Source organism: Gorilla gorilla, chromosome 1, assembly GCF_029281585.2.
Source record: "Gorilla gorilla gorilla isolate KB3781 chromosome 1, NHGRI_mGorGor1-v2.1_pri, whole genome shotgun sequence".
Classification (NCBI taxonomy): Eukaryota; Metazoa; Chordata; class Mammalia; order Primates; family Hominidae; genus Gorilla; species Gorilla gorilla.
In genome coordinates, this window is record NC_073224.2 from 161210764 (window position 1) to 161282852 (window position 72089).

General features: G+C 37.3%; 1 long non-coding RNA gene across 1 annotated transcript; it reads right to left on the reverse strand.

Annotated features, from left to right (window-relative positions):
• Positions 1-19934: 19934 nt before the first annotated feature.
• LOC129528317 (uncharacterized) lies at positions 19935-57854 on the reverse strand. Its single transcript, XR_008673558.2, has 3 exons — positions 57790-57854; positions 34626-34787; positions 19935-20117 (listed from the first exon to the last, which is right to left on the reverse strand). It is a non-coding gene; the product is annotated as an uncharacterized lncRNA (long non-coding RNA).
• Positions 57855-72089: the final 14235 nt, after the last annotated feature.

The window sequence follows — 72089 nt, forward strand, 5'->3', positions numbered from 1 at the left end:
AATATATTTAAATTACATGAATAGATTAAAGGAAAAAATCCATAAGATCATCTAAGAAATGTGGAAATGTTATAAAATTCAACATCTCTTGTGTACAGTAACAATAGGAAACTAAGAAGAGAGGCATCTGCTTAGCCTGATAAAAGATAGGTATCAAAGTATATCACAAATATCCTCTTAATAGCAAAACATTAAATGTGTTCCCTTCAAAATCAGGAATAAATTAAGGATTGCAAACAATTGCTACTTTTATTGAGGATCCTTTCCAATATAGTAAGAAAAATTAAATTAAAGGTATAAGTATTTGAAGAATATTTAAAAGAAGAAAATGGTTACTATTCATAGATGACATGGTTGACCACATAAAATATGCAAAATTATCTACAGACAAATTTATAGAAATAATGAGAATTCGGTATGGTGGCTTGCCAGAAACAGATGTCAGTACTATGCTTCCTGTACAGCCTGCAGAACCATGGACCAATTAAACTGGTTTTCTTTATAAATTACTCAGTCTCAGGTATTTCTTTATAGCAATGCAAGAATGGCTTACTATGAAAGTCAACTCTGACTATTATATTTAAACTTTCAACTGGTTCTCTGCTATGGGAGTCCTATCTCACTTTATTTTTCTCAATGACATTTGTTACCTTCTTATGTACTATATAATTCACTTATTTATTAAGTTTATTTTCAGACTCTGACCTATTTGAACTTAATCTTCATGAGAGCAGGGTTTTTTTTATTATTGTTAAATCTACAGCATAATTAGCAGTTCCTGGAACATATGTATGGCAGACACACCTGAGAGCAATAACTTAAATGAAGGATACTGAGAATGACTCTGCATGGTAGACATACTGATAGCCGTAACTTAAGCATCCCCTGAGAATGCAGACGCACCTAAACTGTATAAACTTTCGACTTTTTTACAAATGGTACAAAACTGCATCTTTTTACAAACGGTTCTCCTGCCTAGGCTGTCACCACTGGACTGCCTTATATGTAAGTTCCCTTGATAAACCTTATGTCTCATTCACTGGCTTTGGGCCTCTTCTTCAGTCTCTCAGACATAGCATCCTCTCATTAGAGTCAATACAGGTCTGGCAGGTCGAGATAGTAGGCATTCAAAAAATATTTGTTAAATGTGCAATAAATGAAATGTAATTTAGACTATAATGAGATAGGAACTATTAGTTAATAAAATCATTTTGTAATTATTATGTATACCCCCTAGAGTGGAAAAAAATTAAGAAATATTATAATCTGAGGAGAATGTGAATCATCAGAAATTCATACAAATTGCTGCCAAGATTGCAAATTTGAAAATTTTTTGGAAAACCTGTTGATACTATTTCGCAAAGTTAAACATTCATGTGCCTTACAAACCAATAATTCTACCTTTATGTAGGAACCCTAGAGAAACTTATATATGTGCTTATGATACACGCAAGAATATTCATAACGGTATGATTAATAATAAAATATGGAAGCTACAAAGATGTACTATGACAAAGGAACAAATAAATTAATAGTGTTATATTTACTCAATTAAATATGAAAAAGCAGTTAAAGTGAATGAAACACAACTATTTGTAAAAACTGTGGATGCATCTTAAGATGTTAAACAGAAAAGTCCTATAAGACTACAGAAGATATGAAACTATTTTTATAAATCTCAACAGAAATAATATTAGGTTATATTTGACTTTGGCTTACACGCATATGTCAGAAAAGCTACATATATGTGTTTGTGTGTCTATGTGCATGTGTGTGTGTATGTGTAAATAAATAACTACAGTAGTTTTCTCTGGTGGAAAGGTAGGAGGATGGGCATGCAAAGTGTATATGGGTAGATGAAAGTCATATTAACATTTTTTAGTTCTTGAGTTGGTTGATTGGTTCACCAATGTTTATTATTTATTTTTCTAACATATATTATAGATATACACACACATTGTAAATATATCAAATATAATTACATTTTTTAAAATATTTAAATATTTGTATATTTGAACAAAAAATAAAGGGAAAAGGAACTGCAAAATGCTCATAGCACTGTTTTGCTTTCTTTAAAAATAAGGTTGGGTTTATTAGTGATGTGGAACAATTGTTTTTCAGCTTCCTTTTCAAAATTCTCAGAGATCTTTTGGTCATTGATTAATCCCAAATTCTGTGGTTTGTAACATATTCTGTTTAGAGTTTTGATCTTTCAAACTTCTTTAAGAAGTCTCAGTACATCTTTGAAATCCAAGTGTTTTATTTTTAGTGTTTCACTTTGCTCTTTTTATTAGCTGAAATGACCTTCTTGAATTATTGTGGCATAGACGAAAGAGGAAGAAGGAAAAAGTCATCTGAAGAAGTGTTCTTTCTAAGCAGCTCATCTATTCCATGTCCTTACAAATAATTCAACTGTGTTTATTCTCAACCAAAACTCTGCTATTATTCTAATGATGGATAGACTGTTCTTTATAGTTCTATCATATTTCCTGATCCGTGCCAATTGCCTAGATGGAGCTATGAATGTGGTCACAGTGATAGGTGGCTGTGAGGGTTTTGTGAGAGGCATTTTCTTCTGCAGGGCAGATGAAGTGCTTGGAATGGAGGATTAAAAAAATAGTAAAGCTCATTTCCATTGCATTATGTATTTTGATGTATTTCTAATGTATTCCTTTTCAAAACTTATCTTCACTGGAGTAGAGGTAAAGACAGAATGAGCAACAGTTGCTGTTTCATGCACATCAAGTAGCCATTTTTAAAACTCTTAAAAATGCAGCAAAGCAATTTAAAAAGAGCAAGTGGCATGGTTGCTTTTTTTAAAAAAATATGTTTTCTCTGTAGCTACATTTACCAGACTCAAGATATGCAAATGAAACAATATATGAATTTGGCTATACCAATTTTCTTTCAAAACTGTCTAATACAAAGATATTAAATCCACCTATTTATGCATTAAATCCAGATTTCTTAATACAGAGCCAGCACTTCTTTTGCAGTTATTCAACAGGATTGCATTTTGTATCAAGATATATTTCAGATGTTGAAAAGATTCCATTTTCAGCAATACTTTGGATCAACAATAGTTTTATTAATCATTAGTCAAACATGTTTTCTTCCCTTAAAGTCCTCTCCTTGACTTTCTGTAGTACCTGAGAAATTTCCAAGTAAGTGAGAATTTGCCTTGCCTATTGAAGTCAAATTATTTTATGTGTTTGAATTACAAGTTGAAGGAGGCTATGGTTTTATTGACTCACTTTTGTGTTCAAATGCAAAAGTTTTTGAAATCATTCTGTGCTCATAGTCTGTCATTGCTCCTTCTGAGTCCCCTTCTCCTCTTTTGAAGTCATTGTTGTATAAAGATGAATAAAAGACATGTCCTATTAGCTAAATCAATATTGATATTCAAGAAAAAGATCTAAAATAATTTCTAAAGAGCTATTCTCACATAAAAATAAATCTTCTTTGGTAACGTATTTTTTAAAAGAGTTTGGCTTTTACATTTATGCAAGACTGACTTCTTGCTAAGCCTTTACTCCAAGACATTTCACAATGGAGGTCCCCAGTGTTTGTCCTTGTCATTTTATAGGATTAATTTGATACATTGTCATTCACCTAACTGCCTTGTACCTCTTGTTAGTACACAATCCCTAACTAAACCTGAGTATTTGTTCTTCAAACTTTCTAAAATGACTCTTCCGTTCACTCTCAGGATGTATCATTTATCATACCTTCAATGGCTGGAGAAAACATACTCTTTTTATGGGCTTTTAAAACTCTGAAAAATCATTTGTTAAAGGAGGGGTTTCAAAGAAAGTATTGTCTTTCTGGCTTAAAGTTTATGCTTTTTCATCACATTCCATAAAGGGAGCACATTTATAATCATTTTTTTAAAGAAGGTAAAGGAATGGAATTTTAATCTGAATGCTTAGAGGGAAGATGAGAGGCAGCAAGAAGACAAAAGCAAAATGGGAAAGCCAAAGCAGTAAGAAAGGAAAGAAACCTCAGAGATGAATCGTAGCAAAGAAATATGTTTATCATTACTCTCAGAATATATAGATTTTTAACTAAAATATTAAGTCCTCTGAAATGTTCCAAAAACATGAAAATCTGAAATTGATTCTCACTCTTGAATTCAAGGATTAGCATTTCATGAGCTTATGCCCCCTCTTGGTGAACCTTTCCTTACTAACATTAGTTATCAAGACACTTGGCATTTTTTCACAGCATGCATGAGTCACAATACAGACACCCTTATCCTCAAAATAAATGGATATTGAACTTTGAATAAAACATGCCTCTTCTATCTTAATCTCAAATTTCTGAGTGTGCTCCTCTCTCTTAGTCTGTTGTCAGATTGCCTTCAAGTGATAGTTTATTCTTTTATGCATTCCAGGTTGAAGAAGGGTGAACCAAGGATTTCTTTGGGAAACATCTGTCCAGAAGTGGAAAAGGATTGGGAAAGATGCACTGAGATTCTTATAGGGCCCCAAGTCACTTCTATTAGGCTACATTTCTAAGAGATGCTAGGTTCTTAGAAATTTCACAAAAATACTTGTCTGATGGTAATACAATTAAATGTTCTAAAGTAAAATGATTTTCACTTCACTGAAACATGTCAATCAGAAAGCTTATTTCAAAAAAGGGAAATATCTTAGTTAAGTAAGAAAATGCTCCATTTTGACTGTCTACTGGCTATAACAACATTCACAAGTCTTACATATCTGCTATCTTTTTCCTACCCAAGGAGCTGCTACTTTGTAAGGTGTGGAGAATGGGTATTTTTATTCCATTATATGGATTAGAAAACTAAAACTGGGAATCACTTGTTATGTCACAAAGAAAAATTGGTAGAATTTCAGTAAGAACTATAGTCTCCTGATTTTTCATCCAAGACTATTTTATTTATCCATACAGTGTCATTGATTGAGTGCCTGTTATGTACCAAGTATTATTCTGGGTCCTATGAATAACACTGTCCTGCCTTTTATCCTATTGTTAACTATATATAAATGTATCAATGAGCAGTATATGTATATATAAATGTTACATATGTAAATTGAAATATATTACTGGGAGACAAAACAGTTCAAATGAAACTGAAACTACTAGTATTATCATCCCATTTTCACTGTTATTTGTTGTTATTATTGATTCAGTTTACCAGGATAGTTATTTCCATTTTAATTACCCTAAACAATAAGCTCCAGAAGTACAGGAATTATTATGTTTTTCTTCATTATTTCAACTTCTAGCAAAATGTCTAGCAAATAGTGGGCATTTAGAAAATGTATTTGGAGAAATGTATTTGGAGAAAATTAAGTAGTAGCTTTGCTTTTCTCACTGACACTTGTTCACTGTACTCCAAATCAATCAGCCCCACTTAAAGTGCAGTTAGAGAACAGGTCAAAGTTGTCACTGGCGTCATCCTTCCATCTCCAGCATCCTACTCAGCTCCTTCAGATTATTTTCTTCCTCAGGCCTCTACACTGGGGCCTATGCTTCCAGGAGTCTTTTCATAGGCTAAATCTTAAATGATAGTAGTATTTATTGTACAGGAATATTTATATTGCATTTTATTGCGTGGCTCTTGGAAAGTTCCAAGTTCAATGGAGTAAATCCCTAAAAGCTAGAATTTCAAATGGAAGCTGAGAATAAATGTCTAACAAAAGAGCACATTCTTCCCCACCCCCACCAATCAATTAAAGTCACAAATTACAAGATACTGTCTCTCGATTAATGTGACTTTTTTCCTCTGCTGAATATTTGTATAGGTTAAGTCATCTGGAAATTAATGCTGCACTAACCCTAAATATTTCTTTAAAAAAGGAAAACTATTTTAAATGAAAAAATATTCCTTTTAATAAACACTTTTTTTATTATCTATCAAGGTGTCTGAATAATGTCTTTAATGCACAGCTTACCCTAACTACACAGATTTTGTTTTCTTGCAGAAGAGAAAGCCATTAAATATGACTCAGATACTAGAAAAGATTACTTCGTATTACTGGGAAAAACTGATGTTGAAGACCAGTGAAGTCTAATGCACGTGGGCAATTACACTGGAGAGTTTACAAAGCACATGGGAGTTGTTTTAATCAGAAACCAGAATGAATGAATTAATGGACTCTTGGTCTACTAATTTTTTTTAAAAAAAGGGAAACAAAATATAAAGCTACACATTCTTTTTCCTTTTTTAATGGAGTAACATTTTAATTTTTTTATTTGAACTCCAACTTTTGTTTTAGATTTAGGGATACATGTGCAGGTTTGTTATATGGGTATATTGCGTGATGCTGAGGTTTGGAATATGAATGATGATCCCATCACCCAGGTAATGAGCATAGTAAGCAACATTTAGTTTTTGATGTCCTTAAACATAAAGACCTACCAAATTTGCTTTGAATGAAATACCCTCACTTCAGCATATGTAAAGGATTTTTTTTGTTTTTTTTGTTTTTTGGTTTTTTGTTTGTTTGTTTGTTTTCGAGACGGAGTTTCGCTCTGTCTCCCAGGCTGGAGTGCAGTGGCGTGATCTCGGCTCACTCTAACATCTGCCTCCTGGGTTCACGCCATTCTCCTGCCTCAGCCTCCAGAGTAGCTGGGACTACAGGCGCCCACTGCCACACCTGGCTAATTTTTTGTATTTTTAGTAGAGACGGGGTTTCACTCTGTTAGCCAGGATGGTCTCAATTATAAAGGATTTTTGAGGCAGATAAGTCAGGGAAAATCATAGATTCATAATTCTGTTGCACTGTGTGGAGATTTTATTTGGAAACAGCCAAATAATGGGCTGCATTTCCCATTCTCCTTGGCAGATTACTGTAACCACGTGACTGGTACTTAATGAAGGTGTTGGCAGAAGTGGGGAGTAACACTTCCCAGGTAAACTGATAAAGAAGCAAATGAGCCTTCTCCACCTTCTCTTTGCCTCTCCATGAACAAAATTCAAAAGAAAATCCATGGATCTAAAGAAGGACAGGGCCCCAAGGTGGAAGGAGGTTGGGTCCTTATTATAGAAGGCTACCTGCCTATCAAGAACATCCCATTTGGATTTTATGTGAGAGAAATCAACATCGATTTTACTAAGTAATTGTATTAGTGCATTTTCATGCTGCTGATAAATACATGCCCGAGACAACTGGGCAATTTACAAAAGAAAGAGGTTTAACGGACTTACAGTTCCATGTGCCTGGAGAAGCCTCACTATCAGGGTGGAAGGCAAGGAGGAGCAAGTCACATCTTACATGAATGGCAGCAGGCAAAAAGAGAGTTTGTGCAGGGAAACTCCCATTTTTAACACTGTCAGATCTCCTAAGACTTATTCACTATAATGAGAACAGCACGGGAAAGACTTGCCCTAATGATTGAATTACCTCCTTGCCAGGTTCCTCCCACAACATATAAGAATTGTGGGAGTTAAAATTCAGGATAAGATTTGGGTGGGGACACAGTCAAACCATATCATTCAACCCCTGACCCTTCCCAAATCTCATGTCCTCACATTTCAGAACAAATCATGCTTTCCCAACAGTACCCCAAAGTCTTAACTCATTTCAGCATTAACTCAAAAGTTTACAGTCCTAAGTCTCATCTGAGACAAGGCAAGTCCCTTCCACCCATGAGCCTGTAAAATCAAAAGCAAGCTAGTTATTTCCTAGATACAATGGGAGTACAGGCATTGGATAAATACAGCCATTCCAAATGGGAGAAATTGGCCAAAACAAAGGGGCTACAGTCCCCATGCAAGTCCAAAATCCAGTGGGACTGCCAAATCTTAAAGCTTCAAAATGATCTCCTTTGACTCCATGTCTCACATCCAGGTCACACTGATGCAAGAAATGTGTTCCCATGGGCTTGGGCAGCTCCACCTCTGTGGCTGTACAGGTTACAACCTCCCTCCCAGCTGCTTACATGGGCCAGCATTGAGTGTCTGTGACTTTTCCAGGCACACAATGTAAGCTAGGGTCTGGAGGACAGACCATTCTGGGGTCTGGAGGACAGTGGCCCTCTTCTCACAGCTCCACTAGTTAGTGCCTCAGTAGGGACTCTGCATGGGCCATGCAACCCCACATTTCCCTTCCGCACTTCCCTAGCAGAGGTTCTCCATGAAAGCCCCGCCCTTACAGCAAACTTCTGCCTGGACACCCAGGCATTTCCATACATCCTTTGAAATCTAGGCAGAGGTTCCCAAACCTCAATTCTTGACTTCTGTGTACCCACAGACTCAACACCACATGGAAGCTGCCAAGACTTGGGGCTTGCACCCTCTGAAACAACAGCCCGAGCTATACCTTGGCCCCTTTTAGTCATGGCTGGAGCAGCTGGGACATAGGGCATCAAGTTTCTAGACTGCATACAGCAGAGGGACCCTGGGCTCAGCCCATGAAACCATTTTTTCCTCCTAAATCTCTGGGCCTGTGATGGGAGGGGTTGCCATGAAGACCTCTGACATGCCCTGGAGACATTTTCCCCGTTGTTTTGAGGATTAACATTCAGCTCCACGTTACTTATGCGAATTTCTGCAGCCAGCTTGAATTTCTCCTCAGAAAATGGGATTTTCTTTTCTATTGCATTGTCAGCCTGCATATTTTCCAAACTTTTATGCTCTGCTTCCCTTATAAAACTGAATGTTGTTAACAGCACCCAAGTCACCTCTTGAATGCTTTGCTGCTTAGAAATTTCTTCCTCCATTGGCCAGGTCCCTAATCCCAGAACTTTGGGAGGCCAAAGTGGGAGGATCAACAGGTCAGGAGTTCAAGACCAGCCTGGCCAACATGATGAAACCCTGTCTCTACCAAAAATGCAAAAATTAGCTGGGCATGGTGGTATGCACCTGTAATCCCAGTTATTAGGGAAGCTGAGGCAGGAGAGTTACTTGAACCTGGGAGGCAGAGGTTGCAATGAGCCAAGATCATGCCACTGCACTCCAGCCTAGGCAACAGAGCAAGACTTCATCTCAGAAAAGAAAGAAAGAAAGAAATTTCTTCCTCCAGATACCCTAAATCATCTCTCTCAAGTTCAAAGTTCCACAGATCTCTAGGCTGGGGCAGAATGCCACCAGTCTCTTTGCTAAAACATAGCAAGAGCCACATATTCTCCAGTTCCTAACAAGTTCCTCATTTCCGTCTGAGACCACTTCAGCCTGGACTTTACTGTCCATATTGCTATCAGCATCTTGGGCAAAGTCATTCAACAAGCCTCTAGGAAGTTCCAAACTTTTCTACATTTTTCTGTCTTCTTCTGAGCCTTCCAAACTGTTCCAACCTCTGCCTGTTACCCAGTTCCAAAGTTGCTTCCACACTTTCAGGTATCTTTTCAGCAGTGCCCCACTCCCAGTACCAATTTATTGTATTAGTCTGTTTTCATGCTGCTGATAAAGACATACCTAAGACTGAGCAATTTACAAAAGAAAGAGGTTTAATGGACTTATAGTTCCACGTTGCTGGGGAAGCCTCACAATCATGGTGGAAGGAAAGGAAGAGCAAGTCACATCTTACCTGGATGGTAGCAGGCAAAGAGAGACAGAGCTTGTGCAGGGAAACTCCTGTTTTTAAAACCATCAGATCTCCTGAGACTTATTCACTATAATGAGAAAAGCACAGGAAAACCCACCCCTATGATTCAATTACCTCCCACCAGGTTCCTCTCACGAAACATGGTAATTGTGGTAGTTACAATTCAAGATGAGATTTGGGTGGGGACACAGCCAAACCATACTAGTAGTTAAAATTTTCTAGTTGATCAATTTCTGGAGTTAGCCTTATCTTAAGTAATAAAATTCTCCAATATAAAACAAAATTGAGAAAGATATTCGTTGGTTAAACATGGAAACAGGTATGGTATCAGATAAGGTCTCTATATGCATGTATTTTTTTTATCAGTCTTGTCCTTGTAACAGTAATAATACTTAGTCTGGTGTTTCAATATTTAAATACCAGGAGATGTTATGGGCAAATACATGAGTGGAATTATCCTGGGAATCAAATATGTAGCAGCCTGAATAGCAGTTCCAGGATGTCAAACCTGGCATCCAAGTTTTAAGGGGTTTTGTCCAGTAAATTTTTAGTTTCTTAGTTTCCACAGGAGTATCCATTGGTTCCACAGAGTCAAATCCAAGCCATAGATTTTTCTTTCTGGAGTTCCTGAGAAAGGTGTCAAACACACTGACCATCTTTAAAAGTGAAGATGAGCTTCATTTTAACTAGATCTTTCACTTTGGCTTCCAAAGTCAGCTATGCTTCAAACGTGGCATCTCTACAGAACATTGCAAGGGTAGCAACAGCTTTAGTTGCTAAGAATATCCTGCCACAAATGGATAATAAAAATGAGGCCAATGTAAACAATGTGGGCCAAAAGATACATGGACTTAAAAATCTTTAAAATGAATTCAAAGTGAGTACGTTACCTTCTTATTTATTTGGTTTTAGCCAATGTTGAAGAAATAATTAAAATGTGCTTACTGAATCTCTGTAAGTGAATCTTTTTCTTAATTAATGGGAAAATGCTCTGCGCCAAACAATGATGTGAACCTCCTGAGAAATTCTGTAATTTTATAAACTATGACAACAAAGCAATGGTTGTTTACCACTCCCTATGCTGTGTACATTCTTGTTTGATTACACTAGTTCATAAACAAAGAATTAAAGAACAGAGAGATATGTCAGCTTTCTCAACCCTTGTAAACAACTCTTAGACAAATGAAGGGCAAACTCAGTTGTAAGAAAATAACTCCATGTAATGTAACTATAGGGCTTCTTTTATATTTTTTGAATGCTCTTTTTTCCTGTTCTTAAAGCAATTTTATCAAGGATCCTGACAAAGACATATGTCTCCTTAGACAATTTGCTTGGAGCACCTAAAATGTTTAGTGCACCCCTAGAAGAAAAAGTTCTGTTAAGATATTATCCTGATAAAGAACCAAGTCAACTGATTTTGCCTATTGTAAACATCAGAAATAGAATAATGAATTCAACCAATTATAATTTCTTGAAGGAACACTCCTACATTGGTATTTCAGAAATAATACACGGATTCACTAAAAATGACTAAATTCAAAGTAAAAATTTAAAACTGCATTCAGTTCTCTTAAGATTTAGCTTAGAAATTCTTATGTATACAAGTTTCAAATAATATTTTTCTGGAACTAGTTTATAGAATATGGTACAAAGTGAAGTCTCAGACTTTAATTTGAGGGAGTTGCAGAAGGAGGGTTGTTTTGATTGTGCATCTTCTTCTGGCATTCACCCTGTCTACCTTGAAGAGTTTCTTCCCTCTATAATTGCTTTAATTAGTAGTTATAGAGAATTCTTTCCCTCCATCCATGATAGTTCAAAGACTAGGTAAAATCGTTTTCTGATGCACTGTATGACCTGAATGGTCAGCAGCATGATTAGACATCAGTCCTCACAATGTGAAATCTCCTTCAGGGTTTCTCTTCTTCTTCCAGACCTCCAAAGTCAGCATGTCTATTCACAGTTTCCAGACCTCTTCTGTCTCACTGCCTCCCCTGATCACATCAGTCACAAGGAGCTAAATACTATCAATAGGCAGGTGACTCCTACATTTGTAACCCCAGTCCCAACCTTCCCCCAGAATTCCAAACACAAATAGCCAATACCTACTTGGCATCTCCACTTTTATGTCGACTGAACTTCCCAAACTTGGCGTGGTCAACATAAGACTTTTGCTGTCCACTGGAAACAACAAAAGAGCCTCACCCACTGATATGGTTTGGATGTTTGTCTTCTCCAAATCTCACATTGAAATGTAATCCTCAATGTTGGAGGTAAGGCCTGGATATTTGGGTCATTGGGGTGGATTCCTCATGAATGGTTTGGTGCCATCCTCATGATAATGAGGAGTTCTTGCTCTGAGTTCACGTTCAGGCAAGATCTGGCTGTTTAAAAGAGTGTGGCACCTCCCCACTCTCTCTCTCTTGCTCCCCCTCTCACCATATGATGTGTGTGCTCCTGCTTCATTTTCTGCCTGGGCCTCAGGAAATACCTTCAAGCTTGCCAGGAAGCAAAGCAGATATTAATGCCATGCTTTTACAGCCTGCAGAACTGTGATCCAATTAAACCCCTTTACTTTATAAATTACCTAGTCTTAGGTATTCCTTTATAGTAACACAAGAATGGCCTAATACATCCATGGTCTTCCTTATCTCAGTTAATGGCACCACTGTTCCTCTTTCTCTTTTCACACTGTGTAAGACTTTTTTGACTCTACTTGAAAATATTTTCTGAATCAGCATTAATTCTTATTGCACCCATGATTACCACCAGAGTCCAAGCAACATACTTTCCCCTGGAGTATTAAAAGATCCTCCCACCATTCTTCTTGCTGTCACTGTGTCCTGCAGCTTACTCTCTAGTCTTTACACATTAGCCACTGCACTCCAGCTATTCTTGCCTTTGGCTGGTCCTCAAACACACAAAACAAGCTCTTTTTCTACATCTCTATTACTGGGGGGTCTTCTATGCATGAAATATGCTTGTCCCAAATATTCACATCACTGACACCTTCACTTTGCCCACAGCTGCCCAAATGTCACCTCTTTGGGGTTGTCTTTGGTCATGCCTCCAAACTAGATATCACTCTCTTCCCCATTACTCTGCTTTTTAGGTAGGATATAACCTGAAGTTCTATTGATGAATTTTACTTATTTATTATTTGTGACCCTCACTAGAATACAGGAACTTTGTCTTTCATCACTCTATCTGTAATACCTAGAATGGTGTGCAGCACATAAAAGACATTCAATGTTTATTGAATTAATTAATTAATTAATTAATTAATCAATCAATGGTGCCATCCTCCTGATAATAAGGAGTTCTTGTTCTGAGTTCACGTTTATGCAAGATGTAATTGTCTGCTGAGATCTTAGGGACTTCACATGGCGAAAACAGAAACTGCCCCTGACTCAAATTGTGTGTGTGTTGTTTTGTGGAGTGTGTGTGTTTGTGTGTGTGTGTTTAAACTGATATAGTTTTGTCCCTAAGGAGCTATTGCCCTGGGAGCTCAGATCATGTGTCGCAAATAGTGACCATATTATTTTTCATACCAGGGAAGACAGACTTCCCTCCCCTCTGCTGTAACACAAGTCTCCAGAAAAACTTTGGACCAGCAATGTTCATTCAGGCTACTTTCTTGATGTAAAAACTGGAATGTGCGGCCGGGCGCGGTGGCTCACGCCTGCAATCCCAGCACTTTGGGAGGCCGAGGCAGGTGGATCACGAGGTCAGGAAATCGAGATTATCCTGGCTAACACGGTGAAACCTCATCTCTACTAAAAATACAAAAAAAATTAGTCAAGCGTGGTGGTGGGCTCCTGTAGTCCCAGCTACTCGGGAGGCTGAGGCAGAAGAATGGCATAAACCCAGGAGGCGGAGCTTGTGATGAGCCGAGATCGCACCACTGCACTCGAGCCTGGGTGACAGAGTGAGACTCCATCTCAAAAAAAAAAAAAAGAAACTGGAATGTGCACCTTGAACATACTTTTTTTTACACATGAAGTTACTGCTTTTTTGTTTTTTAAGTAAGTTAATGAAACAGGAACGACCTTAGTGAAATGCATTTTCTGCAGTAAACAATGGAAAGGCGCTATTAACCTAACACAGCAGGAAATATATTGACCACAGATAGAAATTTATTCTCCAAGAATGCCATACACAGAGTTTGCTTACTGGTGCTAGCATCCTTTTATAAAACTAAAGAGAGAGAAGAAAAAAAGGAAAACAAAAAATGACACATTTTGATTGTTAACAAATTTTCTGCAAAGATAGCAGAATGAAAATGTACAAAAGTGTTCAACTGTGACTATACAGTGTGTATTATTTTACGTACTATAGCTCCTAAATATCCTTGTCCTTTTTAGATGTTTCAGAGTGTGTAAAGAGAGTAAAATATTCAATTACTTTTTAATGTCTCAAAATCACTCTCAGTAAAATGAAATCAATGCAATTGCCAAGAACCTTCTTTATAGGATCAGCTATATTAACTCAAGATATGTCTCCCTCCCTCAGGTAACTTTAGCTTGAACATTGTTTACTAGGCTTAACCCTTGGTGGAGATTGAATCCCATGCTTTCAAGAATAAATATGAAATGTATAATTTTATCTGTAAGCAACAGAGTTGTTTCAAGTTAGCAAAATAGATTGCTAGAAGATTATGTATTCAGTGTACTACATGATATCCAGAATTTCACATCCTCCAATCTTACCTTAATGTACAGGTAAGGTGATACAGACCTGTAGGAGACCAATGAGTGCTGACATGTTCCAGTAGTCTCACACATCTACCTGGAAGCAGTAGTGCAGAACAGAGTTGTGCTCAACTTTTCATAAAATTCACTGTAAACTGCTTTTACAATAGCTAAATTATAGCCAAAATATTGTTCATGGTCAGGCTTGGTGCAAGCAGGCACTGGATGGTTGGCCTAAGAAGAATTCATACTTTTGGTGTTTTTTCCAGATGTAACTAGTACAGCAGGAGATATCTCACTTCCAAGTATGAAAGCTGTGTTCTCAACATGCTTGGCAGAGGAACTCAGGCTCTGGCTTGCTAAGGATCCTTAGTGGTCCTTAAGAACTGCACACTATTCAGATTATTACTACTACCTTGCCATGTAGATCTTAATGGACTCCTGGGCTACATATTCATTAGCAAAGTATAGTGGAGAAGTTATTTAGATTGCACAACGTAAAGGCCAATTTTGCATTAGTTCTTCACTTTACATGTTTAATATCGCCTTGAGGAAAAATTTTCTGTCGGGATGTGGGGAGAAATTGAAATAAGCACATTCCCTATTTATCAGTTGCACAAAAGACCTTCTCAATAAAGTTAGATTAGCAGCTAGGATGACCTTCACGTGATAGAGAAAAATGTATGTATATTTTTAGGAAGGCTTTTTGTAGAACTGCCTTAATGCTAAATAAAGCATATTCACATAAAGGCAAGCAGTGGCAACTTCCTGTTAATTAAAAGATTTGTTAACTTATCTTTTAAAAGAAAATAATCTTAACTGCTATATGATGTTACGCCAAAAATTTCTGGCGGTGTTTGCAGATTTTGACTTAATGGTTTAATTCGAGGTGAAAATTGCACTGGGAGACATCCTGAGAGAAATAGTTATAGGTTTGTTCATTCTTTCCCCCAAACAGGAAATTGGTTTTCTGAGTCTACACTATTTTAACGGCAGCATAAATGCAGCTCACTACCCTGAATTCAGATGTAATACTCCATAATGAAATGGAAAAAAAAAGTTAGTCACATGCCAGATTGGAGTGAGTAAAATAGACAAGTAATAACAATACCTAAATCCATCCCTGACTAATTAGTTGCTGAAAAAAATTCTGCAGTTAAAAGAAAAAGTTGGATTTACAGGGCAAGTGAAAAGGCTACTTATTGAATCAAACCTTGATTTCTTCACTATATGTCTTTGGTAGGGCTTACGAAACAAGGTTAACACATTAGTGATACCTACTACTATTAGTTGTAAACTGGAAAGCTAAACGTTTTTAATGATGTCAAAGGCATTCACAGATTTCCCTGAAGTAGATATGTAAAACATTGCCTACACTTTGCAGAATCTCAAAAGTAATACAAGTTACAGTTTTATCTATAGACAGATATGCTGGTAAATTTGCATCTTTTTTATCACAATCACTCTGACTTGATTAACTTCTGCTTTAAACCACATTTTCAATAGGGATAATATTTTTTAAAGTAAGGCTAATCTGAGCCCTAACAGAGATATGCAATATAAGAGGATTAAAGAAGTCTATCCTTTCTCCCTAAATAAGAAGTGATTTGTCTACATCAATATTAACTCGGCAGCAGTTTTTCCTCCAATTGTTGACACAGAGGAATTGAAAGATAATAATTTTAAGGTCAGATACACCTAGGCTCAAATCCAGACTCCATCACTTTCAGGCTGAATATTTGAGCAATTTACTTAACTTCTTTGGATCTCACCTTCAGTAACTATAAAACAGGTATAATATATGCTTTTATGGAAGTAATAGACACTAGGGACTCCAAAAGTGGGGAGAGCGGAAGAGAAGTGAGGGTTGAAAATTACCCATTGAGCGCAATGTTCCCTATTAGAGCGATGGGTACAGCGGACACTCAAACCTGACCGTTACACAATACACCCATGGAACCCTGCACATGTACCTCCTGAACCTAATATTTAAAATAATAATGTAGGCTTTTTAGGGGCATTGGGAGAATTGAGATGAATGTGTGTAACAGGTTGACTAGTATAGTTTGTGGTACATAAAAGGTATTCAATGAATATTATTTCTCATGTTCACACATATGTAGGTGATGTGGATTTATTTTTGTCTTAGAGCAAGGTAAACTAAAGTTGATAGCAATAAAGTGACTAGTGCAAAATCAGTGAGATATTCAGAGAATCTACAATTCGATCTCCTAATTTATTAGATAATGCCTATAGAGGGTACCAGAAAAGTTAGATATCATTGGAATAAAATTTTGGAGTCAGACTAAAATTCTAACCCAATGGATGGGCTTAGCAAGCCATTTAACCTCTCTGAGCCTCAGTTTCCTCATCTAGAAAATGGAGAAAATAGCTACCTCACTGTTACCATAAGAGAAATATTAGATGTGAGTAATATAGCAATATCTAGCATATACTCAGAGCTCAACAAGATTATTATTAAATACTTATTGTATGTTGGGTACCATGACACGTGCTCTAAGATACCCCAAAATGACAAATTCCTTGCCCTGGAAGAGCTATTTTGGCAAATAGCACAAACAGTAATAATTACTGATACTCAGCAGTGTTTAAATGAAAGAGATAGATAGATAGATAGATAGATAGATAGATAGATAGATAGATAGATAGATGATAGATAGATAGATACATAGATACATAGATACATAGATAGATACATATAGATGATAGATAGATGATAAACGAGTGAAAATGATAAATAAATAGATCATTTTATACTGAAATGGCCAGGAAAACCTCTTAGAAGAGATGGAACTAAAGTTGAGCAAGAGTAGGAGTAGATTCATCTTAACAAAACAGTAGTCACCTTTTCTCTTTTTCATATAGGAAAGTTTTAAAAGGATTTCAAATGTCAGAATTAGGAGAGAGAAGCTACGTTCTCTATGGGTATTTTTTTAGGGAATATAGCTTTCTGGCTGAAGGCTGATGGACAAATATTCCACTCTGAATGTCAAAAAGATAAGCACAATAAAGCTTTCTTTATGTGTGCACACATGTGTGCACATGCTTGTCTGCATGTTTGCATGAGCTGGCTCACTTAACATCCAAAAATATGCACAGTTTTCTAAATCAACGGAATGCATGTATTTCTAGTTCCCTTTTCTGAAGCGCAGCAGAAAGAGATTCTCACCAAGTTATTTTTCAGCAACATCTTCAAGGACAATTGATACACCCATTAAAAACGCTGGCAGTGTGTCTGGTTTGGTTACTTTTTTGATGTGCTTTCTAATGGTGCTGCTGCCTTTGGCAATAATTGTAATTCAATTTATGCATCCACAAAATTATCCAATCCTGTTGCCTATGCAGTGTCACAAAATAACTCTTCTCTTTAGAGTTAATCAGCCTTACATTGTATGTTTTCCATTACCTAGATTTCACCACATCTCTCAATAACTTGCAAGCTGAATAGGTTTGTATTAAAAAAGTAAACACATTATACATAAAGTGATCAACCTTAAACAGATAAGAGATGCCAATCATAAAAATGCTGACTTGACTCCATTATAAAATGTGTGTGTGTGTGCACGTGTGTGTTTTATTCTAAACAGGATGTTTTTAATTTTGAGTTGCATAAACACAGCTTTTTGGTAACATTTAAAAATAATTTTATAATTTGCTTCATTTTTATACAAACTTTGAAATGCAGTTGAAATATTTTCTCAAGGCAAATGTAAATATATAAAATGACATTTTTGAATAGTTTTAAGATTGAAAAGCATAAATACGAAATAATTTTTTTCTAATCACTGTTTTTAGTAATATTCTGTATAATCTTCCTGTGCTTTGTTGTTATTGTGGGCAATTCTATCACTTTCAGTATTTAAAAGTTTAATAGAGTTGAATTCCTTCAGGGTTTCATGTGCTGCCAGCGAATTGCCACAGTACAGCCTTGAGCTGGGACCCTGACTCGTTGGCATAGTCAAGTAAAGGTAAGACATGATCTTCATCTGAATCATCTCTTCCTATCCCCCAACCCCGCCACTCCCCACTTTTAAGACCAACTCCTCCAAGGTTGGTTTAGAGAGAAGGGAGAAAAAAGAAACAAGTGTCTCTTCCCCTACCTGGACTGTCTTAATGTTTCTTCATGGGTTTGGCTGCTTCAATGACATGAACTACCAGTTATCAATGCTCATTATGGGTCTGAACTCAAATCTTGGTTTTCCTGCTGCATAGAGCATTGCTACATGAAATGTGGTGCTTGGACTGGCAGCACTGACATCACCAGGAAGATTGTTAGACTCTCAGACTCCAGCCCCCTGCTAAATCAGAATCTGAATTTTAACAAGATCTCTCAGGTGATCTGTATGCACATTAACATTTAAACTATTGTATTTAAAAGTAGTTTTTTATTTTCCTTCTCTCACAGACTGATGTATTTTTAAAGTAGAATAAGAACAAATAGTAAAATGAAATTAAAAAAAAAAAACAAAGATAGGCAAAGCACAAGCCAAAGTTTTATTATTTGTTTCAACAGACACCACAGTGGAGTAAGAAGTACCAGACTTGCCATCCCACCAGAAACATATGAAACCGTTATTTTCAAACATGAGACAACAAGCAACACAGGACTTTGATATAAAGGATCAAAGTCCTCTTACGGACTTAGATCCCTAAAAGAAGCAAAACAAACAAGATCAGCCTTATTATCACCCAAGCTTTTTGCCACAAGGCATCGCACGGAGAAGGAGAACCCAAGCAGAGCAGAGCAGGCTCACAATATTGAGGAGGCAGAGACCAGAGTTCAGTGAGACTGAAGTGACTTGTGAAGCAGTGAATTAGAAAGGAGGCAGCTAAGAAGAGAAAGAACATGGTAAGTCTCCTTGAGTTTGTTGCTGAATTCTAATCTATGCAGTAAATTTGGCATGAAGTTAGAACTCCATGAAGCTGGGCAAAAACTACCAGGGTCGTATAAGCTGAGCAAACCCAAAGTTCACACAAGGCTGGGAGACATTTGAATTCCAACCAGTTAGAGTGGAGAGATCATTTATAGATAATTTCCAAATTAACATAGCAGAAATTAAGAAAGGAAACTAAAATTCTAAAAGACAGGTTCCTATCTTTCTAGACCAGAAGTCATTTTGTTTCCCTGACCCCTTCGTGAGCAGGAACTGGAGTGCACAGGCGCTGGCAAGGGCGAACTCCACTCACCGGAAGCTGCCGCACTCAACCCCTAGTGGGAGGGAGCACGCAGGTGAGCGGGTGCGGGAGCCAGGGCAAGCACTTTTGGACACCGGCAGGAACAAATTCGGCAGCATTTGTGGGGGTGCCCATGACCCCGAAGCCCCAGAAAGAGAGTTGCAGTCAGTGCTCTTTTAGCTTTGCCGTCCGCAGATGGCTTAGGTGTTAACAGCTCAGTGGAGGATCAGTGTGACAGCCTTTCGTACTCGCATGCGAGTAATTACTGGGCATCCAGGAGGAATGAGGTCACATGAACAAATTGGAGATGGTAAATGCAGAGGATTTTATTGCCAATGAAAGTGGCTGTCAGTGGGAAGGGGAGCTGAAAAGGTGATGGAGCGAGAAGGTAATCTTCCCCCAGAGTCCTGCATAGGATTCTTCAAAGCTCTGCCGTCAAGCCGCCCTTCTCAAGTCAAGCTGCTTCTCTCCAATGTCCAACCATAGTCTTCGACGTCCAGCTGCTTCTCCTCTTCTCCTCCCTCTGCCAGCGAAGCCTGGGGTTTTTACGGGCACAGGATGGGGGGCAGGGCAGGCCGTGGGTGGTTTTGGATAAGGCAACATTCAAGAGGGAAAACAGGAATGTTTGTTCCACTTTGGGCCGTGGTTCCAGTCTTGAGGGTGGGGCCCTCGCTGGGCATCTGTTGTCTTCTGTCCAGAATTCTCCTGCCTCTTGTCCCTATCAAAATCATTTAGTTCAAACAGTTAGAGAAAATAGTTACCAACCAGACAAATTGTATTGGAATTTATATTAGAAAAAACTTGAGGCAGAAAAAGAATATATGGCTTTTGAGTATATTGTTTTCTATTAACCAAAAATTTTATCTAGAAACTTGGAAAATTGTATTTCTGGACAGTGAAATAGGTGTGGAAGAGATCATTTATTTCATATATAAGTATCACCAGGTATTGCTTGTAATTATCTTTCTTCTTCTGGATAATGGCTTTTTAAGTGACCTAGGTGGGACTAGGAACCAGGGAAACTCAGCCAAGTGTAATCTCTAATTACCTACAAGGATGGTGAAAAACCTGCATAGGTGTACCATGGCCAATAAGTTTGAGATATAGACATTTCCAGTTCAAGTATGTCTGCTTTACCCACCTGAAAGTGCTCTGTAAGTTAAAACTTTAAATACAAAAATCACTTTGAAAGTAACAAAACAACTCCATTAGTAAAGTGAATTCAGATACACATTTGGTAAAAAGATCTCTTAACATGGAACTAGAAAATCTGGATTTAAGTTTCAAATATGTCGGTTTATAATTATTTGTTTTAAGACAAGTAAATGAGCTGTATTTTCTTGAAATTCCTATGTTGTACAATAACGTAATGAATAATGTACTTAATGTGAGAGTGGTTTGTTAAGTATAAAATGCGATGAGAGTGTTATATGAACATATATGTATTTTAAAATAAGCCCTTACATACCACTTAAGATGTACTGAGAACTAGTCTATGCATTTGTCTTTAAATAAATATGAACTCAATTAAGTCTCATTTTACAGATAGGGACACTGAGTCACAAATAACTTACATAAAGTCACACAGAATTAATAAATGGGAGAGCTGGGATTAAAATCCAAAAAGCCTATCTCTAGGGTCTATGGTAACCCAAGTTTTGCATGGTTTATGAGAGCTGAAAAGATAAGTTCTGTTGGCAAGTTTCTGGATCTTAGGAAATCCTTTTTTGAGTCATTGTTTTGCTTCAGTATGGCCTTAGAATGCCTTTAGTGTACTAGTGAGGGATCAGGGAAAAAGGAAAATACATAGAGACCAGACCTTTGAGTAAACTTATTATTAACTCTGTTTAAAAGGGAAAAAAGGTGATATTTCAAAGGATTGTTTGGCAACCATACAGTCCATCGATTATAATAGATCAGTAATTTTCAAAGCTTGTCCTACAGATCATTTTTTGCTGTGATGATGTCCTCCTGCAGAGCCATAGATTAATTCAAAAATGCAAGTCCATTTTCTTATTCTTAATAGTGAAAGACATACAATTCCAAAGATTCATTTTTTATATGATTAAAGAAACTTCCCAGTAAATATGTTACTTCTAAATTTGGTATTTATATACCAAATTAGGTATGGCATTAAAATTTTCTGAACATTGTTATTTTAAGAGTTCAGTAAGAAATTCCAGTAAGCTCTTAATGTGCCTACACATGTGCACATACTTAGAAACCCACAGCCCCACTAGGACAGGGCAAGATGTGTAGGCTGCAGGGTCTTTTGCCTCATTTAATCATGTGCCACGACCAATAAGTTTGAGATCTAGACATTTTCAAACTGAAATATGTAAAAATTGTCCAAGGAGTGATTTATACAGAAAGACTTAAAGAAATTCATTTCCAGATCTTTAACTTCTATATATAATGTTCCTCTCTCAAATGATTTGCCCGAGAGTTTCTTTGTCCAAAGTTTTTCTTTCTTATCTCCTCTTTCACAATTGTCTTTCCCCATTTTACATAAAACAATATATCCATCACTCATCTTAAAATAATTGGAAAAAGCCCTTATGTATCTCATTAAGAGATGTATTTTACTTTTTATGCTTAATAATAGTTCATCAACATTTGAACCTCTACATATATGCTTTTGATTCATTATCTATTAATAATTATAGAATAGATTTGCAGAAAGTTTCAACACTTAAAGCTTTTGGTTAAAAGAATTTTTAAAACAAATGCAATTATTTTATGTAATTTTTGTTGCAGAGGAGTATATTTGAGTGGTCATTAAGAAATTTTAGGAATAAAATTTGCATTACAATTAATTTCTGTGAGAGAAGTAAAATAGAATTACAATTTCAGTGATTAATAAAAGCTATGTAAAATTTTCATCAAAAAGAAGCTTATATTTACCGGGCACAGTGGCTCATGCCTGTGATCCCAGCATCTTGGGAGGCTGAGGTGGGTGGATCACCTGAGGTCAGGAGTTCCAGACCTGCCTGACCAATATGGCAAAATTCCATCTCTACTACAAATACAAAAATTGGCCAGGCATGGAGCAGGCGCCTGTAATCTCAGCTACTCAGGAGGCTAAGACAGGAGAATCACTTGAACCCAGGAGGCAGAGGTTGTAGTGAGGTGAGATCACCCCAGCGCCACTGCACTCCAGCCTGGGCAACAGAACAAGACTCCATCCCCCACCCCCCCACCCCAAAAACAGGAGCTTATATTGGTTGTATATTTGGGTGATGTGTCTTATATTCTTGTGCTGGATAGTGTAATAATTAATTTTATGATCAACTTGACTGGGCTATGGGATGCCCAGATCGCTGGTAAAAAATTATTTCTGCATGCATCTGTACCAGTGTTTGCAGAAGAAAGTAGCATTTGAATCCATAAACTGAGTAAAGAATATCTGCCCTCACCAGTGCAACATCCAGGCTGCTGAGGACCTGAATAGAACAAAATTGTGGGGCAAGGGTGAATTCTTCCTTTCTTGTTGAGCTGGGACATCTACTTTTTTCTTGCCTTCAGACATCAGAGCTCTTGCTTCTTGGACCTTTAGACTCCCGGACCTATACTAGCACTCCTTCCACACCCACACACTGGTTCTCAGGTCTTTGGGCTTTGACTTTGTCTCAATCTTTTGGTTCTGTAATAACAAAATACCTGAGTGAGTAAATTATGATAGAAACTTATTTCTCACAGTTCTAGAGGCTAAGAAGTCCAAGATCAAGGTGTCTGGTGAGGGCCTGTTCTCTGCTTCCGACATGACGCCTTGTTGTTGCATCCTCACATGGCAAAAAGCTGATGGCGAAAAGGGGCCTAACTAGTTCCCTCCAGCCCTTTTATAAGAGAACTAATCCATTACGAACATGGGGCCTTTGTGACCTAATCACCTCCCGAAGATCACACCTCTTAATAATGTTGCATTGGGGATTAAGTTTCAACATGAATTTCAGAGGAGACACAAACATTCAAACCATAGTAGACTGGTATTTACACCATCAGCTCCCCTGGTTCTCAGGGCTTCAGCTCAGACTGAATTACACCACTAGCTTTCCTGGTTCTCCAGTCTGCAGACAGCAGATTGTGGAACTTCTTGGCTTACATAACCACGTGAAACAATTCCCATAGTATATCTTCTCTTATTTATACATACTTATATATGTATATAATATTATATGTAAGTTATTATATATAATATAATTGTAATATAATTATATTTATTATATAAATATAATATATTATAAATATACAATATCTTATTGGTTTTGTTTCCCTGGAGAACTGGGACAAAAATGGTACATTCCACTGAATACATGTAAAAGGATAATTTAAGATTTATTTTTAATTGCCAACATTCACTGTATACCAGAAATTACAATGTTTGTAACAATTCAAATTTATGATGGAAAAATCAACTCAAATTCCACCTAAAGATAAGCAAGAAGGTACTTTTTTATTTCAAAATTATTTTAGATTCAAGACTACTGATCTAGGGACTATCCTTTGCTCATGCTTGACCATAGGATGATTGTACTCGCAGATCATATTTTTATGGTAGAATTGCCTTCACTTAATTTCATTTTAGCATTGTCTCAGCTTTTATAGGAAGTAATTAAAGGAAATAGCCATAAAGAATCCATCACCACATACAAATGCTGTTAAAGGTAGTACATACAGCATCCCATAATGCCTTCCAAACAAAGTCCCACATGAAAAATTTCTTTTGAAATTCTGTTCTGGGAAAAGATCTGGTTCCCTTGAGTATTTGATGAGCTTCTTCATTTCTTATTGTAAGAGAAAAGAAATGATCACCGTGGCTCAAAGGCAGTCTGAAACTAAATCTAAGGCTACATCAAAGTAAGTTTTTCAGTCTTAACTGACTGCACAAATTTTGCTGCAGTCCCATCAATTTATTCTTACTTATAACTCCTTGGTTCTGAGTTTCTATTCTTAATTCAATTGTCCATTATTTTATGATATGCGTTTTTTAACCCTCCCCCAATTTTTTTGTGGAGGCAACTTAAATATCAAATGTTCTCTGTATTTACATATCACTTGCTCCTCAGCATGTTCTCATTGTATATTGGGTAGATAAAATTACCAAAGATAATGACTCGCAGTGTCAAGGAGACATCACTAGCAATATTCCCAGCAATTCTTTATTTTAACCAGCTTCTTAAGTGAGCATGCGCTGGGCATCAATTTCTTCTTCTTATAAGCCCAGCGATAAATTCAGCCCTTGACTTCTGAATACAGTTAACTGGTCATGTAGTTTTCATAAAACAAAATTTTGATTAGATTCAACAGCGTCATAGTCTGACCTTTGTAAATGGTAATGCATTAATTCAAAGGAAGTGGAGTGATATGTGTGCCTTACTTTGAGCCTAAGAAATGTATTTTTTCATCATGAGACATTTCAAATCCCATAATTATTCCCTTATGTTAAATTCCTTCAACTCTTCGTGCCATAATATTCTGCCTTGCATATATAGCTGCCTTCAGATAATTTTTCTGTGGTCTTCTGGTATGTAAGTTATCTTCTCAACTGGTATGTATCCTCATAACCAAATACATTCTTCATTTTAGACTACAAGTGACAAACTGTTTTTCTTGGTTTCAAGACATTCATGATTAATTTACAAATAGGAAACTTGTGGAGTATCTTCATCTAAAAACATAAGGAGTTTAATTTTGTAACAGTACATCAACTTAAAGCTCCTAGCCAAGAGATAAGACATTGATACTTCTTTTCAAAAACAGCACTAATATTTTCTTCTAGCAAATCTGATCTAATTTTGTAATCCCCTTCCTTGAGAATTTTGTCTCAAATGAGTGATTCCTTCTAACCAATTATTGAAGAAGGAATTATCCCAGCAGCATCCTGATGAGTAAGAAAAAATTCTCCTTGCCCACAGATGGCACTTCTGGCTCCACCTCCATCCTACGGTCTTCCCATCCCACCTCCACTCCAGGCACTTGTTGCCTATCCTGTCCCCATCTCTCTTTTACTTCCAAGCATCTGGCATTTTTTAGTTACCTGCCTCTCCCATCTCAACCATGTTTCCTTCACTCAGTAAATAAATACTGAGTAGCTATATGTACTAAACACTAAGTTGAGTTTCTAGGAATGCAGAGATTTTGGTGTCAAACAAGCTAGAGTAAATGCCTTCAAGGAGGCTTGTGATCTGAAATATGATAGGGACAGACAGAATGTCAGGGAACATGAGAGAGGTTTCTATGATGAATTTAGTCTGTTCCCCATATCTCTTCCCACTGGGTTCTTCTCTAAGTCCTGTTTAATACTGTACAACATCAAATCCCAGGCCTGATACTTTTACTTCCATCCCGCTATTTAAATAAATTCTATTAGCATACACACCCACATCACATACGCATGCATGTAACACAGATTTTGTAAAGAGAACTATACATCTATTTTCTTGGTGGGGATGTTAGACTTGACACACGTTGGCCACACAGAAATATCTGACTTAAACAAGTAACTTAATTAATTGCATTGATTGTAAGTACCTTTGGAAACAGAAGTGCTCATTTGTTCGTAAATAGTTCCTAACTTAGGGGACCATTGGATCTATGTGAGTATAGTAAGAGAGGACACAGGTAGGTCCTTGAGACGTATGCAGTAAGCAATAAGGTGGACAAAATTTCATTCACCAAAATTCCTCTTAAGAAGAGCATTAAATTTTAAAGGAAACTAATAAGCATTTAAATGTTTTAAATAAATGTGTTTATTTAAATAAATATCATTTGTAGTGTGCCACCAAAGAAATGATCATGCAATAAAAAGTGATTATTAAACTGCCTCCTAGGAGGGTGGGTCTGGGTAACCAGTGGAATTGTATGTGTCATTGACCACAGCGTGGAGACTTGAGCAGCTAAATTTAATCTCAGGAGGTGAATAAAGCTGAATTGCTGTGCATAACAAAAGAGGAAGAAAATAGACTTTCCAAAAGTAATTTCGATAAAAAGTGTTTATTTAAAAATAGCAAAACCAGAAGTCTGTATGGATGCTAGGCAAGAAAAGGGCAACATAGATTGCTCTCTGCCTAAATCCCCAACCCATTATCATTCACATTAGTTGACTTGGCAAAGGAAGGAGTTTGGAAAGAATGAGCATTTAAAATCATTTAATTTGTTGTGATGCATTTAAATTCACCAACACCTGAGCTCTCCTACAAAAGTTTGAGTTAATTCTCAGTTGAAAATTAATGTTTGTGAATAAGTTGGTTCTTTAAGAAGATGCAAGAGGTGCTCACTTTCACAATGACTCATATTGTACTCAAGAGCCAGTGGATAGGAGAACAGCTGACCTTTAGTACAAAAATATCAAAACTCAGATGAACTGGTACTCTACCTATGTTCTATCCTTATCCTTAAAGAAAATAATTTGGTTTGACTAGAAAGTTAAAAATTCACCTTGGCAACCTTGTTATTTCATGTTGTTCAGATGGTCTGATCTGCAGGTATCTACACACACACACTTTTGTCTGTAATGTGTCTCTACTTGAACCTTCTTTGTCCCTTACTCAAAATGTCCTTCATCTGGTTCCTGAGACCATGCAAAGCATATGGCAAGGTTGTTAAATATTTCCATTGGATTCTTTTGTAATTATTGTTTAAATTATCTCATCAGCCTACTAGTCCTTTAGTTCCTTAAATGGTAGATCCACAACTTTCCCATATTTTATCATGAGAGCATGTCAATTTTAGGAACTTATGCATTTGTGAAAGATTAAAATGTAAATAAAAGGAGCAATATATGAACACCAACTAGGTTTAAACCAGAAGACCTAGTGTGCCTATTTACTGATCCATCATAAACATTAAGCTAGTTTAAGGACGGTTTAAAAATATATCTGTGCATGACCATAAATTCACATCTATTATAAAAGTTTCAAATTTCACAATAGGAACAATAACATATAATATTAGAAATGCAAATCAACTATACTGTACTATTCAAAAACTAGAGACTGTTGTTTTTCACTAGTTAACTAAAACCCTTTGTTCATTTTTTTTTTTGGAATGAATGATCATAAGGATTAATTTCTGCTGTATACCATTTGGACTTTAACTGGACCATTTCTTGACAATTGTAGAGTGCATTTATCAAGCATATTGATTTTATTCAGAGTCCTGACTATAAAATTAAACTCTCTACTTCAGAGGCATTTATAAAATGTTTCTAGGTAATAAAAGTATAATTACAGCTATTTAGTTTGTTGGAAATAATACTATCAACTAAACTGCTTCTTCTGTTCCTGAAAATAAAAAATATATTTTGCATCATTAAATTACTGTTTAACTTTGGATATCATGCTGATATTGATAAGTAATTCTGAATATGAAAGTGGATTGTCTTTATTGTCTTCTACCAAAAAGGAACTTGAAACTAGTTAATTAAGCCACATATGACTACAATTTGTAAGGTAGTAAGATTTCTTAGAATATTATAGGCTTCTCCATTTTTAAATAATTTTCTCTTGAAAATGAAAGTTCACTATCAAAATATCATAGTTTACTTTCAAGTTGTTGTAATGTATTAATGCTGTGTAATGCAATATTTAATGCTGTAAAACTCAGAAATTTTATTTCCTTAGGACACATAAGCTTCACATTAATATGCTGGAGTTAATGTGCAATAAAAGGACAGTAACTTCCCCTGTCTACCTGAGTTATAATACCAGATAACATTCATTGAAAATTTTAATGTACCTGAGGCTTCTTTTATGCTTTGAATATGTCTATTCTTACTGGTATTGTTCATCTGTGTTTGTTCATAAACATCAAAAGAAAAATATCTAAAATTTTTGATTACATTGAATATTAGCCATCTGCTAAATCTCAAAAACAAAATAAAGAAAAAAAAAGCAAGTAGGACTCAGCTATATGTTTAAACTGGGAAAAGATGTGTTAGCCCAGTGGTTTTTAACAAGGAGTGATTATGACAATGATCCATAATCCTTTTAAAAATACAGAGGACTGCATGGACCTTATAAAATTTAAATACTGTTATTCTGATGTGAACCGACAGTTAACAATCACTGTTCTAGGCAGAGATAATGGCAAATGCTAAAATAGAGAGTTTGAAATGAATGAATGAAGAAGGGGAATATGAATATATAAAAATATTCAGAAAATACTCTTCATATTTTACTCATACATATCAACTACTGAGAAATAGAGTGATATCTTAATAAACAATACTTTAAATTTTAATCATTCCTGATTTTAATGTTATCCTATGTATTCTTAATCCTTGTGCAAATGACTTTCATCATTTATTCCTTCCCAAATATTTCTTAACCTTCCATTTCATGCCAAGAATACGTTAGATGCTAGGAATACAAAGAAAAAATGAGAAGAGGCTCCTATCTCAACAAGAGACATACTTTTCACTTAAAAAACATGAAGAACATCATTTTAACTTTCAACTTTTTACTTGCATATGCCTAAAAACAATTTATCCAAAGTCTGTGTAGTTTTGAAACTTTTATTGTATTTTCCTTAACAAATGTTCATTCATACTACAGTAATCATTTATTCCCATTACCTCTGCTTCCTAATCTCTGCCACTCCTTTCCTAACTTCCCAGCACCAATTAATAGCTCATTTTTCATTCTAGTGTTGTCTTTGATCTTGACGTTTCACTTGTCTCATCTTTTGTCCTCGTTCTGGCCATAATGCCAGGTTATTTATTATATCTCACCTTACATAATGCCTTAGCTGGCAAAGAAACTAACCTCCTCCTTGTATTGGTGATGGTAATGGTATCCATTATTGTTCTTCTATTGGTATGTGAATGTGTTTGTGTGTTTTGGTTGGAAATTTAGCCTGTTAAGGGCCTAAAAGATGAGTCATCAAGGAAAACCTGAAGAAGTGAAGAAGCCGAGCTCTAAGAGAAGTTCCCGTTCATTCAGCACAAGATCTTAGTAAGTCTGAGACCAGACCAGGAGCAGGACAAAAGTAAAAATTTCTTGCTAAACGAGGTAACAGATGTAACTGCTCCAGCACAGTGCCTATGCAGGCTAATAAATATTCATTAAGTAAGTGTCCAACGTTTTATTTATAAATGGGTTACTCTATGGAAAGTTCTGATAACATGCCTGGCACAAGGTAAATGACCAATAAATGTTAGCTGAAAGGGAAAAGGGAGGGAGGATGTAGGAAGGGAGACAGGGGAAACTGAACATCACTGAAGGAAAAGTAAAGAATGAAATTTACTTGGTAGAGAGCTTAACTTCTATTCAGTGCTCCAAAATTGAATACTCTAGTCCCTTCTCATCACCTTCACTGTATGAAATCAAAGGCCTGCCATCTTAGAAAACAATTCCATTTCAAGGTCTAGTTGGATTTTATGCCCCACCCATAGGAAATGATCAGAATACGTTTCTTTAATCTACATTCAATTTTTCCCTGAAAAATAATAAAACATATTTTTCTTTTTTTTTAATTTCCACTAAGGTTCTATTCCCTAGCCATGTTTGATAGTCTCTTATGGATTAGATCTGTGATCCCCCTGGCCTGTTTGACATAGTGTGGACATTTGCCCCCTCTGAATCTCATGGTGAAATGTGATCCTGAACGTTGGAGGTGGGGCCTAGTCGGAGGTGTTTGGGTCATGGGGGCAGATCTGTCATGAATGGCTTGGGGCTCTCTGTGGTAATGAGTGAGTTCTCTACTATATTAGTTCACAGGAGAACTGGTTTTTTAAAGAGCCTGGCACCTCCTCCCCTCTCTCTTGCTCCCTCACTCTCCATGTAACATGCCTGCTCCTCCTTCTCCTTCTGCCAATATTGAAAGCTCCCTGAGGCCCTTGCCTGAAGCAGATGCTGGCTCCATGTTTCTTGTACAACCTGCAGAACGATAAGCCAAATAAACCTCTTTTATAAATTACCCAGTGTCAGGTATTCCTTTATAGCAAAGTGAAATGTACTAATACACTGCTCATTAACTCTTCTTTCATTTATTCATTCATCCCTTCCTCAGTTACTCTGTCTGAAAAACCAAGTACATAAAAAGTTAAGTGATTTGCCTGGGTTGCAGAGTTTGAAGTTTGGTAGAGGCATAAATAAACCTAACTCTCTTCCATCATGCAAGTATTCTTGCACTTCCATTATTATTTCTTAAAATTCAAATTGAAGAACATTTAATTCTTTTATTTAAAATGTGGAAAGTCAGTTAAACATGAATAGTCTAAAATTTGCAAAAACTAACAATCTATAGATAGGCAGCCTTTAAAAATTCTTTTCTGATTTTACTACAGTCAGTGTCAGTGGACTCTTCCATTATAAGCTGGCACACTAATGTGTATGACTAGCATATAAATTCAACGAACACTTCTCTTTTTTATTCATTTTATTCTTTTATCTACTTTTGAGACAGGTTCTTACTCTGTCATCCAGGCTGGAGTGAAGCAGTTTGATTATGACTCCCTGTAGCCTTGACCTCCCCTGTTCAAGTGATCCTCCCACTTGAGCCTCTCAAGTAGCTGGAACCACAAGCACACACCATCACATCTACCTAATTTTTTATTTTTTGTAGAGATGAGGTCTCTCCCTATGTTGCACAAGCTGGTCTCAAACTCCTGGGCTCAAGTGATCCCCCGACCTCAGCCTCCAGAAATGCTGGGATTACAGAAATGAGCTACCAAACATTTCTTTTAAATACAGTTTGACAAATGCCATTCTATATCCTACAATCGTGGTGAAGATTATTTTTTCTGGCCAGAGGCACTATCTGTAGAGTACAATTTGACCTGTGTTAAAGCCCAAGGGTATAATAACAATGCATACTATCACTGCACTATGATATATTTTTAAGGATTGGATGAGAACTTGATTAATAATATAGCAGGAAATGATTTCAAAGTTTGCCATCAAATTGTTATGTTCTTCAGATATTTATTATATTTCATGTTCTTATATAATATGTTCTTTAGATAATAATAAAATAGAATATGAATGCTTTTATTCCATTTTATCCATTCTTCTAAAAGCTAAAATTTATCAAAAATTAAAATTTGAAGGTTTTAATAAAATGTAAATGATCTTGCATCTCCCTAGGAACATAAAATGAGAAATTCACATTGGCTAGTATCCAAAATTGTCTTGTGAAAATAAAATTATTATTCACTTAAGCTTTTACTGCTTTTCCATTTCTAGAATAAAAGGAGGAATCTGTGGAATTCTAAGAATCCTTGTATGATCTCCAAGTAAAATAATAACATGAGGTTGAGAATTATAACAGATTGCATTTTTCCAAAGATTGCTCATTCATATGTGGCCCTGCTTGCCATGTAATGTCATGCTCCTCCACTGAGAAGTGGGATCTCTGTGTCTTCTGCTTTATCTTGCATGAACTTTTGTAACTGCCTCCATCAACAGAGTATAGCGTTTAAATGCTGTACAGAGCTAAAATGATGTTATGTGTAATATTGTACAGAATTTAAATGATGTGATAACTGTCAAGGCAAAGCTACAAAATACAATTCAGCTTCCATCTCTTTCTTGAAATACAACTTTGAAGTTCTGAACCACTTTGTAAGAAGTCTAGCTATGATGAAGTTTTGGTGCAGCAGAGACCACTTTGAGATAGAAATGCCCAGGGATCTCCAGTTGTTCTAGCTCTCAGCCATTTGAGTCAAACCTCTAGATAGGTAAGTCAGAAGTTTTCAGAAGATTCTTGCACTCAACCATGAACTCCCTCAGCCATAATGAGTGAAAAAGAAATAAAATATCCTCACAGAGCCCTCTCCATAATGCCAGTTTTTGTGATGTAAGCAAAATACATGATGTTTTAAATCACTAAGCTTTAGGTTTGTGGTGCAGTCACAGCAACTGAAACAGAGATGTCTACTCCATACAATTACCCTGATTGAGTAAATATGGCAAAGAACAGCTACATAATTCATTCATTCATACATTTCCACAAACACTTCTTAAGTGCATACATGTGCCAGTAACTATGCCTCCAATGGCTGTATAATGGTAAGTAGAACAGGCAGTTTGGGCCCCCATGGAATTTAAAACATTCAAAATGTCCTCATAATAGGCAGACCTATAAACAGTCTGATATTCTACCACAGTGGCAATTATTAGAAGAATTCAGATAAAAGCCATTGATATGGAAATGGTAATGGAAACCGCTGGCATATTTTCTTTTATGGAGACACAGTGACGTGTCTCCCCTGGCAATCAAATCTTTCTGTGCACAGGAAGACACAATGTCAACCTTGTTCAAAATCTGCAATAAAGGGGAGAAGAGAAGAGAGGCAGGCAAATGAAATGACTCAGGGTCTGGCAATGAGAACCAGTGTTTTCTAGACATCTCTTTCTCAACATTACATTGTATATGACAGACATCATATTGGGGTAATGTGATATTTTGTGATGTTTCAAAACCTTCGGGTCAGATCATTCAGAAAATTGTAATTCTAAGATGACATCAACATCACTTAATTCAGCAAAGAGATGATGCTGGGAGTCTTGACCCAAATTTGTAGTGTAATTTGGATTGTTTTAAATTGTTTTAAACTTTCTTCATATGCAATATGCTTCTCATAAATAGAAAAGCCAGGAAAAAAATCAGGGAAGCTTTGCACATTCTAGTTACGCAAACGTAATCTAAACGAAGGCTCTAATACTCTTCTCTATACCTTGATAAACCTCCAAACAGTTGAGAATTTTTATTGGAAGGATGAATCATATTATTCCATTTAGATTAAAGGATATGGCTTATTCAGGCTGCAGATAATAAAGCCGCGTAGTCAGCTTAATGCTAAAACTGACAAATGCGGTGCCAGATTTGAAAACATACAGGAAATTTTAATTAGAAGTTTATGAAAGTCTGAAAAACTCCAAAGGGTTTATCCTTAGGAATAAACTTAAAACAAAATTAGAGCTAATATATTAGCTGATATGCAGGCAATTATTAAGGAAAAACAGGTGGCTGGTGCTTAATTTCCAGAATGGTCCCCTTTTTAAGGCTGGCTGTGGAAGCCAACTCCAGTTGCCTGTAGGAGTTTGTTTGTGCTCAGCAAAGAACAATCAAGAGGGTGCTTCACGTTGTCAGGGAACATGTCACCCTATCAAGCTTGATACTACTTTTGTCTGTCAGACATTTGACTTTACCTCTACAAGTTATTTTTAGGTCTGTTTATTTCCTCCACTCTTAATTTCTAATCATTCTACTTTCTTCACGTATCTCTCAGTGAACTTGAATGACTAGAAGATCACAAGGAAAAAAAAGCATTGTTCAAGGTGAAAAAAAATAGAAAAAGGAGACTAGAAACATTGATTATTGATTGTGCATGCCATAGTGACCTTTTTTCCCCTTGCACAGCATCTTAAAACTTGATCAAAGATTCCAAAGCACTATTAGCATGGAGTAACGCCCCAGCTACAAAGGGGTTATAATGGAGGCAGTAAAGTATTTTAAATATTTTAATATGCTCTAAAAGAAAGACAAATCCAATGCAATTCACATAAAACCTAATGCATTATATACAGTCTGTGCTTAATAAATGCATTACTCATAAAATATACATTCGCAAGTCCTCCTTTCTTATCAATAGAGCAATCAAGCTGAGCATAAGATTATTGAGAAATTCAACTCCTTCCTATACAAAAATATAATCACATTATCCTTTTTTAAAATCATGCTCAGATGAAAAGAAACAAGAGATGGTTAGCTTAATATTTCATTGTAAAAAGCATTTTATATTTAACCTACTCAAAATACTACATTTTTTTGTTTCATGTTTCCCGACATAGAAGATAAAAACATACCAACTTTTTACTCCTAACCCTGGAACTCATCTTAAAGTGTAATGCACATCAGTAATTGGGACTGGTTAGAGTTACCCTGAAGCATTCAGGGACTTTTTGTGCTACAAAAATTGTATTTTGATTATCAGTAAATGGACATAATGCTAGTTCCTGATTTCTAAAGGAATTTGACTCTGTGTTTGCTTCTTTTAATATTCTTCTCCATTTGTCAGATTGAACAACTCATGCCCACTATATGAGATGTTAGGCATCCAAATCACATTTCTCTGGCACAGTTTGCCCAAAGCATTTTTTAAGCTAAGATCAAAACTTGTCTTCATAATGAGGATGAAATTGGATACTGGCAATGTGGTTCCCTCTGATCTGCTATTTTTCAACTGGACAAATGGCCCCTTAACTTCTGGGTATCCCCTTACCTCTGTATTTATCAAGCTCCAGTCTGTTGATAAACAATTAATTATCGGGTTAAGTTGGCTCTGGTTCATTCCAGTAAATAGTGGGCAGATTCTACAGAATGCCTGAAATGTTGGCAGCATTCTCGCAGTCAAAATTATAGTTTCATATGGCAATAAAGGAGTCTGCAAAAAGAAAAAAACAACAGAAGTTTTCACTTTCTCCTGACCCCACTTTATCCCACCCCAAGTTCAGATTTTTTATGATTGCTTGCTTCAAACCAACAGACCATACAGCTCTCTGCAGTACCTGTTAAGGCATCTTTCTATACTTTGCTAGCAAAAATGTCATTTAGAAAGGCAAGTACCAATTTACAAGAGGCAAGACTTTGTATATCTTTCACATTCCTCTTCCTCTCTGACAGGCAATAAACTGCAGGTCTTATTTTCCAATCCTTATTAAAAAGTATGATCCTGATTGTTTGGAAGGCTCATTAGTGCCATTGCCCTGTGATGGACTGCACATCTTTATAAGAAAGACAGATTGCACGGATGCCTCTGTACATCAGCCCTAATGAAACCCAAGTGCATCCCCCACAGACCTCAGAATTTAGATCTTCATTTGCTTCTGTGAAAAATGAGAGTCAAGACCACGGGCATTTGAAAACACAGCTAGTTTCTTGTTTTGTCAGTAATAGGAGTGCCTCACTATTGCATATGTTACTTTCAGGGAGAAAATAAGAAGCAGTTAACCATGCAATGCTTTGCAACTAGAGTGCTGAGACCAGACAACTATTCTCAGCAGAGAGGTATTAGCAATTACACAGGAGTAAACTTAGAAACTTGCTGTCTCATCAGTGGCAAAGCAGTGGTCTCTTGGGTGATGGTGTCCACACTTTTAACTTTCTCCAGTATTCAATTTCCCCTTCCAGAAAGGTAGTCATATGGTGTCTTCTTGTAGGCCACAAATGACCAAAAGTATTTTAGTTTCATGGAAGTTTGCTTGCTTTTTCGGAATAAAAGAAGCCATAGAAATAACATTATCAACAATAAAACCATTAGAATAGTTCAAAACTTGGAGAAAATGAAGCAAAATTGCTGCAATAGAGCAAGTAATCAAGAGCTCATTTTGATGTTTCAAGTAAATGTGTTTCTCCATCTCTAATGAGCTACGTGTATGTTTCTTATTCCTAGAGTATTTCACAAAGGAGGACTCCATAGGTTAGAAAACACACTGGCCTTGCAGTCCTAAGTCCTTATTTTGTCTCGGAGTTGGCCACTTACTCGCTGAGTTACCTAGATGCATTATTTAACCCCACTGGACCACAGACTTTACCTATCCAGGGGATTTCTAGAATTAATTGAGTCTTAGAGACCATCTATATCAATCTGTTAATTTTTATATGAGCAAATTTGAGCAAAAGGAAGTTAAGTAACTTTACCAATGTCACCCAGTATTGAAGTACCAAAAATGAAATTAAAGCCAAATTGTGATCTAATATTAAAAGGTATATATTATTTTTAGCACTCGTGTAGTTAGATAAATTAAAAGAAAAACATAACATTTATCCCAATTAAGGTGAAATTTGAAGACTGAAATGATTCTACATAATCAATAGCATTTATAATGCACACCATAGTTCTCCTGAAGGTTACCTTACAAAATCCTGGCTGAATAAACAAGTATATTTTCTAGGCTTGCTCTGCTTATTTTATCCAATATTTTAGAAATATAAAAGGCAATTCAGACATTACACACATAGCATACAGTTGTATTAATGGTATTTAGAATCAAAACTTTCTAATTTCTTGTCATTTTAATTGCCTAATTTATGAAAATCATTGTGTTATAAATAAATTGATATCAGAGTTTGTTTTTATTTTTCTGAAGATTTATATTTTCTGAAGATATTTTTCTTTTAAAATAGAAATAACCAGATGTGATATGATAGCCTAGAAAAGAAAAATGGCACTAGTGGAAAACTGGTGGAATCCAAATAGAGTCTCTACTTTAACTAATAGCAGTGTACCAACGTTAGTCTCTTAGTTTTGAGAAAAGTGCCATGATTAAGAAAGACATTAACTGTAACGGAAACTGGGTAAAGGGCATTGGGAAATTCTCTTCACAATCATTGCACCTTTTCTGTAAATCTAAAGGTATTCCAAACTAAAAAGTTTATTTTTAAAATAGAGAAATAAAATCGAGAAATATAAGTAATATTTGAAGAGGGGGCATCTTGGGTCAATTAAAACAATAAAACAATCTTATTTTATCAAAAAAATTGTGGAAGATGATAACTCTTAATAAGTAAAGAAGGAATAAAGAAAGGAAGGAAGCAAGGAAATTGTTCCAACTCCTTATACCCACAGCAATATGATGCCATATTTTCCCTAAACTCACAATTGGTTTATTTCCTGTATTTACCCATTACTAAACAATGAGGCAGTTGTTCTTACCACCATTTAAAAAAATAAAGTTTATTGTGTATATTTGAGGTCTACAACATGATTTTTTTTTTTTCGAGATGGAGTTTCACTCTTGTTGCCCAGGCTGGAGTGCAATGGCACAGTCTTGGCTCACTGCAATCTCCGCCTCCCAGGTTCAAGCGATTCTCCTGCCTCAGCCTCCCAAGTAGCTGGAATTACAGGCAGGCACCTCCATGCCAGGTTAAGTTTTTATATTTTTAGTAGAGACGGGGTTTCTCCATGTTGGTCAGGCTGATCTCAAACTCCCGACCTCAGGTGATCTGCCTGCCTCGGTCTCCCAAAGTGCTGGGATTACAGGCATAAGCCACCATGCCTGGCCTACAACATGGTCTTATGGGATACATACAGATGGTAAAATAGTAATTATAGTGAAGCTAGTTAACGTATTTGTCATCTCACATAGTTATTTTTTTGTGTGACAAGAGCAGCTAAAATTCACTTAGTTAACAAAAATGTCTAATACAATCCAATTTAATTAACTATAGTCCTCATTTAGATCTTTAGACTTGTTCATCCCATGTACCAGTTACTTTATAGCTTTGACTTCCCATTTCCTTCCCACCCCAAACTCCCTGCTGCCCACAATAACCACTATTTTATTCTCTATGTCTGTATATTTGACCTTATAAGAAAGGTCCACATATAAGTGGGATAATGCAATATTTGTCTCTCTGTGTCTGGCTTATTTCACTTAGCATAATGTCCTCCAGGTCCATCTATGTTGTGGCAAATGGCAGGATCTTCTTTTTTAAGGTTGAATAATATTCGTGTGTGTGTGTGTGTGTGTGTGTGTGTGTGTGTGTGTGTGCACGCGCGCATCACATTTTTCTTATCTATTCATCCATGAACAGGCACTTAGATTAATTTCCTACCTTGGATAATTCTGAATAATGCTGCAGTGAACTCGGGAGTGCAGATATCTTTACTAGGTGGTGATCTTATTTCCTTTGGATATATACCCAGAAAAGAGGTGGCTAGGTCATAGGGTAGTTCTATTTTTAATTTTTGTATGAACCTTCATACTATTTTCTGTAATGGTTATACCAATCTTGTCTTTTTTATAATGGTCGTCTTAACAGGTGTAAGGTGATATCTCATAGTGGTTTTAATTTGCATTTCTCATATAATTAGGATGTTGATCACCTTTTCATACATCTGTTGGCCATTTTTATGTTTTATTTAGAGAAATGTTTGTTCAAGCTGTTTGCCCATTTTTAAATTGGGTCATTTGTCTTTTATTGAGTTGTTAGGAGTTTCTTACAAATTTTGAACATTAACACATTATTAAGTATGTGATTTGAAAATAACCTTTTCCCAGTCTGTGGGTTGCCTTTTCATTTTGTTAATTGTTTGCTTTGCTTTTGAGTTTCATGTAGTCCCATTTATTTATTTTGTCTTTGTAGTCTGAGGTTGGGTGTGATATTCGAAAAATTGTTGCCAAGGCCAATGTCAAGGAGCTTTTCTCCTGTGGTATTTTCTAGGAGTTTTATGATTTCAGGTCATACATTTAGGTCTTCTATCCCTTTTGAGTTCACTTTTGTCTAGGGTGTAAGATAAGTGGCCAATTTCATTTTTTTCCATATGGAAATCCAGTTTTACCAACATAAATTATTGAAGAGACTATACTTTCTGCATTGTGTCCTCTTGGTGACCCTGCTGAAAAGTAGTAGAGCATATATGTTTGAATTCATTTCTGGGCTTTCTAATATATTTCATTACTCTATATTTCTGTTTGTATACCAGGACAATATTGTTTTGATTACTATAGCATTGCATTTTCTGATATATTAGAAACGTGTTTCCTCCAACTTTGTTTTTCTTTGTCAGTATTGCTTTCACTATTTTGGTTTGTTTAATGGTTCTGTATAAATTTAGAATTGTTTTTACATTTCTGTGAAGTACGCCATTGGAATTAAATGTCCATAATATCCAAAGTGATCAACAAATTAAATGCATTAATTCTGTATACTGCTTTGAGTAGAATGCACATTTTAACAACCTTATTTCCATCCATGAAAATATCTTTCCATTTATTTGTATCTGTTTCAATTTCTTTTATCAATGTTTCATAGTTTTCAGTATAAAAATCTATCACTTCCTAGGTTAAATTTATTCCCAAGCATTTAAGTTTTTTATTGTGTTATAAATGAATACTTTTCTTGATTTCGCTTTTAGCTAGCTCATTATTTGTGTATAGAAATGCTACTAATTTTTTTGTATATTGATTTTGCATCCTTTAACTTTACTTAATTCATTCACTAGTTCTAACAGGTTTTTTAAATAAAATCTTTAGGGGTTGGGGATTCTACATATAGGATCATGTCATTTACAAACAGAGATAATTTTACTTCCTTTCTGAATTGGATGCCTTTTTTTTTTTTCTTTTTCTGGTCTAATTGCTCTTTCTGGCACTTCCAGTATTTTGTTGAATAGAACGGTTGAAAGTAGGCACCCTTGCCTTGTACTAGGTTTTAGTGAAAAAGTTTTCAGTTGTTCCCTGTTGATTATGCTAGCTGTAGGTTTTTCATAAATCGCTTATATTATACGGAACTTTCCTTCTACACATAAACTGTTAGGGATTTTTTTCAAGAAAGAATGCTGAACTTTGTCAAATGCTTTTTCTGCATTAATTAAGATAATCATATGGTTTTTATCTTTCTTTCTTTTAATGTAATGTGTCACACTGATTGATTGGCATATAGGAAACCAGGCCTGCACATCAGTAATAAATCCTACTTGGTCATGATATATAATCTTTTTGATGTATTATTGAATTTGATTTGCTAATATTTTTGAGAATTTTTCTGCCAATGTCATCAGAGATATTGGCCTGTAGTTTTCTTGTGTTGTTTTGTCTGGTTTAGGTATCAAGGCAATGCTGGCCTCATAAAATGTGTTTGGAAGTATTCCCTATTTCCCAATTTCTAAAAGAGTTTAAGAGGTATTGGTAATAACTCTTTGAGTGATTGGTAGAATTCAGCCATGAAGCTATCTATTCCTGGGTTTTCTTTGGTGGGAGGTTTATAATTACTCCTCCAATTTATTTATTTGTTATTCATTTGGTCATGCTTTCTATTTATTAATGACTCAATCTTGCTATAATAATTATATTTTTCTGATAATTTATTTCCTCTATGTTATCCAATTTGTTAGCATAGAATTTCTCATAATAGTTTCTTACAATAATTTTTATTTCTGGGGCATCCTTTGTAATGTTTCCACTTTCATTTCTGATTTTACTTATTTGAATCTTTTCTCTTTCTTGATTATTTTAGCTAGGGGTTTGTAGATTTTTTTTAATTTTTCAAATCGCAAACTATAGGTTTTATTGATTTTTTTCTATGTTTTTTAGTTCTCTATTTGATTTATTTATGTTCCGATCTTCATTATATTCTTCCTTCTGCTAACTTTGTATTTAGTTTGGTTTATTTTAGTCCCTTGAGATGCACTGTTATTCTATCTACTTGGGATATTTCATCTTCAATGTATTATATATTTATTGTAAGATAATATATAATAGATCGATAATATATAATTAGTTAATATACAATTATATTAATATGTAATTAATATACTAACACATAATAATTATATATTAATATATAATATAATACATTATAATATAATGGATTATAAATACATTAAAAAGGAAATATTCCAAATTTTATAGCATTTATTGCTATAAACATCCCTTTCAGAACTGCTTTTACTGCATTCCATAGTTTTCAATACGTTGTGTTTTTATTGTTGCTTATCTCAATATATTTTTATTTTTAATTAATACATATTTATGGCATACATAGTGATGTTTCAATACATACAGTGATCAGATCACGATAATTAGCACATAGATCATCTTAAACACTTATCATTTCTTTATGTTGAGAATATTCAATATCCTTCTCCCAGCTATTTGAAACTATATAGTATATTATTTTTGACTATACTCATCATACAGTGCTATAGAAGGCTAGACATTATTCCTCCTATCTAACTATAACTTTGTATTCAACCCGTTGGTTGTTCAGAAGCATGTTGCTCAATTTCCAAATTTCCAATTTCTGAATGACTCAGTGGTCTAGGCTGCAGGAGTTTATGGCAGTATTGGTGGCAGGGTAGGTTCTTAGGGTTCTTGGTAGCAAGGGCTTTAAGAATCCTCCTGTTCTCATTTTCCGCACAGTAGGAATACACAGCTGAAGGGATCCCTCTTTGTGTTGGGTCTGACACAGGCTACAGGCAGCCACAGCAGTACTGTGTTTCAGGGCACAGGTGCTCAGAGTGGCTTTGGATCCGGGCTCAGTGTCTCGTTGAACTACTGTGGCACCTTTGATGTCAGCACAGGCTAACTCTCTGAGGCATGAGTGGAGACAGCCCCCCTACAAGTCTGAAGACTGTGACTCTGAGGCACTTGTCAGTAGCTCAGGCCCAGAGGGCCGGGCTGTAGCTGTGACTTTAATTCTGGAAATCTGGGCACAACACGGGCAAGGCTCCAGGAAAGAAAGAGTGTTCCAGAGGCTCAGGCCCTTGGGGAGTGGGGCACTGCTACAATTTGACTGTTGGTGCATAGTGGCAACTCTGGTACCAGGAGAGCCATCCTGAGTTTCTGTGCTCCAAAGACTTTCTTCCATTCTCTTGGTGTACTCTAGCACTCTCCTTTAGTTACTCTAGTCAAAATGTAGTTGTTTATTCATTGTTTTGGTCACTTTTTGTGGAGGGAATGTGCGTTGGACACCTCTAGTCAGTCATCTTGCTGAAGTTACCTTATTACAATTTAGAAATGACTATTAATTGAGTCATGGAAAGTGATCACATGGCTAACGACTAAGGTCATATGGTTAATATACTGTGGGGACAGGATTTGAACACCAGTTTTTTGTTTTGTTTTGTTTTGTTTTGAGACAGACTCTCGCTCTGTTGCCCAGGATGGAGTGCAGTGGTGCAATATCGGCTCACTGCCACCTCCGCCTCGTGAGTTCAAGTGATTCTCCTGCCTCAGCCTACTGAGTAGCTGGGATTACAGGCGCTCACCACCATGCCTGGCTATTTTTTGGACTTTTAGTAGAGACAGGGTTTCACCATGTTGACCAGGCTGGTCTCGAAGTCCTGACCTCAAATGATCCACTCAGTTTTTAAGAAAAGAAAATGATTTGCTTCCCTTTCTGTGAAACTATGATGAGCTTTTCTTCCCATTTTTCCTCACAGCCTTTTCAGCCTCTATAACTATGCAAGAGGCTGAACCCAGGATGGACTTTCATGAAAACTATTAAGCTGTGCTCACAATTGCATCTTCTGAGTGTTGTCTAAGATAAAGCCAGGCTGCTACAGGCAGATACTGAGAGAACACCCTCTCCTCATTCTGTATATTTTATCACCTAAGACCTGGAGCAGAATCTCATAAAGTCCCTCCTGACAAGAGCTCCTTCCATTTTTTAATTACAGCTCTCTTTCTCTAAGGCTCAGAACTAGTCAAAAGGGCAGGACTGGGTAATAGACACAGCACCTTGTAATTAATCCCTTTCATCTTACTGCTTCATCCTATTCCATTTTCTTGTCTCTCCTACTTCTATCCTCCAGCTCTTATAAAGCTTCTTTCGTAGAAGCTTCCTTCTGAGAAGTTTCCTAAGTGCTGTAGGATAAAAGTACCTTCTTTATCCTATATCCACTCAGGCAAAATGGAGCTGTGGAGCCCTGGGCCAATATGTCAGCTGACCAACAGCTCTGAATCTAGGTTTAAGCTCAGCTGGAGCACCCCACTGTATAAGCTAATATCGTGAGCAAACACAAAGTAGAGAAGAAAGAATAGTATTCTTGTGAACTTACGTAGCCTTTTGTGTTGATTCCTTGAAGTTTTCTGAGCAAAGCTAAATATCTGCATCTATATCTTTCTGTACACCTGGCAAAGCCTCAAGAAAAGTACAATGCTATCTAACAATTTCAAATTTAAAATTAAGAAAAAAATATATTTAAAAAGGTGCAGGATTTTCTCCAAGGAAACTTCAGCTGCATGTATACTTGTGTTTCCTAACCCTACTAAGGCAACAGTCCCAGGAGACACAGCATATTAAATGAAAATATAACCACACTTCCACATCTGCAAACGAGCCCAGCCCCAGAGAGCCATTGTGAGAATTAAATGAGATGATGTGAAAATACTTGAAAACAACAGAGTCTTACTGCTGTAAACCATTATTGTCGAAATATTATTTTTCTCATCTCCTAAAAGTGCTAAGATGGGTTGATATGGTACTATATTAACTGGCATGTTTTTCTCTCTCTTCCTTTTTGCCTTGTGATCATCTTTCCTTAGGGTAGCTCATTACCATAGGGGCAAGTCATAATAGAGAAGAAAAATGTAAAATTCTTGCTTTTAAAGGTCAAACCAATCCTTTGGTAAATCCCTGGGTAAGAACAGAATTATTTAAAATAATAATAAGGTAACACTGTTTTCCCTGCCTCCATATCCTACTTAATAAAGATCATCTAAACTTGAAAGGAAAAAGAGCTGGATGAGAAGGGGCCTTAGTCACTGGACCAAGTGTCTTGCGCCCTGCCTTCTATCTTGAGTCCCTGGGGAGGAATGATTTAAAGCCAAGATAAGTTGGGGACCTGTGAGCAGAGATCTATATTTCTTGTTGCCCTTCTGGGGTCATGGGGGACAGCAGAGGGGAGCAGCGGGAGCAGCTGCGTAGAAATGCCCATGAAGAGCGCATCCTCACAGAGTGCCAGCCCAGCCCAACAGGAGTCTGAGGTTTGCAGAATGTTTTTCTTGCTTTGTATTTCTCTTGTATTGCATGAGTTTATAGAAATGAGCTGTGCCAAAATAAAGATTCTCAGAGTTAAGATGGAAGAATTTGTCTGCAGACCAATGTCGTACACTTGAATTCCAAACTCAGATGACGTAAAGGGCCCAACAGATGGTTTGAACATCTCAACAGATGCCAGCACAGGGAGGGTCCCTCTGTCCATTGACACTACAACATCAGGTCATTGCCCCAGGACTGAGAATTATAATCAAAGGGAAGAAAGAGGAAAGCAAAACTCTTGATTTCGTTTTAGTTTAAAATTGAAATAAAAAAAAATTTCTAAATTTGACTGAGTTTAACTGCAAGTATAAGAGGAAAACCAAACATCTTACCTTCCATCAGATGGGAATATGGCTTGAGATGAAAATTAAGATTGGTTATAGGAAAATCAGTTATATTTTTGTACAAATGACTTTTTATTCTGTAAAAATCAATATCTGCTCTGCTGCCCTTTTTGATAACACATTACATAAAATGAGATAGAACTGTTTCACTCAGAGATTCTAATTCTAATTTTTTGCATGCATCTAGCCTGTCTGGACCCCAGCAGTAATGCCTAAAATGCTTTACCTCATCAACAAATATTATTAAGACATTAGATGAGAAAGAAAGAAACAATTAAATCAATGTAAGAACGTTTTCCATGGTGTTCACTTAATTACCACTTTGAAACCTTGATTTTCATTTTTCCTTACCACCCCATTTCCACAATTCAAAATATTCCCTCCAAAATTTATTCTATTGAAACCCTCCTTTCTGGATGTACCAATGTATAAAATGGAAATGTAAACATCTAGAAAAAATCTGTTTTTATTCTTATTGTTCACAAATAATTACTCCTCTCCCCTTCTCCACCTCAAAGGAAGAGACACACTTCTCTCCTGCACCTTAACTTCAGAATAAACCACACATCTTGTTTTGATAAACAAGTTATTACCAGATATGACACACAAAAAGACACTTGCCAGATGCTTGGGAGCAAGAATTGGTGTTGCATTCCTTTGCCTCTGATATCACCATAATAAGAGCATCCCCAGAGCATCTGTATCCCTTCAACCTGGGCCCAGAATAAACACAGGTGAAGCAGATGTGGGCTCAACTCTCTAAAGGAGCCAGTTCTGGAGGTAAGAGGCAAGTGGCCAAACAGATGCAGCTAGGAGGAACATCTGCCACCAAGGGACTGGGACACTGGGAAGACTGGTACACTCCTAGCAGATCTTCGGAGGGAAGGCATTGAGAGTGGACAGAGTGAAGACACAGATGCCAAGCTAAAGTGGGAGGAAGCTGGGAACTCTGCATGGGGCTATAATACACTGGGATTTGTTCCTAGCCCCCAAGGACTCCTGGGCAATGGGTGAGTTGAGAAAGCAAGGAGAGTAACCTGCTCGGGCCACAGGCCTCTGGAATCCTGCCAGCAGGAGATACTATGGCCCCCTGGGCTGGTGAGGAGAGCTGCTTAGAGAAGTGATGGGAGAAAAACTCCAACCAGTGTGGAGCCCAGTGAGGTTGGTGCAAGACTGTCTGTAGTGGAGTACTACTGGGGATGTCTGTATCCCAAGGCTCACCTTTCTTCCCTAGACTTCAGCCCTAGGGAAGCTGTTGGACTTGAACACTGCAGGGTGGTATTGCCTATGAGAGGAGGTCAGTTCGACCTAAGCACCCCTGAGTCCACTGGCCTCTTTAGTTGTGCAGGGGTCTGTGAGAGCAGTCTGGCAGTGCCTGCTTGCAGTGTAGCCTTGGATGCCCAGGTAGGGGGCCTCCTAGGAGCCCACATCATAGCTACTGCTCTGGTGACTTTACTTGACCAGCAGAGAGCTCTAGTAGCATGCACCTGATGACACGCACCAGCCCACCACACCCTCCCCCCACTACACCCTCCCCCCACCACAGCCTCCCCAGAACCACTTTGCCTGCCTCACCCATGGCCACCTTGACATTACTTTGCTGCAGGCAGTTCTCACAGGTGGACTTTGTCTCCCTTTCCCAGCAGCACACATGTGCCCATGCACCCCATCATGCCACAGCTGCTGGCCTGAGTGCACCCCACACCTCCAACCCTCCCAAATTCCCCTTCCAATGCCCCTCCCAACCCCAACCCTTCCACCTGGCCATTGCTATTGGAGGGGTTCACAGGCATGGAAACCGCTAGCCCCTTGCCCACCAGCACCTCTGCCCTGAGTAGACACGGCCTGTATGGAAAAGTAGGACGGAAGACAAGCAAATCTGCCCCCACCCCCAGAGACAGCTGTTACCCTTGTGAAGCCAGGCACAGAGGGCACACACAGTTCCATGTCACCAGCACTCTGCCAGCCCTCTTGCTAACACTGCTGCCATCTTGAATGCATGTACTGATGTCAGTGGGGCTTCCTGCCACCCCTGGCTCCCTGCTCCACTGCATTGTGCTGCCACCACCTCTGGGAATACCCTCATCACCTCTCTGGAGCATGCATGCCAATGAGCATGCATTCTGCAGCACTGCAGCTGCTGTTGGCATGTGCAATAGAGAATGGATCCTACTGCCACCACCCTATAAAGCACTATGACTGAGGCCCCCATCAGAGTGTTATGATCAGCAGTCAGATCAACCTCTAGCACACAGGTTTCTAACCTCCAGGGGCCACAGAATAAATCCGGGGCCCTGTACCAGCCACTCAGAGTTACAGCATGTAGTTCAGCAGTTCTGAGCTGAGCCTTGGCCCCCTAAAATCCTCCAGAAATAAAGCCAGGCTATTGAACCCAATTTATATAGTGATCAAGCCCTCAAGGATGTTTAATAGGATAAAAGAAAATAAAATGCAAGTGTCGCCAACTTCAAATATTGAAGGAACATCAGCTCACAAAGATGAGAAAGAACAAGCACAAGAATTCTGGCAACTCAAAAAGCCAAAGTGTCTTCTTACCCCTAAACAATCACACAAGTTCCTCATCAATGGTTCCTAACCAGGATGAGATGGCTAAAATGACAGAAATAGAATTCAGAATATGGACATGAAGGAAGATGATCAACATACAGGAGAAAGTTGAAATCCAATCCAAGGAATCTGAGAATTACAATAAAACAATACAAGAGGTGATAGATGAAATGGCTGTTGTAAGAAAGAGCCAAACTGATCTGATAGAGCTGAAAAACTCTACAAGAATTTCAAAATGCAATTGCAAGTATTAACAGCAGAATTGACCAAGCTGAGCAAAGAATCTCAAAGCTTGAAGACTGGCTCTCTGAAATAACTCAGTCAGAGAAAAATAAAAAAAACAACAAAGAAGAATGAACCAAACCTTTGAGAAATAAGGGATTATGTAAAAACACACAATCTACAACTCATTGGCATGCCTGTGAGACAGAAAAAGAAATGAAGAAACTTGGAAAACATATTTCAGGATATCATCATGAAAATTTCTCCAATCTTGCTAGAAAAGCCAACATTCAAATTCAGGAAATGTAGAGAACCCCTGCAAAATACTATACAATAAGACCATCTGACGTAGAAGAATCTGATATAGTCATCAGATTCTCCATCATCTTAATAAAAAAAAAAAGTGTTAAAAGCAGCTAGAGACAAGGGGCAGGTCACCTACAAAGGTAACCACATCAGGCTGACAGCAGACCTGTCAGCATAAATCCTACAAGCCAGAAGAGATTGGGGGCCTATATTCAGCATTCTTAAAGAAAGAATTTTCAGCTAAGAATTTCATATCTGGCCAAACTAAGCTTTACAAGCAAAGAAGAAATAAGATCCTTTTCAGATAAGCAAATGCTAAAGGAATTCATTACCATCAGAGCTGCCTTACAAGAGGTCCTGAAAAGAGTGCTAAATATGGAAAGGAAAGACTGTTACCAGTCACTACAAACATACACAAGTATATAAATCAGTGACACTATAAAGCAACCACACAAATAAGTCTCATAATAACCAGCTAATATCATGATGTCAGTAACACATACACACATATCAATACTAACCTTTGGTGTAAATGGGCTAAATGCCCCAATTTAAGGCACAGAATGGAAAGTTGGATAAAGAAGCAAAACCCAGTGGTATGCTGTCTTCAAGAGACCCATCTCACATACAATGACACCCATAAGCTCAAAATAAAGGGGTGGAGAAAAGTCTACCAAGCAAATGGAAAAAAAGGAAAAGCAGGTGTTGCTATTCTAATTTCAGACAACATGGACTTTAAATTAACAAAGATCAAAAAAGACAAAGAAGGGAAGTACATGATGATAAAGGGCTCAATTCATCAAGAAAACCTAACTATCTTAAATATATACACACTCAACACAGGAATACCTAGATACATACAGCAAGTTCTTAGAGATCTATGAAGACATTTAGATAACCACACAATAATAGTGGGAGACTTTAGCTCCCCCTGACAGTATTAGACAGATCATTGAGGCAGAAAACTACAAAGATATTTGGGACCTTAACTCAACACTTGAGGAAATGAACCTAATAGACATCTACAGAACTCTCCACCCAAAAACAACAGAGTATACATTCTTCTCATCTGCACATGGCACATACTCTGAAGTAGACAACAGAATTGGGCAAAAAACAACCCTCAACAAATATTTTAAAAAATTGTACCAACCACACCCTCAGACCAAAGTGCAATACAAACAGAAATCAATGCTAAGAAAATCACTCTAAACCAGCGGTTCCAAGATGGCTGAATAGGAACAGCTCCAGTCTACAGCTCCCAGCGTGAGCGACGCAGAAGATGGGTGATTTCTGCATTTCCAACTGAGGTACCAGGTTCATCTCGCTGGGGCTTGTCAGACAGTGGGTGCAGGACAGTGGGTGCAGTGCACAGACCATGAGCCGAAGCAGGGAGAGGTATCACCTCACCCAGGAAGTGCAAGGGGTCAGGGAATTCCCTTTCATAGCCAAGCAAAGCTGTGACAGACAGCACCTGGAAAATTGGGTCACTCCCAACCTAATACTGTGCTTTTCCAATGGTCTTAGCAAACGGCACACCAGGAGATTACATCCCGTGCCTGGCTCGGAGGGTCCCACGCCCACAGAGCCTCGCTCATTGCTAACACAGCAGTCTGAGATCCAACTGCAAGGTGGCAGCGAGGCTGCCACAACCATTGTGGAAGACAGTGTGGCAATTCCTCAGGGATCTAGAACTAGAAATACCATTTGACCCAGCCATCCCATTACTGGGTATATACCCAAAGGATTATAAATCATGCTGCTATAAAGACACATGCACACGTATGTCTACTGTGGCATTACTCACAATAGCAAAGACTTGGAACCAACCCAAATGTCCATCAACGATAGACTGGATTAAGAAAATGTGGCACATATACACCATGGAATAGTATGCAGCCATAAAAAATGATGAGTTCATGTCCTTTATAGGGACATGGATGAAGCTGGAAACCATCATTCTCAGCAAACTATTGCAAAGACAAAAAACCAAAAACCGCATGTTCTCACTTATAGGTGGGAATTGAACAATGAGAACACTTGGACACACACTGGGGCCTGTTGTGGGGGGGGAGAGGGGGGAGGGATAGCATTAGGAGATATACCCAATGTAAATGACGAGTTAATGGGTGCAGCACACCAACATGGCACATGTATACATATGTAACAAACCTGCATGTTGTGCACATGTACCATAGAACTTAAAGTATAATAAATATATATATAAAAGAAAAAAAAGAAAATCACTCAAAACCATACAATTAAACAACATGCTCCTGAGTGACTTCTAGATAAATAATGAAATTAAGGCAGAAATCACGAAATCCTTTAAAACTAATAAGAAAAAAAAAGATACAACATGCTAGAATCTCTGTAATATAGCCGAAGCAGTGCTAAGAGGGAAGTTTATAGCACTATATGGTCACATCTAAAAGTCGGAAAGATCTGAAATTAATAATCTAACATCACATCTAGAGGAACTAGAGAAACAAGAATAAAATAACCCAAAAGCTAGCAGAAGACAAGAAATAGCCAAAATCAGAGCTGAACTAAAAGAAATTGAAACATGAAAAAACATATGAAAGATCAATTAAACCAGGAGCTGGCTCTTTGAAAGAATTAATAAGATAGATAGACCACTAGCTAGACTAATTTAAAAGAGAGAGCGTGAAGATACAAATAAACACAATCAGAAATGACAAAGGAGATGTTACCACTGACCCCACAGAAATAAAAAAACTGTCAGAGCCTATTACAAACACCTCTGTGCACTCAAGTTAGAGATCCTAGAAGAAACGACTAAGTTCCTGGAAACATACAACCTCCCAAGATTTAATCAGGAAAAGACTGAATTCTTGAATAGACCAATAATGGGTTTCAAAATTGAATCAGTAAAAATAGCCTACTAGTAAAATTTCAGGACCAGATGGATTCATAGCAAAATTCTACCAGACATATAGGGAAGAGTTGGAACTATTCCTAGTGTAACTAATCCAAAATATTGAGGAGGAAGAACTGCTCCCTAACTCATTCTATGAGGCAAGCATCAACCTGATATCAAAATCTGGCAGAGACACGACAACAAAAGGAAACTTCAGGCCAATATCCTTGATGAACATAGCTGCATAAATCCTCAACAAAATACTAGTATACCAAATCCAGCAACACATCAAAAAGCTAATCCACCATGATCAAGTAGGCTTTATCCCTGAGATACAAAGTTGGTCCAACATATGTAAATCAATAAATCTTATTCACCACATAAATAGAACTAAAAGCAAAAACCACATTATTATCCCAATAGATACACAACAGACCTCTGATAAAATTCAACATCCCTTGTTGGTAAAAGCCCTCAAAAAATTAGGCATTGAAGGAACACACTTCCAAATAAGAAGAGCCGTCTATGACAAACCCACAACTAACATCATACTGAATAGACAAAAGCTGGAGGCAGTCCCTTTGAAAACCAGAACAAGACAAGAGTGCCCTCTATCACCACACCTATTCAACATAGTACTGGACGTTCTGGCTAGATCATTCAGGCAAAAGAAAGAAATAAAAGGCAGCCAAGTAGGAAGACAGGAAGTCAAACTATCCCTGTTTGTGGTTGATATACTATGCCAAAAATCCCATAGTCTCTGCCAAAAGCTCCTTGATCTGATACACAACTTCAACAAAATTTCAGGATACATATCAATATACGAAAATCAGTAGCATTTCTATACACCAAAAATATTCAAACTGAGAGCCAAATCAAGAATGCAGTCTCATTCACAATAGCCACAGAAAGAAAAAATACCTAGGAATGCAGCTAATCAAAGAGATGAAAGACCTCTACAGTGAGAATTACAAGACACTGCTCAAAGAAATCAGGGATGACACAAACAAATGAAAGAACATTTCATGCTCATGGATAGGAAGAATCAATATTATCAAAATGGCCATACTGCCCAAAGCAATTTAGATTAAATGCTATTCCTATAAAACTGCCAATTCTTCATAAACTAGAAAAAAACTACTTTAAAATTTATATGGAGCCAAAAAAGAGCTTGCCTAGCAAGGCAATCCTAGACAAGAACAAAGCTGGGGGCATTATGTTACCTGACTTCATACTATACTACAAGGCTACAATAACAAAACAACATGGAACTGGTACAAAAAAAGACACATAGACCAACGTGGACAGAATGGAGATCCCAAAAATAAGTGTCACACACCTACAACCATCTGAAATTTGACAAAATCAGCAAAAATAAGCAAAGATGAAAGGATTCCCTATTCAATAAATGGTACTTGGATAATTGACTAGCCATATGCAGAAGATTGAAAGTAGACCTCTTCTTTACACCACCTACAAAAATTAATTCGAGATACATTAAAAACTTAAATCTAAAACCAAAAGCTATACAAATTCCAGAAGATAACCTAGTACCATTCTGGATATAGGACACGATAAAGACTTCATGACAAAGATGCCAAAAGCAATTGCAACAAAAACAAAAATTGGCAAATGAGATCCAGTTAAACTAAAGAGCTTCTGCACAGCAAGAGAAACTATCAACAGAGTAAACAGACAACCTACAGAATGGGAGAAAATATTTGCAAGTTGTACATTAACAAAGATCTAGCATCCAGAATCTATAAGAAACTGAAACAAGTTAAGCAAAAAACAAACAAACCCATTAAAAAGTGGGCAAAGGGCCGGGCGCGGTGGCTCACGCCTGTAATCCCAGCACTTTGGGAGGCCGAGGCGGGCGGATCACGAGGTCAGGAGATCGAGACCATCCTGGCTAACGTGGTGAAACCCCGTCTCTACTAAAAATACAAAAAAAAAAATTAGCCGGGCGTGGTGGCGGGCGCCTGTAGTCCCAGCTACTCGGGAGGCTGAGGCAGGAGAATGGCGTGAACCCGGGAGGCGGAGCTTGCAGTGAGCAGAGATCGCGCCACTGCACTCCAGGCTGGGTGACAGAGCGAGACTCCGTCTCAAAAAAAAAAAAAAAAAAAAGTGGGCAAAGGACATGAACAGACACTTTTCAAAAGAAGACATACATGCAGCCAACAAGCATATGAAAAAATGCTCAATATCACTAATCAGAAAAATGCAAATCAAAAACCACAGTGAGATAACATCTTACACCCGTCAGAATGACTATTACTAAAAAGTCAAAAAACAACAGATACTGGTGAGGTTGTGGAGAAAATGCAATGCTTGTGCATTGCTGGTGGGAATGTAAACTAGTTCAGCCATTCTGGAAAGAAGTTAGGCAATTTATCAAATAACTTAAAACAGAATTGCCATTTGACCCAGCAATTCCATTATTGGGTATATACCCAAAGGAATATAAATTATTCACAGTAAGCTGAGATAGCTCAGTTGGGAGGTCATTGGACTGAAGAAATATAAATTATTCTACCATAAAGACATATGCACGCATATGTTAATTGCAGCACTATTAGCAATAGCAAAGACATGGACTCAACCTAAATGCCCATCAATGGTAGACTGGATAAAGAAAATATGGTACATATGCACCATAAAAAAATGAGATCATGTCCATTGCAGCAACATGGATGGAACTGGAAGCCATTATCCTAAGAAAACTAATGTCAGCGCAGAAAACCAAATATCACATGTTCTCACTTGTAATTGGAAGCTAAACATTCAAAACATATGGACACAAAGAAGGGAACAACAGACACCAGAGCCTACCTGAGGGTGTAGGGTGGGAGGAGGTTGAGGATTGAAAAACTACCTATTGGGTACTATGCTTATTAACTGGGTGGCAAAATAATTTGTATCTCAAACTCCTGCAACACACAGTTTACCTATATAGCAAACCTGCACATGTACCCCTGAACTTACAATGAAAGTTTAAAAAATAAAAGTAGCCAATTCCAACTTGAGCTACAGGTTGAAGCAGAGCCACACAATTGCATTCACCCTAGATCTGCCTATAACCCCCAGGGTATCCATGGACAAGTGGGCAAGCATAAGCTATTATTTGGCACTTAAATTTGGGGTTGGTTTGATAAGCAGACATGGTGATTCTCAGCCCTCAGCTTGTAATAGTCAGTGACTTTTCCCAGAGTGGTTGGGTTACTACATTTACCAGGTAAGATTGTAGTGGAACTGGAACTCCCTATTCACACAACGATTGATACTCCTGAAACCACAGTGAATTCTAACAGCTTGGGCACGCTTTGCTTTAAAAAAAAAAATCATAAACAACAGGGAATCATGTTTCATTTTTCCACAAGACTGCATGAGCCTGGAATCAACTCCACCCCTAAAGGTGGAATCCACAGCCAAGCACAATGCCCAGGACCTTCTTCCATGATGCTCAGTAAGTGACAGAGACAGGGTGCTCCCTCCCACTGAAGGACAAAGAAGATTGTCCAAGCAATCGCTTTTACTTAGCAAGGTGGCAGGGGTCCAGTTCTCTCCAGCATCAAGCTCTTACCAGGAAAAAAAAGATAGAAAAGAAAGAAATAAGGAATACTGACAAGAGATTGAATAACTCACCATTTTCCAGCTCTACTGCTTTGATGGCAAGTGAAAATGGGCCTAAAGCATGAAATGGTTACATGCTGGTTATTATGGAATTTGTAGCACTATGCTTGCCTGATAATAAATGTGGTTGTTCCTGGGTAATAGAAGGGGTGTAAGTGCCCGAGTCTATATCTGGCAGGGGAGCAAGAAGGTGGAGTGGGGATGGGTGTGTGACTTGAGTGGTAAGTGGATAGTTGGGATAAAAGGGAATTAGCCTCTTTTCTAGCATGTTTCAACATCTTCAAGAAATTAACAGACTTCAGACATTATCAAACATGCAAACATACACACAAACAAAAACAATAATAAAATCGAGCAAAATGTGGCATGAAATGTGGGAAAAGATTATTCTCTTGAACTTGCCTATCTTCAAACAGATGTTTCCTGTGCTATATTTATTTTGGGAATATGATTCTATACAAACTTATTTCAAAAAGTAATAAACATTTCAAGAAAAATTGCAGGAATTTTATGTATACTTTCTAACAGAAAAAAAGATGTGAAGAACAGGGCGAAAATGTGTATGCATGGCCCCCAATCATACTGTGTGCTCTTGTAAAGAATAAATAAAAGTTCAGGCCGGGCACTGTGGCTCCTGCCTATAATCCCAGCACTTTGGGAGGCTGAGGCAGGCAAATCACCTGAGGTCAGGAGTTCAAGACAAGCTTGGCCAATATGGAGAAACCTCGTCTCTACCAAAAATACAAAAATTAGCTGGGCGTGGCGGAGGGTGCCTGTAGTCTCAGCTACTCCGGAGGCTGAGGTGGGAGGATCACTTGAACAGGGGAGGTGGAGGTTGCAGTGAGCCAAGGTCGTGCCACTGCACTCCAGCCTGGGTGACAGAGTGAGACTCTGTCTCAAAAAAAAAAAAAAAAAAAAAAAGAAAAAGAAAGAGAGAGAAAGAAAGAAAGAAAAAAAGTTTAAATGTTTTAGAAACATTCAAGTAAGTAACAAAGGCCATATTTTCCCTTTACTATGAGTAAGGAATTTCTATCGAAGTCAATGGGGTTTTACATAAAAATCAATGGCAAATTATGGTCCTTAATGAAAGAGGAAATTATGATTATAGCGCTGCTGGTAGCATCACTATAGTTAAGGCTGAGCAGTCTTTTCCATTATCACTTGTCAGGATTTAATAGCTCAGCTGCTTCGAGTCCTACTTGGCTGAAACGTGATATACAACTCATCAGGCAGGATGTAATTAGTTATTATTATTGTTATTACATAAACAAATATTTTAATCAGTAAAGTATTTTTTAATTATAAAGCTTAAAGAGAATGTTTTTTTCTTAGTAGCAGGTGCAGGAGTGGGAAAAAAGAGAAATAAGGAGACATGCTTAAAAGAAGGTAAATTGACTTTGGCAAGTTCTTCTATTGGAATAACTCATTTTCCTTTCATTGTAGGCACCAATGTGGTCTGCTATGTAATAGAATCTCCTGGAAAAGCAACCCTGTGGAAGACTCAGGCAAGGCCATTCACTGGCTTCTCTCAATCTGTTTTTCTATTGCATGTGCAATGCCATTAAATTATTTTATGTCCATGTGCAATGCAATTAAATGGCAACATACCACAAGGTTCCTAGAACTTCTCAGGACCCACTTGACAATGCCAGTCTTGCTTTACTGAATAAAAGTGCATCATCCTCGGCTTCTACATGTTCTATTGTCACTCAATCTGTACAAATGTATGCCTTAGTTGTGAAAAACCTTACATCAGATCTTTTTGATAGAGCCCAAAGACTTTTTATGACTGTGTTGTGACTGTCCTCTTACTCACCCATGTGTGTGGTACCCAGGGATGAATAATGATGATGCTTATTGCACATGATGCACAGATAAGGAAACTCGAGCAGCAAAGTCGTTTTTTTGTTTGGCTGTTTTTTGTTGGTTGGTTTTGTTTTGTTTTGTTTTGTTTTGTTTGCTGTTTTTGTACTCAGTGCTAGAGTTTTCTGGCAAATGCAAAGGCCACCTGTGGCACTTTGGAAATATTCATTACCTGGAGAGTGGTAAATAGAATATGAGAGGAAAAGGGAAATGACACTTGTAAAGTGCCTATTATGTGCATTGTGTAATTAACCTACTGCTATGGTTTGAATGATGGTATCCCCTCCAGAATTCATGTTGAAAATGTTGAAACTTAATCCCCAGTGCAATAGTATTAAGAGGTCTGACCTTTAGGCAGTGATTGAGTCATAATGACTCTACCTTCATGAATGGGATTAGGTGCCCTTAGAAAAGCACTTGATGGAGGAAGTTTGCCCCTTTTTGCACATTCCATTCCTTTCAACACAGCATTTCTCCCCTCTGGAGGATGCAGCAACAAGGCACCATCTTGGAATCAAAGAGCAGCCCCCACCAGATGCAAAATCTGCCAACTCCCTGGTCTTGGACTTCCCAGTCCTCAGAACTATGGGAAATAAATTTGATTTTGTGGACTGCCCAGTCTACAGTATTTTCTTATAGCAGCACAAATAAACTAAGATACTTATGTTATCTCACTTAATCCTCATAACACCACTTATGTGTGGCATTTTATTTACAATTTACAGAGAAGCAAGATGAAATTCAAAGAAATTACGTGCTTTTTTTTCCAGATCTTTCAGTTACTAAGTGGTAGAGATCACCTTCGATCTCAGGCTTATCAGACAAGTTCAATGTTCATCCTATTTTCCTTCTTCACCTCCAAATCCATACACTCATTCTCTTCTCAACACTGCTCATTAAGGCTTTGATCCCCTTCTTTCAGAGAAACTACTCTAGTCAAGTCCACCAACAACCTCCACTGCCAAATCCAGTGATCACCACTCTGTCCTCATCTTTCATAACCTCTCAGCAGCATCCAAAGCAATTGGGCTCTTTTTCCTTCTTGAAATCCTCTCTGCTCTTCACTTTCATATTGTATGCTATTCTGTTGTAAGGGTTCTTCCAGACTCACTGACAGCTTCTTCTTGGTGCCCTTTGATGGCTCCTCCTTCATCACTCAGCTTCTACAAGTCCCTCCTTTTCTTTTCTCTGCTCATTCCTTCCTTGGGGGCTCCCATATAGTCCCATAGCTTTTCATCCATCTCTATGCTGCTGACCACACTACAACCCACATTCTCTACTGACATGTGGACTTGTACATATAACTGCCTACTCATTAATTCCACAACATGTCCAGAATAAACTTTCACTGCCTTCTCATCAGAAAAAAAAGCACTATTCCTTGCCTATTTTTCCCATTTGAAATACACCACCCTTATTATAGTTGTTGAAATCAAAACACAATGTTTTATTCCTCTCTTTCCCTTGCCTTCCACTTGCAATCCATCAACAAGACTTGATGATTTAGCATCTAAATAATATCTGAAATCTACCTACTCCTTCTAGCATCAGTGTTTCAGGTTTGCAATTGCCTCCTACCAGAGCTCCCAGTTTCCATTTAGTAGACAAAATTATTAAAAAAAAAAAAAAGAAAGAAAGAAAAAGAAAAAAAAAACACAAGTCAGATCAAGTTACTTTCAGGCTTCAAAATGTCCCAAATAAATATAAAGTTACCTATACATACACACACTCCAAAATCTTCTCAGAATCCTTATGATAAAATCCACATTCCTTTCTGTGTCTTCATCATGACCTCACTGTACTCATTCTCCTTCCATATCTCATCTGTCTCACTCACACTCTACACCAGACACACTGGCCCTATCATTGTCCTGAGCACCTCACTGCCCCCACAAGCTGAACGCCACTTCCACACCTCAAAGCCTTTGCACTTGCTGTGTACTCTGCCAAGAACACCTTGAATTTTGGGTAACTGGTTCCGCTCGTGATTGATTTCTCAACCAACTGTCAACTCCTTAGAGAGGTTTTCCAGAATGAGTCTCGCAATGCTGTCATGTATATAAGTCTAAAATATTTATTACCTGGGCCTTTATGCAGATATTGTGCAGGGTGACAACATGGTCATGTTGTCCAGGGTGGACACTCCCTCCCTGGCTTGTAGAGAGCCTCCTTCTTGCTGTGTGGTCACACGGCAGAGAGAGAGAGAGGGAGCACTGATATCTCTTCATCTTCTTTTAAGGACATGAGTTCTATTGGATCAGGGCCCTTATGACTTTGTTTAACCGTAATTGCCTCCTTAAAAGCCCTATGTCCAATATAGTCACATGGGACATTAGGGCTTCAACATAAATTTTGAGGGGACACAATGCAGCTGATAGCAGCCCTGATAGAAACACTTCGCCATGCCTGGTCTATAATAAATAATATTATCTTTCCGCCCCACCATTATTGCCGGTCTATCTGACACAGATATTTTACTGATGTTTAATGCAACAGGGTATATATTCATTTTCCGTAAAAGGTATTACACAAGTGGAGAAGATTCAAATTAGGAATAGTCATTATGTGGGCTACAAAACACCAGTTTTTAAATTTTATAACATTTTCACTTTTGTTCTTTCTTCAAATACATTGTTAGAACAAGAGTCACAAAAATCTAAGGGTGAAATAAACATATTTCCTTGTGTTTCATACTTATGCTAGGTAAAAATGTAAAAATTAGTAGTAATAAGAATCAGAAAATTCTTTTAGAAGGCTTAAAGGAAGAGAGCAGGTTTGTAGTGGAGGAGTAAGAAGGCTTTTTCACACACACATACATGCACACACACACCCAAACACACACCTTGTTTTCTCTGCCTTATTTACTGCTCATCAAATTTTTAAAAGCCATTTTACAAAATGTATTTTTAAAGTCTCAAAATACCCTAAGAAATGGAAAGAAAATATAAAAATTACTCTCTAATAACCAAGGCCTATGTTGTTCATCTCTAAAGGAATAGCCAATTAAAATGCAGTAGGTACATCTATAGAATAATAGTAGGTGGCAGTTGGAAGTAACAGCAACTTCAATGTTTCTTAGAAACCTGGTATTGAGTGGGAAAAAAAAGAAACAAAGAAATCAACAACATAACACCATGTATGAGAACTAAAAATATATACCTTCACAAAACAATACATATTTTATAAGTGTACATACATATACTGTCAAGGGTAAACATCAAATGCATGAGTGTGAATACCTGTGGAGGAGATGAGTGCTGCAGTCTCAGAAGACGGGAGAATTAAAAACCAGAGATGGATTAGCAACCAATGACATTGGCAAACCAGGAATATATGTGGCCCAGATATTTGCATTTGAGGTAGAATGAAAAGAAAGAAGAAGGGGAGGGAGAAAGAAAAAAAGGCATGAGGATGGAAGTAAGAAAATAATGATAGTAAATATAACTCTCTTCTGACCTCATCATTTCTTTAAGTTTTGGGCTTTGTGCTCAGGGAATCCTTCTTAAGTGTGAACTAAAGTCATAGTAGTAGCTCAGTGTGCTAGGATCACAGAGGCAAATAGTGCAAGCTTAAACAGACAGGGAGACATAAAAGTAAGGAGCTGCAAATTGTCCGTGTTTCTTTCACCAAACCAACAAGTCTATCCTGACTTATTTATGCCATCTACTGGTCCTTTCAATTACTTGTTTTTCCAAAACTCACTCTTGCTCTTTGACTTGAGCAATATTACAATTTTGCAGGAGCAAGTACAGAAAGTCTTTTCACTCAAGTACTGAATTTCTTGTTAAAGATATCTGCACTGAAGCAACATTTTGCCCTCATACTGGTATGTTCTAAGTTTTTTCTTTGTTAGTGAAACTCTGCTGAATTAATTCCTTTGTTAGAAGTCCTCTTTCAGTGAAAAAGAGGATACGGTTTCTGAAAGAGGCAAGAAAACCATCTCCCAATCTGCTATAAATATCAGTGCTGATTTTCCTTCTCCAAAGCTGGAAAATTGCCTTGGAATGGTATCCTTCTGTTCACCTAAAATGTATTTGTAACACATTCTCATTTGAGTTTAAAGTATTTGCATAAATTGATTATTATTTGGGGGAGGAATTTTTAAGGATTTTTTTTAATTCTAGTGTACATTTCTGTACTATAACAATCTGACTCACAGTTGGATGTGTATTATCGTATGTTTTTATTATTTTATTGCCATTTATCCTGCCTTTCTTGTTTAATTTCCTAATTTATCAGACTATTCTCTGATTTGACTCATCAAGAGATGACAAATGTCAGTATTTTAATGCTGTTTCAACCAGACAGCCAGTCACTTACTTTCTTACTGATGATCCAACTGAACATGTGCAGGAATCCAGTCAAGTTTTATACATATTCATAAATAGAAGTCATTCATTAACAAATGTAAAATTTCAACAAGAACGAAAAAATCTTGTCTCATTCTACATTCCCTTCTTGACAGAACCATGAGTCATATTGAATAATTTCTCATTCATGTTTAGAATCTGTTACTCTGAAGGAGAAAAATCAAGCAAGCTATTTCTGGAGCAAACATTGAAAACAACCACTAAACTGACAAGTCATCCTTTCTTGACGAGGTGGTTATTAAGCAGCTGAAGTTAATTCCAAAAACAGATAGTCCTCAGAATATTTCTGCCAAATCCTATATGACCATAATATCTTTTTTATAGGAAAACAGTACTGACTCTTCTGAGGACCCTGAATATCAGGAAAGACTTGAAGCTCCAAGGCAGGGGTCAGAAAACTACAGCCCTAGGCCAAATCTGCCCTACCACCTGTTCTCACAGAGCCTAAGAGAAAAGAGTGGATTTTACATTTTAAATGGTGAAAACAACTCAAAAGAAGAATATTATTTCATGAGACATGAAAATATTAAATTTAAATTTCAGTGCTCATGAAGTTTTCTTGGAACACAGCCATGCCCATTTATTTACTTTTTATGTCTGGCTGCTTTTATCACACAACTGCAGCACTAAGTAGTTGCAACAGAGGCTACCTGGCTCACAAAGCTGCAAATATTTACTAACTAGACCTCACAGAAAAAAAAATTGCTAACCTCTGCCCTAGGTAAAAACTGAGGAAAGAGATGTGAGGTGCTATGAAGTCCTTGGTAGAATTACAGCAAGAGACCCCAGTGAATGGGTTTCCAGGGAAATCATGAGAACAAATGCAGCCCGTCACCCCTGAAAACCCATTGCCCTTGTTTTCTCATACATTTAATCCTTTCCTCATCAGATGCTGGTCTCAAGAATCTTGAGGTTCCCTTACTGCTTTTCCAAGACTCACCTTGAACTACACAAAAAGATTAACAGGCTTATACTAGATATTTCACAGGCAAATCTTGACTGGTTTCTGGCAGTCTGTGAAGGCTAATTCTATTAGGTTGGTGCAAAAGTAATTGCGATTTTTGCTCTTACTTTCAGTGACAAAAATCGCAATTACTTTTGCGCCAACCTAATAACGAGTTAGAAATCTTCAAGCATATCCACAGAAAACAAGCTGAGAATCTTCAAAGGGGATCTTTATTCATTTTATACTATAATGAGGGCAAGAGCCTAGCAGAACAGTGGGTTCTGTTCTCTATGGTTGCCTTTTCTTCAAAACCCTGCTTATGAAGTCATGAGTTCCTTGGTATCTCTGAATTCTTATTTTTACATCACTAGCCAAGTGAGATTAGAGCAAGCTTTAAGTCTCTGCTTTTGTTTAGCTGTTGACTTTGAAAACTGTTAATCAGCAAATGCCTCAAAGAGTAAAAGTCGCAGAGAAAGAGGAACTCAACTTTGTGTATTTCTTTCTTTTTTTTGTTTTGGTTTTGTTTTTGTTTTTTGTTTGTTTGTTTGTTTTTGAGACGGAGTCTCACTCTGTCACCAGGCTGGAGTGCAGTGGCGCGATCTCGGCTCACTGCAACCTCCACCTCCTGGGTTCAAGCGATTCTCCTGCTTCAGCCTCCAGAGTAACTGGGATTACAGGCACGTGCCACCACACCCAGCTAATTTTTGTATTTTTTGTAGAGACGGGATTTCACCATGTTAGCCAGAATGGTCGCCATCTCCTGACCTCCTGATCCACTCACCTGGGCCTCCCAAAGTGCTGGGATTACAGGGGTGAGCCACTGCACCAGGCCAACTTGGTGTATTTTTTCTTATTTCTGATTGCCTTGGTTCTTCTCCAGTGCTTTTAAATAGCTATTTTATTTATTTTTTAAAAATTGTATACAGTTTTTGTTGTTTATCCCAAGACAGGAAATTCATTCTGATGTAAACTACTCCCTTGAAATCAGAAGTGGAAAATGTTTTCTCTCTTTTAAAAAGTAAATAGCATCAAGTATTTTTTCTACTAGAATTACCAAATAATAACTCTATCTACTTCATTCCAACAAAAAGTGACCTTACCCTGGAAATCCTGGGAGATGTCTTTATAGTATAAAGAATATTTTCACTGAATGTCAAAAGGATGCATTTTACAATTCTGGAGATAATACAATTGTGTGCCACAGAAAAGTCCAAAGCATGACCTACATAGGAACAGAGTTGTGTTCCAAGGAGCTCTTTAGAAGATGAAATGTCTTTGAGAGACTGTCTGAATGTGCAATGACTACTTAGGTCTGAACCGCCATTGGATACCCCCCATTGTCCTTTCTATCATGCTTCCATTGCAGATACAGTTTTGCTCCAGACAAAGTACTCAAAACCAAATTGTCTCCATCTTTCACTTTTTATTGCTGTCCTCTGCTAACCATAGAATGCTCGTTTTCCTAAACTGGAAAAGTGACACACCCCAGCGTGAGATTCCTTGATTTCTTAAAAGCAGGCCTTGCTATAAGCAAGGCGTAGGCAGTGTGGTGTTCTGACTCATGAATACAGCAAAAAAGTTTAGAAATTATTTAATTAAACATATAGAGATTATTAACTTGAAATAGATTCTGCAACAAATAATAGCTTCATAGATTGAATAGAGCTGATAGTATTCTAATAGAACAATAGGCTTGTACATGACGAACTTTTTTTGAAGAAATCACAAGGCTGAACATTCATTAGACTGTGAAAAGAAGAAATCAACCAACAAAGAATGGCTAATGAAACACAAAGGGCAATTTGGCAAGATTCTGTTGGTTCATGGAGAAAAAGGAATCCTCAAACAAAATCTTGCAGAATATAATTAACGAGATGGGTTTGTGGAACATTGACAAGATTCAAAGCATAAACAGAGAAAATTCTTCTGATGCTGAGAATCTAATTGCTATGGTTCTTCACTTTACTATTCAGGATTTTGCTTTCAGTGTGTCCTTACCACTTGCTTATTATACTTTCCTCTCTCTAGATGTTCTTTAATTTCAATCACTTAAATGAATTCAATAATCACTGTTAAGTGTGATACTATGTCCCATAGGATCAAGTAAATGTATAGGGAGACAGTGTATCATGGATAAGATATTATAAAAATGAATGAGGTCTCTATTTTGAAGAGCTTCAGTAGAAATAAAGAGGCAGTGGACAGAGTAATTAGGCTAAATTTAAATGAATATTAATTGTGTAATGTTGTATGGGTTTATATTAATATAAATTAAAATACTGTTGAGTGAAAAAAAGCCAGACACAGAAGCGTGCAAACATGACTCTATTCATATAAAGTGTAAAAACTTTAATTAATCTAGGGTATAGAAATCATAATACTGGGGGGGACGGGGTCATGACTGAGAGGAGACAAAACAGAGGCATCTCAGGGGTGATAATTATACGAGTTTTTTTGACTTTGAAAAAAATCACTGCTCTGTACAATTATCGTTTGTGAAGAAGTCTGTAAGTGCACTATATTTAATCATTGTTTTACACCTGGGATAGTGTATTTTTAAGTTTTCCTTTTTAGCATCAATAGCAAATAATAGGAAAATGTCATACAAATGATTATCACTGTTCTGCAGGAAAAAACAAACTCATCTGTTCTGAAAATGTAAATATCTATAGACCATGCTTTTTCGACAACTTTAATTTTTGCCTTATGTGAATGCCATCAAGGACCAGATCTTATTTACCTTGATGTCTCCATTTCCTAGCACAGTATCAGGCTGAGCATTTTTCAGACAAGGATGAGTCTCATGCTTTCCTTTTTTCTAGAGATGTCAAATTTTTTCAGCCTTGATTTTCCATTTATCTAGATTCGTTTCTTTCCAGGGGAGAGGAAGAATGCATTGATCAGGTCCCAGACCTGTCATCCCAGCTGTCTGGTGGAATTCTGACATATGCCATACGTGGGTCTCTAAAACACCTTATTCCAAAGGCAGGGGATAAAGTAATTAGGCTAAATGAGGTCAGCAGGTATAAATTGCCAGGGCTTTGGCCACGTGTAGCACTGCTCATGTCCTGGGCCCAGCTCAGCAGAACTCAGAGTGGTATGCAGCACATGAATTACAGGAGGCAAAGCTACTGTGCTCAAGGATCCAGAAGGTAAAGGTAGCTTATGGCCTTGCTCTGTCATATGGGAATGCTGACTGAGGGAACTGGTCTTGTTATCTAGCAGTGATGCTTTTTCTAGTTTCTTGGCTTACCTCCGTCTCACACTTGAAGATGGGCTAGCTTGAAAAGCACTGGAATTGGGGATATGATTTGAAGAGTTCTTGGAAAATTTCAGCCAAAACTATTTCTTCCAACCTAAACTATTTTTGGAGGTATATTTATCTGGTTCTTAAGCGCATTTCCTTGGTAAAAATACTCTATTCAAAACAAGCACTTGGTGAAAAAAAAAAAACCCTCATATCCTTGATCCAGAGGGAAAGATACACAAATAAGGCTGGAACACAGAGTGAGAATAAAGCTCCAACAACAATACCATACAAATCTGTTCAAGTTCTGGCTTTCCTGGGTACCAGCTAGCTGACCTTGAACAAAACTCTTCCTGATTTTAAGACTTCATTTGAAAAGTAGGAACAATAATAGCTCCTATCTCAAGAGCTCTTGGGAGTGAAAATTAAGATAATATTTGTTATGGCATTTATCACATAAAAAGTGCTACTATTATTATTATTTTCAGAGATCTAAAAGAAAATGGTATGGCATAAGTGCTAGGTGCTAAAAGATGGAGTGATCATAACTAGGCAGGAGAAAGAGAGAGAGATGAGGAAATATGAAACGAAAACATTTCAAATAAAAACCTGACTTTATGGTTTTGCTTTGATTGGGCTCTTTCTGATGCACCTTCACAGCTCCAGCCAGGAAGTAGCACATCAAGACAGCAGGTCGCCCCTTTAATACTTGATAAAATTCCTCTTAATGAGTCATTTTTAGGAAAGGTTCCAGTGATCAAGGCTGTTTTCACTGGTGACTTGTACATCTAAGATTCTACTTAATTGTATACCTGTTTGCATATCCAGGTACTTTTTGGCAGGCACTTGGGAAGAATGAAGTAAACAATGTAATTCTTTAGATATTTTAAATTTCATTTCAGTATGCGTTGATGGCTTTCCTTGTCTTTGATTTTGGTGAGGGGATTTGATTACCCTGAAGCATCATATAAATTAATAAGTAACAATTAAAAAGAGAACATGGGATACAATTAGCCCTTGTGAGTCTTTGTCTCATAATCCTGTATATTATCCTAAATTTCTGCAATGTATTCATAATAACTGGCATTGAGGGAAAACAACAATAAATGTTGTGCAGGGAAAATAACATAGTTAATGTATTGTTGTTTTATGACTTATACTGGCTCTTAATGCAAGTGATTCATTTTGTGACTAATAATAAAAAAGAGAAAAGATAAAATTAGCAGCTGAACAGAGCCACCCAGCCATCATCCAGATCAACAGTTGCTAATGTGCCTTCCCAGGCCTGCACTAAGATGTTGCACTATGATGATTCTTTCTCAGTACAGTCATGTTCCCAGCCCATTGAGCCCTCCTCTCACCTACAGGTCATCCATCTTTTTTACTATCTGCTTGGGCTATCATTCTCCTTTCCTCCCCACTGTCCAGGTCTCATTGCCAATTACAAGCTTGCCTCTTCTTGGTCACACAGACCTAACCGAGTTGAAGTAATGAAATGGTATTCTCACTTCGTCTCTGGACATACAGTCTTGTCATCTGAGTCCACAAATGATAAACTGGGACCAATTACAGACACTTGGTACATTAGGTAATTTTAAATGATGTATGAAAACAGAATAAACATGATTGATTTTATATCCTACTTTGATTCTATTTAGCTGCAAATTGTGATAAAACTTGTTTTGAATATGAAACCAGAGGAAGGTGAGATAAGTCACAGAAAGATGACTTGCAACGTATAGGTTGCCAGTCTTTTTTTCAGTACTTTTTTTCATCTCCAGCTCATCAAAGATACTTTCCAAATCAAGTTATATCACTTAGAACCTCATGTGTTAGAAGTTTATACTTTACAGAGTTTTAACTGCTTATCCTATATTTGCAAATATTTGCATGAGGATTTTTATAGTTGTAATATCATAGAATTTCAGACCTGGAAAGGACCTGGAAAGGGTTGAACTTGTGAAGTTCAACCCCTTTATTTTACAAATAAAAATCCCAAATCTTATAGAAGTTAAGAAATTAACCTTGAATCACAGGGCTACTTAACGATAGAGAAAAATGTTGAATCTAGGCTTCCAAAGTCACATTTTAATGCTACCCTCTTCAGACTCTAGAATCTGGAACAATGCCCTGCACAGTGGAGAAGCTCATGAATAATAATCATGAAGAATGAAAGGAATAAATTTTCTTGAATATCAATAGTTGTTCAACCTTGTAACTTACCACTTACATGATTTTCAGGATAAGCATATTTTCATTGTGTATGGAGTGCATAGAAAATGTATCTTACATGAGAGCTAAATGTTTTAAAAACAAAATATACCTGGAAAAGCAGCAAAATAAGAACAGTAAATGAGTGAGCCTCCAAAACCCAGAGGCTGAGACTCTGAAAGAATATCTCAAGTTTGTGGAGACTACAGAGTAATTGCAAGTTTCTAGATATTATGATATTGGAATGACTGACAGAGATATGAATGCTGAAGTACATGTCCTTGGTATTGCTATGATGCAATCAGATTGTATCATTTTAATCCAAGCTGGGCACTCAAAGCTCCAATACACATCTCTAAAGGTACAGCCTCACCATCCCAGTGATATTGATCGAGCTTTCTACAGAACTGACCTTCCTAAGGCATTTACACAGGCCACAGAACATGGATTTTCAATAAAGAATGTTGTGGAACAGGTGGATTATCTCTTCCATGAGTACTAAGAAAATTTTTATTTGACTTACTGGGAAATATGTACTTTGAAGCTACATCTGCGGATACCAACCTAACATTTGTGCTAATGAATCAGCCTCCATTCTCTTCTTTTTTTCTTTTTTAGTTATACTTTAAGTTCTAGGGTACCTGTGCACAACGTGCAGGTTTGTTACATATGTGTACATGTGCCATGCTGGTTCACTGCACCCATTAACTCCTCATTTACATTAGGTATTTCTCCTAATGCTATCCCTCCCCCCTGCCCACACTGCATGACAGGCCCCAGTGTGTGATGTTCCCCGCCCTGTGCCCAAGTGTTCTCATTGTTCAATTCCCACCTATGAGTGAGAACATACAGTGTCTGGTTTTCTGCCCTTGTGATAGTTTGCTCAGAACGATGGTTTTCAGCTTCATCCATGTCCCTACAAAGGACACAAACTCATCCTTTTTTATGGCTGCATAGTATTCCAAAGGATTATAAATCATGCTACTATAAAGACACATGCCCACATATGTTTATTGCGGCACTATTCACAATAGTGAAGACTTGGAACCAACCCAAATGTTCATCAATGATAAACTGGATTAAGAAAATGTGGCACATATACAGCCTCCATTCTTATTAAAGAAAACTGCACTGGCTACACCTTTCTGATCCTCTGTAGCCTGGTCTTGAAGATGAGACAAAATCATCTCTGTATTTAGAGGAAAACAATTCTTAAACAAAATTCAATGCACTTATTTTTGTAAACAACTTTCACTTGCACTAGTAATGATGGATTCTCTAAGAAGAGTGAAGTCAAAATCTTGACATCTATTGCAGCTTCAACCTCTCCATGCCTAAGGAAGAAAGTCTTTTTCCTACCATCTGAAAGAAGTCCTCCATGGTGCCCAAGAAGATATATGCCATAGTCCCTGGACTGTGAGTGGGGGCAGAGCACATCAGGTAATGTCTTATGGGAGTGGCTCATAGCCTTACACAGAGGGGCACACCTGATCTCTGTGGTGACTCTTGAGGGTGTAGTGCTGTCAAGGGAGCAGAGTATCATCAGGGATGATAACTAAAGAGGGACTTTCCTGAGAATGGGACTGTTTGAGGTATGGCACTTTGGGACTGAATCTGGCAACTGCCACCCTCAGTATTATCAGAATTGGTGAGAAAGAAGGAGCCGTTTGTTGGGTACTGGAGTTAGGGAGCAGCTCTCTGTACATATGTGAGGAGGAACCCAATGGTCAACAGCGTCAGCAATTCAAATTCTGAGGCACCCAGAGAATTTATCTGGAACTCATATTTTTAAAGGAAAAGTTAACTCTGTTGTACATAAGTTCAGACAAAGATGAGCATGCATATGTGTGTTCATGTGTGTGTATATGTGTGTGTATTTGTGTGTGTGTGTGTGTGTGTGTGTGTGTTAGCATCATTATTTCAACCTATATTCTTTGCTTCTTTAGCCACTCAAGCTAGCAGGGCCTGGGGAAACATCTATACTACCTAGATTAATCTAAAATATCCAGCAATCTAATTATCCAGCCTGTTAATTATAGATGATTGAATACTTAATTTCCACATGGGTAGTGTGTCTTTTCTATGAGTAAAATTTCTCAGGTGGGAAAAAATTGCTTTTATTTTTCCTTATGCAGTTAGACATACTTCCTCCCACAATTTTTAAGCTCCCATTGTTTTTAACTGAATCTTAATAGATATCTCACATTTTATTTTCAAATTGAAAATAAAAAGGCAAGATTTCTAAAAATTCAGCCTGAGTGATTTAAAACTCTTGGAAAGAAACTTAAGAGACTTAAGTTTATTATAAGTAATAAACTACTGAAAGGAAGAAAATTATACTGTATACCTCAAATATTTTCAAAATATCATAATTTGATGGGATGACTTTATATTAAAAACCAAAAAAAACACATTAATTCGAGAATCATTGAGGAAAACCATTCTCCAACTCCTGTGGTTTTGGTGATCTGCTTTTTTTTTTGTCAGAATCCCACTTTTTGTTATAACAATACAAGAACTCCATATATTTTAACACTAATCAAAGTGTTGAATCTTTGGGGATTTTTAGTCAAAGCAGTAGCTAGTATGTCCTCTAATATTAGCAGAGAAAGACATATACATAAATCACCATACTGTAAAGCAGAAATTATTGCTACAAGAGAAGTATCATCAAAGTACTAAGTACAGGGAGTGCCAATGGAATATGTTAGTAGTATGAGAAAAGTTATATCGTGAGGTGGCATTCAAACTGGGTTATGAACAATTTGTTGAATTCTAATAGGAAAGAACATAGAGATTGCATTCTAGAATACAAGATTAGTATAGAGAAAGGTTCAGAGGCATGGACATATTTTTTAAATAAATTTATGTATTTATTTATTTATTATTTGGACACTAGTGTCTCACTATGTTGCCCAGGCTGGTCTCAAACTCCTAAGCTCAAGTGATTCACCCATCTTGGCCTCCCAAAGTGTTGGGATTACAGGCGAGAGCCACTGCACCCAACAGCATGAACATTAATCCTGTGTTTAGGAATGGAACAAAGACCAGAGAGGTTGGAATGTAAGGAGTGGAGAAAACGAGGGATTATGGAATGGTGAGTAACGTTTTTGCCTCCAGATCTGTTCCTCAGACTTGCATCCAATTCTGGTCTATTTCACAGGAATGCCCATCCCTGCAGACTGCATTTTCCAGACTCCCCATTTCACTGGTTTATGCCTTGGTCTGGACAATGGGAAATACTGGTTAGATATTTCAGGGCTAGAGTGCAGACATCCTAGGGTATGTCTACTCCTCTCTCACTCTCTTGGCCTTGACTTCTAGGAAAAACTATGCCTCCATGGCTACAGTTTCCAGCTGGCAGCCCTCCCCCATCACCCCCAGCAGTTTCATTTCTCACCAGGAAGCTCTCACTATGGTTTCCTCCAAAGAGCTTCAGCTTCTTGGTTCTGGTAACAGCACCTCTTCACACTGTGCCTCCTGCCCTCAGGGTGGTAATGGCTTCCAGTTTTTAGCTAACCTTGCCTTGATTCTCTACCTTGATTTACCTTCTCATCTTCCTCAGCACTTTTGTAGCCAACTTTCTTCCTTAAATGACCTTTGTTACAAGACCCGGAGTTGCTTTCATTTTCTGCCTTAAGTCTGATGAACACAGATGTTCATTAATATTGGCTAACAAAATGGATAATGGCTTCAGCTCCATCTCTCTGCTTTTTCCCACTTTAGTCCTTTACATTTAAAAATAGTTGTTTTGTTGTTGTTCTCAATTGGCTTTTAACAAATCAGGTTCACATCCTATAAGCCCTTATGCTTTCTAATCACTTCATTTACTCTTCCAAAACAGTATTGAACATCTATTACGGGCAGAAATTATGCTAATTGAACCCATGACCACAAAAAGCAGTGTAGCCAAGTACAGAGACATATTGTGAAATAACTAACATGTAGTGTCATAATGCATAACTCCACAAAGCTAAGTAATTAACATATAGTATGATAATGCTTGAACCTAAAACCAGTATCAACAAAGAATCAGCAGAGCACAGATGACAGAGAAATCAATTTCAGTTTAAGAAGCCATCTGTGATGGTTAATTTTAGATTTCACCTTGACTGGATTATGAGATACCTACATAGCAGGTATAGCATTATTTATAGGTGTGTCTATGAAAGTGTTTCAGCAGGAGATTGGCATGTGAATTGGTTGACTGAGTGAGGAAGATCCACCCTTAATGTGGGTGGGCACCCTTCCATTAACTGGGAGCCCAGATAGAACAAAAAGGCAGAGAAAAGGCAAATTATCTTTCTCTCTTGGAGCTGACTCACCTTCCTTCTCCTGTCCTTGAACATCAGAACTCCAGGCTCTTGACCCTTTGGACTCCGGGATTTGCACAAGCGCCGAGTGCTCCCACTTCTTACCCTGGCACAGGTTTTCAGGTCTTTGGCCTTAGACTGAAAGTAATACCATCAGCTTCCCTGGTTCTGAGGTCTTCAGACTTGAACTGAGCCATGCTACCATCATCCTATAGTCTCCAGTTGCAGATGGCCTGTCATGTGGCTTCTCAGCCTCCATAATCACGTGAGCCAGTTCCCCTAAAACATTCCCTCTCAGGGACATAGATATCCTATTCGTTCTTTGTCTCTGGAGAACCCTGACTGATATACTATCCTAAGAAGTCTGGAGTTACTACCATGTAACTGAAAGGAGTCCATTGTACATCTCTGTGAATAAAGCATTGGCATATTGTCATGTTTCCATAGCAATCTGCTGTAGTGACCAACTTGCAAACTCTTGGTTCTTATAGAAAAATCCTAAATCCACTGTAAATTAAAACTGAGGGAAAGCAGCACTTGAAGTATGTTTGTTCTGACTGAAAATGTCTGTACAAATCACATGCATGTATAAGTCACTTCAAAACTTTGTTATCCAAAAGTTATGTAATAAGGAATCATAGTTAGAAAAAGTAAACGGCCAAAGTACTTATTTTACGTATTTATTGATCACTATAATCTCTGAGTATTGTACATTTAAATGTCTGTCCTACAGGTTGACAAATATGCTAAAATAAGATGCATTAATGTCAGCCTAAAGTGCAAATGTGCGCGAATAATCAGTTTGATATAATGCCAGAAATATCAAAATGTAGTACAGAACACAGTATCTCCGAATACTATTGCAGATTCAACGTCAGGATGAAAATATTTTGCATTTAAATATTGCCTATTTTAGTCACATTACAAATTTAAACAGTTTTAGTTGTGACAGTTATTTGTTAAGAATTAGCCTTAGTCGTTTTTATTCAAACCAGAATTCTATCTTCAGCATCTCTGTAGGTTGTAGAGCATTGACCACTAGGGGGCAGACGTAACCAAGCCATTTAATAAGTTTCTTTCCTTCTTTAAATTTTGAATTTATTTGAGATATATCCTCTTGAAGTCAAAGGAAAACTGCATACTTAAATAAGAAAAGGAAAACCCTGATACCAATTTATAATTCAACTTTCAGTCTTTCATTTTCTTATGAGCTACCACATCTTATCTTTATTTTCAATTACGATAAAATTAAATTTACTCAAGAAAGACATAGTAAGTTATCAGTTTGTTGTTA